This window comes from Mytilus californianus, unplaced genomic scaffold (assembly GCF_021869535.1).
Source record: "Mytilus californianus isolate M0D057914Y unplaced genomic scaffold, xbMytCali1.0.p SCAF_5, whole genome shotgun sequence".
In the NCBI taxonomy this organism is placed as follows: domain Eukaryota; kingdom Metazoa; phylum Mollusca; class Bivalvia; order Mytilida; family Mytilidae; genus Mytilus; species Mytilus californianus.
This window is the reverse complement of record NW_026262701.1, coordinates 3800576-3854585: the sequence shown is the minus strand read 5'-3', so window position 1 is coordinate 3854585 and position 54010 is coordinate 3800576. Positions and strand designations below refer to the sequence as shown.

Genomic DNA, 54010 nt, shown 5'->3' with positions numbered 1-54010 from the left:
AAAAAATGAATTATTTATATTAGTGTCTTTCAGCCCTGCTTAAAAATAAGCCTTGCCAATTAATAATCTAACATTTAAACACAAATCAGTAGCTGTTTTCACCAAAAAATGCGATGAAAATGATTCATTGTCATAGGTAATAAACATATCAGTGTTATTAGCTATTGTACCATTAAGATTTTTGGCAATATTTGCATAGTAAAAAAAAATAAATTGAATAGAATGCACTGCAAAACAACAGGAAGTAACACATCCTATGTAACTTTATATATATATAAATAAAAGTAAATGTGGGGAAATGAGACAAAATCAAACCACATAATAATCTAATTCAAATACACCAAGAAGGCAACATACAATCTTTCACAATAATGTATATTAAGGATGTTCGCTACTCTGTTTCAAAATAACAAGCTTTTTAAAAGAATATTATAAATTGATAGTATATAAATATTGGAACTAAAAAAGCAGAAAAAAGTGAAGGGTCCGTGTGCTTGTTATTGAGATATAAGCCATTGAAAATTTGGCGGGAAATACTTCTCTCTAGATTTTCATACATTTAACATTGGCACCTTTTTTCTTTCAAAAACGATGAAAAAATAACAAGGATTTAATAAGATTTTCAAAGATGACATTTTAAACTATATGTAATCAAATTATGGAAAGCAAAGTAGGGGTTATTGGGCAAAATTTTTAATGGCTCTACATGGATAAAACTAGAGGATTCTGAATATCTGGCAAAAAATCAATAACAAGAGGAGCGAACATCCTTAATTACTATTATTATACCATAAGGACTACTTTTTAATTATAAGCAAATTTTCTATTCCATAAAAATTTATTTTGATTTTTAAGAATTTTGCTAAGTGCATTTTTACATGATTCAACATCTGATAAAATGTCAATTTTCTAATTAAAATAAATAATCTGAAATTAAAATATTTTGTTTTATATGAATAATTTCAAATATAAAAAAGTTGAATTCTGATATTAAACAGTAAGTTTAAATAGATGTGATATAAAAAAGAACAATAATATCATGTTAAGTATACAATAATGACCAAACTAATATTACAATTTCATACAATTATGTCTTTTTCTGTATTTCTATCTATAATTCCTGAGTATTTGATTTCATTGCAACTGATTTCTGACTGGTTCTAGCACTTTGGTTTGTGATTTATATAAAAAAAAATTGTACATAATTCAGCATATCACATTTGATAGTTACATAACTACTGACTGTATATCAAGAAACTAAATGTCTTCTGTCATCTGATTCTGTCAATGAGGATAATCTTTTGTCCCCTGGCTTCATAAAAATCTGAAAATATATTAACAATTTAAAAAGATTTCCTTTACAGATTTGGCCATAAAGACTTGTTTCAATCATACTACCAACTTCTCCCTCTCTCAGGTACAACTGGCAAGGCTACGAGACTATATAGACAGAGTTAACTGAGAAGTCCCATGATTCTTAAGGCAGGACATCGGAGGTAAATCTATACAGATCTCATTTAGTTTTTAAGCATCATTTGACTATCTTTTTTAAGACTAAATATTTCACAGCATTTATTCAATGATTACTTATTATTCTGGCCAATTTTCTTTCCTATTAACCCAGCAATGGCAAGGTTACAAGTATCTTAATGTTCCAAATTGGCATCTCATACTCAAACTCATAGTGAATATCTGGGCTCTCGGTCATAAAACTTTACTAAGTACTCAAAGTACACAATTTGTGCTCCAAACACAATATCCTGTATTTTGATTGGTTGATTTCTATGTCTGAGTAAGATAATCATGCTCTAAAGTTTTATAATGGCAAGGCCTGGTTAGGTGTCAGCATCTGTAACTCTGAAAATGATCCAGACTCAGTAAATTAATGCTATTTTAGTATTTTAAGTAAGAGTTTTTATATCATTTTTAAATGTTTCTATTGATAATTTGATGGCCCTCAAGGTTGTTCAGGGATAAGATCATGAAGATTGTCATCCAACATATCCCAAAAGGCATTAAAGATTACATAGACAATAGGTTAAACATATTTCTATATGTTAAATAAAGGCAACAGTAGTATACCGCTGTTCGAAACTCATAAATCGATAGAGATAAAAACAAACCCGGGTTACAAACTAAAACTGAGGGAAACGCATCAAATATAAGAGAAAAACGACACAACAAAAACACAACATTAAAATGTAACACACACAGAAACGAACTATAATATAACAATGGCCATTAAACTTGTTTCTGCAATAGTCCTCTGCAACAGGTGAATAAAAATTTTTGACTGACAAAATTAATGATTATGAAGTTAAATTGCCAGTTTACATGTGTTCAATAATAGAATACAGTGTGACACTGACACCTTGTTCTGAAATATTCGCTCAATTTATCTCATTTAAAAACATTTTTTTTAGCAAAAACTCTGGATTAGACTGTTCCAAATTTGTTTCTGCTGAAGTTAAATTATAGATAAATTAGATTATCTTCATAAAAATAAAACATCAAACTGTTCATAAAATCAATGGAATGTAATTTAAACTATATAATCTGTGAAATAGGAACAATTTAATATTGAATTATGTTTAATTTTTTACAAACACCTGTAAATTATCAATTTATAATAAATTAAATAAGATAAGTTCTAGTTAATGTACATAATGTATACGCCAACAGCTGGTGTAAGTTTTGATGTATGAATTCTCTAATGCTAATGTCTATTCTGTCTGGTAACACTCCATTTGAATAAAATACTGTATCAATGTGACAGCAATCTAACAACACTAGCCCACCATAGAGAAAATTAAGGAATGAACATGTGGTTTTCTGTAATCAGAACAATCGTTAATACCGCATCTAAATCTATGATATCAACACCAATTTATTAAACAAAGAAACAATGTAACCACTGATATTATTTCCTAGTTTGGAACACCCCCTCTGTTATCTGGATTGGTTTGTTCTAGAAACAGACACTTTTATTATGTCTACCAATCATTAATAATAATTATACTAAAAATCACATACTATCACATGCAGGTATTATAAACTAAAGACTCTAAAGAGCCTGTGTTGCACAACTAGGTCAAATTGCATCTTCAACAATGGACACTCTCCAGCATTGTTGACTAGAATAGAATTCCTGACAAAAATCTCTTTATTGTTGATTTTGTATTGTTGATTTTTATCTGTTTACAGTTTCTCTCTATCTTATTTTGTTTTAGCCCGAAACACACAAAAAAAAAAGGGTTAAAAAATCGCCATTAAAGGGCCATCCCCTTTGATAAAATGTCTACTAATGATTCCCGCAAAACTTGACTTTCCTCTCTATGACTTAATTGTAGATCTTGTCTTGATAAGCAAATTTGCTTATTTAAGTTTCTACCTATCTATTATAATTTTTTAGATACAAGACAAAAAAGCAAAAAATTGGTAAATATAGTCATTAAAGGGCAAGAACTCCAAAAAAGGAGTCTACTGATGATTTTGGCCTTTGACTTGTTTGAAGGTCTTGTCTTGCTGATCATTTTTGCTATTTCAAGTGTCTATCTAACTATTATAGTTTTCAAGATAAAAGACAAAAACACTAAAAATGGGTACAAATCATCATTAAGAACCATTACTCCAATAAAGAGTTAACTGACGATTTCAGCAATGTTGTCCCAATTGTAGATCTTGTTGTGCTCATCAATGCAATTTAGAGTTTTTTCTATCTATTATAGTTTTTAACATATTAGGCAAAAATGCAAAAAATTTATAAAAATCGTCATTTAAGGGCAATAACTTCCATAAGAAGTTTTGATTCAAAAAGACATTATGTACATCTCAACATTCTGATCATTTTTGGTCTGTCAGATTTTTTTTTTATAGCAGTTTTCAAGATAATAGACAAAACTTGCATTTACCCCTATGTTCTATTTTTAGCCATGGCGGCCATGTTTGTTGGCAGGCGGGGTCATCAGACATAATTTTAAAACTAGATAGGCTTATGATAATAGTGGCCAAGTTTGGTGAAATTTGGCCTGATGGTTTCAGAGGAGATGATTTTTGTAAAAGTTAACAGATGACTACTACGGACACCAAGTGATGAGAAAAGCTCACTTTGCCCTTTGGGACAGGTGAGCTAAAAACCAGATCTGTTTTGATAAAAGGGAAGGTATGATAGATCCCTTCTATTAGCCCTTGAATTTGAAAATCAGAAAGTCTTATAAAAGCATCTAATAACATCCTAAAGATGTTTACACGACATTATATAGTCTGCTAGATATGCGAAGCTTAAATTTTGTACAATAATTCCAATCTTTCTATAAAGAAGAGAATAAAATCTCTTATCTGCTTATAAAAGCTTAAATTTAGTAGCAACATATCTAGGGATTCAAAAAGTAATTTTTGTATATTTCAGAGTTAAGAGTCAAGATCTTTTCAAACAAAATAAAATGTACTGTTATATAACACTTTAAAACATAATGTTGCAAAATAACTGTTATTCTTCAAGAAAGCTTTAGAAACAATAACTGTGAATTACTTTTGGCATAATAAGTCATTAATTTAAAGTATACTAGATGTGAGGATGATTATCTTTAGCTTATAATAGAACATCTTTAGTAAATATAGAATAATAATGTCAAAACCAGCTATCGTCATAAAAACACAAGTCAAGGACAGAAAAAAAAATCTAGAAAATGATGTATCATAAAGATTGAATGTAAGATAATCCAGAAACTAGATTAAATTGTACAATTTAGTTATGCAATAAATATGAATTTTTTGGCAACATTTTATCAAACTTTCATTCATTCATGAAATAAGGTTTTGAAAACATCCAAAATTTCAGTTACATTTTGTGTCATAAATTTTTATATGCTAGCACTGTTTCAAAATATTAATTTTTATGAAACTATCATATCCCACGTAAAAGAGAGACAAAAGATACCAAAGGAATAGTCAAACTCATAAGTCCAGTAGAAACTGACAACGTCACAGCAAAAAATAAAAAAATCAAAAACTAAAGACTGATGTTTGTACCTCAAGTCAGAGTTGTCAGTCATTTTCAAATCTAGTGGAAGTGCTTGTAATAAGTGAGATTGTCAAGACTTTGTATAAGTCCTATAGAAGAGATTGTACAAAGTCATTTTCCAAGTAATTTTCAAGTCTTGTGGAAGTAATAAGTAATAAGTCAGAACTATCCAGCATTAAGATAGTTGTGAGAAAGAGTCTGTACCAAGTCTGAACATACTAAGGACTATTTTTACTCCTTGCCAATCAATTACTGTTTTTTTAGGTCATGTGTTTGTTCAATACTCAATGGTAACAAAATGCATAATAATTGTAAAAGTCCTTATGTGCGTTATTCCTATTAACTTTGGTCAATATGCATTGTGTCATTAATTTTAAAGAAGTGGCCAATACAGGAGCAATAACATGGGAACCTCTATAATTGACTTTTGATTAATTGGGCCACATATATTAATGGCAACAATGATTACACATACTGGGTTCCCATTTAGCCTCATGGGTAATTGAGCCAACTTCACCTGACAAGGGACAGGCTATTTGCTGTAGAACTTCAAATGATCTCAAATTAATTTAATGACATATGTTTAGATAAGTATGGGTGTAATTACCTCCCCCCCCCCCTTTAACTAAACTGGCTTGGCATAAAGTCATTTGATCTTTACCACAGTTGGTACTTGTATCAAGTCAGACTTTCTAATATATTTGTTTTTCACAAACATTTACCAAGATGGTTATTGAAGGTTTGTTAAGTCTGTTGTAATGTGTCCAATAGATTTGGATGTTCCCTGTATTATCTTTCATTCAGAGCATTTCTCAATTTATATCTATCATATCATACATTGAAGCTTACAAATATTTACTCTTTTTACGACTGAACTGTTTATACAGTGAGACAAAACAATCAGAAGAAAGCAGAGATTCAAATTGTTACTACAGTTACTATAGGATATTACATGAGGATGTATAGCCATTATCGTTTCTTAGATACTATCAGAGTATAAAATATCAATGTACTGTAAATTCAGATATTATGCACAATATATTTATTTACACGAAGAATTGGATACCGTGCATTTATCATGCTTTTCAATAAAATATGGTCAAACTGCTGAAAGACCCCGCTCCTAAATTAATGAATTCTATCATTCTGCATTGACAATAATATCTTGGTGTAAATTAGTTACATCCAGTCGGGCTAATGACTTAAAATGGAAAATTTTAAAGAAAAAACCCCCCCCCCCCCCCCCCCCCTAAATTTTTTGAACCCACTTAAGATTCATCACCCACAAACTCAATCCCAGCCTTCCCTTTGTGGTATGGTACCTTGCAGTACAATTTCAGAGAGATCCATACACTTGAACACAAGTTATTGTCTGGAAACTAGAAAAATGCTTGTTTTTTGGCCCCAAATTCCTAAACGTTTAGGGTAATTACCCCCAAACTCAAACCCAGCTTTCCCTTTGTGATATGGAACCTTGTAGTACAATTTCATAAAGATCCATACACTAACACACAAGTTATTGTCCTGAAACTAGAAAAATGCTTGTTTTTTTTGCCCCTTTATGGCCCCTTATTCCTAAAATTTTGAAGCAATTACCCCCAAAATCAATCCTAGCCTTCCCTTTGTGGTATGGTACCCTGCGGTACAATTTCAGAGAGATCCATACACTTGAACACAAGTTATTGTCTGGAAACTAGAAAAATGCTTATTTTTTGCCCCTTTTTGGCCCCTTATTCCTAAACGTTTTGGGCATTTCCCCCCAAACTCAATTCCAGCTTTTCTTTGTGATATGGAACCTTGTTGTACAATTTCATAAAGATCCATACACTTACACACAAGTTATTGTCATGAAACTAGAAAAATGCTTGGTTTTTGCCCCTTTATGGCCCCTAATTCCTAAAATTTTGAAGCAATTACCCCCAAAATCAATCCTAGCCTTCCCTTTGTGGTATGGTACCCTGCGGTACAATTTCAGAGAGATCCATACACTTGAACACAAGTTATTGTCTGGAAACTAGAAAAATGCTTATTTTTTGCCCCTTTTTGGCCCCTTATTCCTAAACGTTTTGGGCATTTCCCCCCAAACTCAATTCCAGCTTTTCTTTGTGATATGGAACCTTGTTGTACAATTTCATAAAGATCCATACACTTACACACAAGTTATTGTCATGAAACTAGAAAAATGCTTGGTTTTTGCCCCTTTTTGGCCCCTAATTCCTTAAATTTGGAGGCAATTACCCCCCAAAATCAATCCCAGCATTCTCTTTGTGATATGGAACCTTGTGGTACAATGTCAGAGAGATCCATACACTTACACACAAGTTATTGTCATGAAACTAGAAAAATGCTTGTTTTTTGCCCCTTTTTGGCCCCTAATTCCTAAAATTTGGAGGCAATTACCCCCAAAATCAATCCCAGCATTCCCTTTGTGATATGGAACCTTGTGGTACAATGTCAGAGAGATCCATACACTAACACACAAGTTATGTCTGGAAGTTACAAAAATGCTTATTTTTGGCCCCTAATTCCTTAACTGTTGGTACCATAACCCCCAAAATCAATCCCCACCTTCCTTTTGTGGTATTGAAACTTATGCTTAAATTTCATAGAGATCCATTCACTTAAACTAAAGTTAGAGTGCGAAAACCAATGTGTCTTCGGACGACGAAGACGACGTCATACCAATATACGACCGCAAAAAAAGCGGTCGTATAAAAATACAAATTTAAATTATTTTTTAATGGCTTGTATGTATAATTTCCTCAGATCATTTTTATTTTAACTTGATCAACAATCTCAATAATTACTACTATTAATTCTCAATTTACAGTCTACAAATGTCCTTGAATTGTACTAAGCAATGGCATGTAGATACATATACTTTGATAGTTTTGTAGATTTTTCCTGAGATGATGATAATTGCCTTTTTATGAGATCATCACTATTACAGCCATGGAAAAAAACATTCAAACATACTGCGTCATAGTAATAATGTATTTTTAATAAAACATGTATGGCAATACTCAACATGAATTCCTGTATCAAAGACAGAATCCAATGTTAATGGCACAATATAATTAGTTTAGTCATTAGAAGACCATGACACAGGCACTTGTCTCAGAAAAGAATTTCCTATATACCTTGATATAACATCAAGGTATTTATGAATTTTTTTTTCTGAGACAAGTGCCTGTGGACTATGACTGTTAATAAATAGTTAGACATCATTTTCTTTTGTTTAACCTGTCAAAGGTTGGTGGTTGTCTCTGGCTTCTTTCACCAATAAAAACTGAGTGCCATGATATAGTCAAGAGTGCTGAAAGTGGCATTAAACACCATCAATCAATCAATCATTCTTTTGTTTCAATTGCATTTCATGACACACCAATAATTATGTTAAATATTTTTACCAATATATCATTCTCCTTTTGTTGCAAGTTGCATGTTTACAAAAGTTCTCCAATTTCAAACTTAAAAGTGAGCATGTTTAAATGTTAAAATTAACTATAAAGAGTGGATGAATATATCTATACGACAAGTTCAAGTGTCTCAAACCCTATCTCTTTTGCTCAACCTAAATTCTCCTACTCTGTTAATACTCACTCCTCAAAGAAACCTCTCTATTATCATTTCCTATAATTCTCCTACTCTGTTAATACTCACTCCTCAAAGAAACCTCTCTATTATCATTTTCTATAATTCTCCTACTCTGTTAATATTCACTCCTCAAAGAAACCTCTCTATTATCATTTCCTATAATTCTCTTACTCTGTTAAAACTCACTCTTCAAAGAAACCTCTCTATTATCATTTCCTATAATTCTCCTACTCTGTTAATACTCACTCCTCAAAGAAACCTCTCTATTATCATTTCCTATAATTCTCCTACTCTGTTAATATTCACTCCTCAAATAAACCTCTCTATTATCATTTCATATAATTCTCTTACTCTGTTAAAACTCCCTCTTCAAAGAAACCTCTCTATTATCATTTCCTATAATTCTCCTACTCTGTTAATATTCACTCCTCAAAGAAACCTCTCTATTATCATTTCCTATAATTCTCTTACTCTGTTAAAACTCACTCTTCAAAGAAACCTCTCTATTATCATTTCCTATAATTCTCCTACTCTGTTAATACTCACTCCTCAAAGAAACCTCTCTATTATCATTTCCTATAATTCTCCTACTCTGTTAATACTCACTCCTCAAAGAAACCTCTCTATTATCATTTCCTATAATTCTCCTACTCTGTTAATACTCACTCCTCAAAGAAACCTCTCTATTATCATTTCCTATAATTCTCCTACTCTGTTAATACTCACTCCTCAAAGAAACCTCTCTATTATCATTTCCTATAAGTCCCTTACTGTGGATTCATATATTTTTTTTTGTGGATACCAATTTTCACAGATTAAGGAAAATTGTATTTTTTGTAGATATCTCTGATTTCACGGTTTCACAAAAATCTGCACACAAACCTAAGAAATTTGTACTTTAGAGAACATCTAAACTTGTGGTTCATTTGTACCCAAGAAATCCATGAAAATTAGTATCCCATAGTAATTTATGTTTTTGCCGTCCCCAATTGAAAATATGAAGGCATGATATACTGTAACATTTTGATCACTCACTAGATAGATATGTTTAGTTAAATGATTGACTCTGTCCATCTTTAAAGCATTTTTCAAAAGGAATTTTTGTTTCATAAAGTATTTGATGCTCAAAATAAACAGACAATTAGTTACTCCTTGTCTACTTATTATGATATTTTTACAATACGACTGAATTAAAAAAACAAAGAAATGAAAATTCACACAGTAGGCAGGAATCAACATAAAAGTAGCACCAACCTCTATACTCTACCCAGACATAAAGAGTACACCAACCTCTACACTCTCCCCAGACATAAAGAGTACACCAATTAGCTTTACATGTTTCCCTAACAACAATAATAATCAACATGTTCTCATTAGATACATATGTCTTTGTTCATAGATAATTAAATTAAAAGACATATTTAAGGAAAAGCACTTTACAATACATATAAAACATGCATGTATACACTTAAAGCCACAAGATATGAAGCATCCAGGTCTTCTACCTTCTGAAATATAACATGTACAAATACACTTAAAGCCACAAGATATGAAGCATCCATATCTTCAATCTTCTGACATATATAGCTTTTTACATTGTTGTCCAGTTACTGATACCTCCAGATTAGCATCACAAGCCTGTGCAGACGAGACACAGTTACTGATACCTCCAGATTAGCATCACAAGCCTGTGCAGATGAGACACAGTTACTAATACCTCCAGATTAGCATCACAAGCCTGTGCAGACGAGACACAGTTACTGATACCTCCAGATTAGCATCACAAGCCTATGCAGACGAGACACAGTTACTGATACCTCCAGATTAGCATCACAAGCCTATGCAGACGAGACACAGTAACTGATACCTCCAGATTAGCATCACAAGCCTATGCAGACGAGACACAGTAACTGATACCTCCAGATTAGCATCACAAGCCTGTGCAGACGAGACACAGTAACTGATACCTCCAGATTAGCATCACAAGCCTGTGCAGACGAGACACAGTTACTGATACCTCAAGATTAGCATCACAAGCCTATGCAGACGAGACACAGTTACTAATACCTCCAGATAAGCATCACAAGCCTATGCAGATGAGACAGTTACTGATACCTCCAGATAAGCATCACAAGCCTGAGACACAGTTACTGATACCTCCAGATTAGCATCACAAGCCTGTGCAGACGAGACACAGTTACTGATACCTCCAGATTAGCATCACAAGCCTATGCAGACGAGACACAGTTACTAATACCTCCAGATAAGCATCACAACCCTATGCAGATGAGACACAGTTACTGATACCTCCAGATTAGCAACACAAGCCTGTGCAGACGAGACATAGTAATTGATACCTCCAGATTAGCATCACAAGCCTGAGACACAGTTACTGATACCTCAAAATTAGCATCACAAGCCTGTGCAAACGAGACACAGTTACTGATACCTCCAGATTAGCATCACAAGCCTATGCAGACGAGACACAGTAACTGATACCTCCAGATTAGCATCACAAGCCTATGCAGACGAAACACAGTAACTGATACCTCCAGATTAGCATCACAAGCCTATGCAGACAAGACACAGTTACTTATACCTCCAGATTAGCATCACAAGCCTATGCAGACGAGACACAGTTCTGGTACCTCCAGATTAGCATCACAAGCCTATGCAGACGAGACACAGTTACTGATACCTCCAGATTAGCATCACAAGCCTGAGACAGTTACTGATACCTCCAGATAAGCATCACTAGCCTGTGCAGACAAGACACAGTAACTGATACCTCCATATTAGCATCACAAGCCTGTGCAGATGAGACACAGTTACTGATACCTCCAGATTTGCATCACAAGCCTGTGCAGACAAGACACAGTTACTGATACCTCAAGATTAGCATCACAAGCCTGTGCAGACAAGACACAGTTACTAATACCTCCAGATTAGCATCACAAGTCTGTGCAGACGAGACACAGTTACTGATACCTCCAGATTAGCATCACAAGCCTGTGAGACAAACATCATAAATATTGAGGTTCAAGAATTTTAAATTTGTTTATAGTATGTTACATATACAATATATGTACATTGTCGGAAAATATAATATTTATTTGTATGAGCTTTAGAAACATGATGAAAAGCGAGGCTTGCCGAGCTTTTCTCCTGTTTCGCAGCGAGTACAAATAAATTTTATATTTTCCGACAATGTACATATATTGTTTTTATCCTGAAATTTACACCCAAAACTTGAAAAATGTAATTATGTTGGCAGATGGGAGGTTGGATGAGCAAGGTGGTGGTTCCAGAAAAGGCAGTATCAGTTAAGTGTAATCAACCTTTACAGTTTTCAATCCATAGCCTTCAAAATATTGTGTATACATTGAAAATGTGCACTTTTAAATGGAGCAACTTGTCAATTTTAGTAGCATTCTTAGTTTGAAGGAACCAATGTTTTGTTATAAACTCCTGCTTCATGATGCAACAAGGAATCTACAAACTGTTCCAACATTTATGATGAGCAGCTCATTTTGGGTTCACCATTTGAAAAAAATTAAAATTGAGAATGGAAATGGGGAATGTGTCAAAGAGACAACAACCCGACCAAAGAGCAGACAACAGCCAAAAGCCACCAATGGGTCTTCAACGCAGCGAGAAAATCCTGCACCAGGAGGTGGTCCTCAGCTGGCCCCTAAATAAAATTGTGTGCTAGTTCAGTGAAAATGGACGTCACACTTAACTCCAAAACATATAAGTGAACTAAAATTAAAAAACATACTAGACTAACAAAGGCCAGAGGCTCCTGACTTGGGACAGGCGCAAAAATGTGGCGGGGTTAAACATGTTTTGTGAGATCTCAACCCTTTCCCTATACCTCTAGCCAATGTAGAATAAAGAAACACATAGCAATACGTACAGTAAAACTCAGTTCAAAAAAAGTCCCAGTCCGATGTCAGAATACGTAACAAAAGAAACTAAGCAAAATGACAATGATACACAAATGAACAAAGGACTACTAGCAGTTACTGACATGCCAGCTCCAGACCTCAATTAAACTGATTGAAAGATTAAGTTTTAAAAACAACTCCTAGTCCTAGCCCTAGGAGATTCTAGTTTTCTTTAGTTTTGTTAATTTGTGGAAATCAGTAGATATACCCTTTCAAATAAACCTCATAATCATTCCATACAACAAATATATTCTACTCAAAAAGACTTAACTCCAAACTTAAGGTTAAACAATGAACCATGAAAATAAGGTCAAGGTTAGACAAAAACTGCCAAACCATCTGTCTCTCATACAATCTTCTAATTCAATCTTTATTTAACAATTTTTTTCATTGGCTGAAATTTACCGTTGAATCCACAATTAACATGTTTTGAGCTGCAATATTAAATTGCAGAAATCCACAAATGTTTGATTAATACAGTAGGGCACCACCTTAGGTCTCAGCTCACCTCAGGACACTTTTAGGCAATAAACAAAAGAAAAAAGGTTTTAAACACTTTCAACGGTCACAGGTCCTTTTAATGGGACATTAGGTAACAAGGTTGCCTGCCAAACCCCCCAGTTCAGAGCTCAAAAAAACACTTTTCTACACTTATTTAATTTGAATTGGAATACAGAAATGACATCTACAAAATTAATACATGTAAACAATATTTTATAGATACAATCTATTTAATGAATAGACCTCAAGATAAAACTATTTTGGCAATTTCAGGAGTTTTGCACTAAATGTAAAAAGTTTAAAGCCATAATGCAAAGATTTAAGACAAATAGCAAACTATAAGTATTCTTTCTCCTTAAGGTGAATTAAAAAATACATTTGACTCATTCTACTTTCACTGTTGTAAATGAAGTTTAAAATCATTGGATACAAGACAGATGTTGTATTTCATTCTTTATCTTACAAACTAGTAAAAAACTCAGCAAACTTGATGAAATATGCAAAAACAAAAGTTACCAATAACAGGAAGTGTTGTTTTTCAAACTTTGTGTTTTTGTTAGTGAAAGTTTGATAGTAAAAGCAATTAGCTAAGGAAGACATGTTTTCTTAAATAAATACCAGTAGTTAAAACCGAACTACAAAGTCATTCAAGTATGAGATTAAGGCCATTAATGCTGCATAAAATTCTTGGTTTATTAAAAGTAGATCTGCAGATGCATTTAACCATAAGGGGAACATCATAGTGACTCAAATTTTAATATCTTCATGAGAAATAGACCCCAAACCACAGAACCATGTGAGGTACAGAGAGGGGTAAATCTATGAGACTCATCCAAATTTGTAACAAACCATAAAATACAAACGTTTTGGTGTGTTTCATGCAATAAAAAATTCTGCAAGTGTCATTAGACATTGTAAGTAAAGCATTTAGTATCAACAAAGTTATAATAAAATGACTGACCACATAACATTGTCCATTTCTAAACTTTTATAAGACCAGAACATCTACAATATTTGTTTATATCAAATAAATCTGCATCTTAGACATATATTTCTCATAAATTGCCACATGATGATAAATTTTTTGCATACTTTACAAAATTATATTTAATTATTTGAAAATCTTAAAGGATTGGCTAATCAGAAAGAGAGTTAATACACAGAAAGCATCAGACAGAAGAACATATCATAATACAACCACAAAAACTTGGTAATCATTTACTTAAAGGTACATATGATGCCTCCTTTCCATAAGAAAAAACCCCATAAACTTATAGATATTAATGTCTAATCTATGATGTGTGACCACAAGATTGCACAGCTAAAATATCTCGCCTACTTTACATGCCATGATTGCTTTTGTGTGTGAAAGTCTACAAGTATCACATAAACTTAACATTATCATGATTATCAATGGTCATGAAAATGAGGTCATGATCAGATGATACATGCTAGACAGACATGTACACCTTACAATCATTCCTTGCACCAAATAAAGTTGACCTATCGCTCGTAGTGTGTAAACAATAGACCTATCCAGGAAACTAAACACTGACCAATGAACAATGAAAATTAGGCAAAGATCAGATGGAACATGTCAGACAGACATGTACAACTTGAAATCATTCCATACACCAAATATTGTTGATCTCACTGACCAATAAACAATGAAAATGAGTTCAAGGTCAGAGGAACTCTGCTAGGCAGACATGTACACCTTTAAATCTTTCTATATATCAAATATAGTTGAAATATTGCTTTTAGTATTAGAAAAACAGACCAATACACACAAACTAAACATTGACCAATAAACCATGAAAATGAGGTGAAGGTCATATGAAACCAGCCAGACTGACATATACACCTTACAAGCATTCCATATATTATTCAAGTAACTCTAACTTTGATAACTGATCTATGAAATGAGTTCAAAATCAGGTGAACCATGTCTGACGGACAATGTAAACCTTGCAAGGAACCCACATACCAAATATAGTTATCTATTACTTAATTTTATTTTTGTTCTGCAAGGAGATTATGAAGTTTATACAAAGAGAGGAAATCAAATATCATATGTCAAAAAAATAATATTCATGACATGATAACTAATGAACTAAAACACAAATGTAGAGTTATCTATACAAAAAGTTATTCCATATAACAGTCACTGAGGGCTGATAAAACCTAGAAGAGATTGCTAGTTGAACGTGACATCTAACATTGTCTACACCTCTTTGTAGTTTCTACTCTTGTTTTTGAAACAGTTAGAAACAGAGATTTATCATATACTTGGTAGTAAATACAGATACATTGTATGTGTAATACAATCGTTGGCAAGCATGCTGTATCAGCCACCCGTGATGATATCGATATCAGCACGGATGCAAAGGCTTTATCAAACCCCTTATTTGTATGACGTCATGTCATTACATCATAACGCTACTTTTTCAAAGATGGACGATGTTTAACGTGGTGATGTAGCAAACTTTGGAATTGATACCGAAGAATTTGTACTGTCTATGAGTTGTTTAAAGTATATAATAAAGTGTATATAATATGGCTTTTTCAATATCACACACCCAATTAACCCTCAACCAATATAATCCTTCGAGCAGAGCTCTCATGATTATATTGGTGTCTCGGGTTGATACGGGTGTGATATTGAAAATGCCATATAATATTCTCTATGTATGTGCCATTTAAGTCCTTACCTTTTGATTTTCCCTAAGTTTATATACACCATAGAATACAGATATGAGTAGGAGGAGAGCACCACCACATAACATTGTTATCTGTACAACTTCTACTACTAACTTTGGTATAAATAACATCCTCTTTAACTGGTTAGCATATTTATCATTGACGACAGCCGTCTGAAAAATAAAGTCATAACAGTTATACAGTTAACAGATTTCTAATTAGTCTTTGGTATACAAATTTTTAAGTTGGATGCTTTCAAGAATTATCTTACTTTTTAAAGCTTACTTCAATGAGATATGAAACATAAGATTGTAAGTTGTTGCTTTGCTACTTTAGTGTATATTGCTCATTTTTTGAGAGACATTGGAAAAATGGAAGTCCTTGTCATTTCAATTGTGAGTCTAAAACATCTTGCCATAAAAGGAGTTTAAACTCACAATTCCAGAGTATCCAGGCTAGTGATCACTGAAGATGAACAACTTTGACCACTCGGCCACTGATGTCCATTGTTTCGTAGGAAGATTAAACATGGACAGTATGAGGATGGTCATTTGCCAATCAGTCAAGTGAGAATAGCTTTTTCTACATTTATCAGTAAATATGGATTCCTTGGAGTTAAGTACATATTCCTTTTAATATGCAACCTTATCGTTTTATCTTTATTTTGACATTAGGTGATATAAACCATCCAAATAGTGTAATTATGAATAGTTTTCCTAACAAATGGTATCTTTATACATGTTACTACTTTATCTTTAAAGAATTGGAAATAACTAATGGCTGTATACACTTAATTATTGTTTTGTGGATTTGATGTTGGGTTGCTGTCTCATTGAATTTTACCTCGCAAACCTGGAACAAACTTTCTAAGTACTGCAAGGATAATACTGTTTGATTGAAATGTTACAGTACATCTTTTGGATTAAACAGTCAACTCCTAGAAAGATCTATCACAAACATATGATAATGTCCATAAATCATTATAATGGTCTTGTTTTTAAGATATAGTGTAAACATACATAAAGTCACACCCCCTTTAATCTAAATGAACTTTTGTTCCATATGATGATTCAGAAGAAAAAAGAGGATATAATTAACTTTAACGATAAAAAATTATTGACATAAACACATAAATAATCAGGTAGTGCAATCCTCCCCCATAAAAATCACATACACATTTGTTTGTTTTTGTAATGAAAAAACTATTTTCTATAAAAAGAGTGAATATTGATATTCTAGCCTGTAGGAGTTTATCTGTAAGTTTTATGATAAAGGTCAGGGAAATCTGAAGGGTTTTCATCAACAGTTTGATGGAATACTCGTTAATAGAAAGAAAAGAAATGGATTGATGCCAATATTATTATCTGTTGTATGAAATATACATCCTGTTACATTAAATTGGGGACACATTTTTCAGTGAGAGGGGAGACCTGTAAAATCAATACATACAATATGTGTTTATTCCAATTAAGGTTCCTCAGGAGGTAATGAGAAACATTACGGTACAAGAATACAATGTTAATACCAATGTGGTAATAAAAAAAATATAAGATGATTTTAAATGTTTAGTTCTCTACATTAAGGATGTTTGATGCAGTGCGACTTAAGGGGCGACACAAATTTTGGTTAATTGATTGCTAAGTTGGAGACTTCAGGGGATGGTGCTCAAGATTCATACAAACCTTCCTGTGTCTTAACCAGCAACTCATGCAAAACATGATACATAAATGGGGGCCATTTATTTGGTTGTTTAATTGGAGGAGACACCAGGGGGCAGTGCTTAAGAATTTCATGAATGTGATTCTCCCTGTGACTTGTTACCAGTGAAGCAAACAATTATGAAAATATGAATAGAACAAATTTGTTTTAACGATTAAGATTAAAGCATTAAACTCTCTACAGTGATTATAAACAAAGCTACTCAAATGTTTTAAAACTGATATGTCCTAACAGGTTATTAACCAAAAGACCTTATAGCTTTAAACATTTTTTGTCATTCCTTGTTAAATTTTGTGCAATGTAGGAGAAAGTGTATCTCATCCTCTTCCTCACCTAAGCCACACTTCCCACAAAGTCTTATAAGTTGTGAAGGGATACCCTGGTATCTGCCTTTTCTATTTTCAAACAAACTGCTAAAACTATTAAGTTTCATAAAACTCCTCTTATGCTGAAAATTACTGACAATAAACTCGTCATAGATAACAGGATTAAAATTTAGTATGCCAGACATGCGTTTTGATAACAAAAGACTCGTCAGTGACACTTGAACCAAAAAGTTAAAAAGACCAAATAAAGTATGAAGTTGAAGAGCATTGAGGACCCAAATACAGCAAGGTAATCTATTCCTAGGGAAGAAAATCCTTTGTTTTTCGAATAATTAAATTTTTGCAAACAGTTAGACAAGAGGTAAATAATTTTCAAATCCAAAATATACCTAAAATGTTGTGTAAGTACAATGTTTCCCTTCTGAATGTTTTTTAATTTAATTTTCCCATATTTTCAAAAAGCTTTCTTTTACAGTGCTTTTTAGTTTGCTTCTTGATATTTTATATCCCTCCACTCCTGTAACAGTGGAAAAATTGTCCTTAATTAAGCTTCCTAGAACCAATGGCAAGTGAACTATTGCGTAACTTTTCACATCTCTAAGTGGTAGTGCAAGAAAGTCAAATGAAGTTTTCTTTATTAACCTCTGGTGTTGTATTACAAAAAATCTGTTTATAGAAAATATGACAGTCATTGTGTTATAAACAGACACTAATTTTACTTTTAATAACTCACTTATGACTAACATACAAACACTCAACACTGAAAATAGAAACAATCATTCAAATTCAATGACGACAATTATTTACCATCACACAAATAAAAGAAGAATCTGTCTGAGGACATGAATGCTGCCGCTCAAGCTTTGCAATTTTCCAAGTTATAAAAGGCATAACTATAGAACGGTAAATGACTCACAACCCAAATTAAAACTCTGTCTGTGTGTTATGGTTCTTAGAATTGTGTATGAGTTTCATAAAATTTGGTTGCCTACGCACCGGTATAAAAATCTGTTAAAACCAAATATCATATGCTAAGCATCCAAATTAGATGAGACAAAAAATGAAAGACAGAAGGTGCAAAGACTGTCAGATAACCATTACTAGTATTGATGGAATACTCCTAAAAAGATAGGAAGAAGTGAATTGGTGCCACTGTCAACCTCTGTTATATAAAATATACATTGCATAATTTTCATTATTGAATTCCATCAGAAGAAAGGTTTAGAGGTTAGAAGTTGAGATTAACCATTAAAGATAGAGAAAACACTCTACAATCACAGAAGTTTGAAATGAACTGATGGCAGTATCATTGCATGTTGTATCAAATATACATCTTTTACAAAGAAATCACAGACAGAATTAAAAAGGGAGCAGAGGAATGTAATATAAATGTGTGCAGATGTTTCATGATGTTTCAATGTATGTCCAAAAAAACCATGCCACAATTGCACTTTCACATTTTCAGTTAAACCTGAAATCAGGGTCGTGATGATAATTTGTAAAGTTCACATTGAATATATGTACTAATTTTCAGGTTGATGTGCTTTAAAGTACACTACCTTGACAAAACTTAAACCTGATAATATATGGGACTCACAATATCACATTTCCATGTTCAGTGAACCATGAAATCAGGGTCAAAACTATAATTTGGAATATACTTTAAAAATTCATATAACAAAGTTTCAATTTGATGTGATTACAACTTCATGGTTAACTAACTTGACCAAATATTTCAACCTGATACAAGAAGGATAAACAAACAGATGGGATATCAGAAAGATGCACAGACCAAAAATCATTCTGCCCCAATACTATTACAGGAAGGATAAACAAACAGATGGGATATCAGAAAGATGCACAGACCAGGAATCATTCTGCCCCAATACTATTACAGGAAGGATAAACAAACAGATGGGATATCAGAAAGATGCACAGACCAGGAATCATTCTGCCCCATTACTATTACAGGAAGGATAAACAAACAGATGGGATATCAGAAAGATGCACAGACCAGGAATCATTCTGCCCCACTACTATTACAGGAAGGATAAACAAACAGATGGGATATCAGAAAGATGCACAGACCAGGAATCATTCTGCCCCACTACTATTACAGGAAGGATAAACAAACGGATGGGATATCAGAAAGATGCACAGACCAGGAATCATTCTGCCCCACTACTATTACAGGAAGGATAAACAAACGGATGGGATATCAGAAAGATGCACAGACCAGGAATCATTCTGCCCCACTACTATTACAGGAAGGATAAACAAACAGATGGGATATCAGAAAGATGCACAGACCAGGAATCATTCTGCCCCACTACTATTACAGGAAGGATAAACAAACAGATGGGATATCAGAAAGATGCACAGACCAGGAATCATTCTGCCCCAATACTATTACAGGAAGGATAAACAAACAGATGGGATATCAGAAAGATGCACAGACCAGGAATCATTCTGCCCCATTACTATTACAGGAAGGATAAACAAACAGATGGGATATCAGAAAGATGCACAGACCAGGAATCATTCTGCCCCACTACTATTACAGGAAGGATAAACAAACAGATGGGATATCAGAAAGATGCACAGACCAGGAATCATTCTGCCCCACTACTATTACAGGAAGGATAAACAAACGGATGGGATATCAGAAAGATGCACAGACCAGGAATCATTCTGCCCCACTACTATTACAGGAAGGATAAACAAACGGATGGGATATCAGAAAGATGCACAGACCAGGAATCATTCTGCCCCACTACTATTACAGGAAGGATAAACAAACAGATGGGATATCAGAAAGATGCACAGACCAGGAATCATTCTGCCCCACTACTATTACAGGAAGGATAAACAAACGGATGGGATATCAAAAAGATGCACAGACCAGGAATCATTCTGCCCCACTTCTATTACAGGCAGGCATAAAGAATACACTGGTGATCATGTCATTAATTGGTATTTAAAAAATGAAAACAACAAGTTATAAATTTCATGCGTCTGAAGTGCTTTTCTGGATTTACCTTCATCAGGAACGCTCAAAGCAGAATATTTGAAAGCCAAGAATGTATAAGAAACGAAACAGTTGAAGAGCTATACTAGATAGCATTGAGATGGGAGCCATCTCTGTGGGCCCCGCTGTGAATAATGTGTGGTAAAAAGTTTGTATCTTTATCATTGGACATGGGGTTGTCAACTGAAACCGAAGTTTATGACCTTGACCTTTGATCTAGGAAGTTGTACATAAATTATGACACACCCTCTGGTGTTGGTTTATATACATGTCAAGTATAAACTTTGAAATCATAACGGTTCTCAAGATATAGAGCGGACACGATCTTTACCATAGGACGTGGGGTTGTCAACTAAAACCAAAGTTTTTGACCTAGGAAGTTGAACATACATTATGACACACCCTCTGGTGTTGATTAATATACATGTCAAGTATAAACTTTGAAATCATAATGGTTCTCAAGATATAGAGCGGACACGATCTTTACCATAGGACGTGGGGTTGTCAACTAAAACCAAAGTTTTTGACCTTGACCTTTGACCTAGGAAGTTGTACATACATTATGACACACCCTCTGGTGTTGGTTTATATACATGTCAAGTATAAACTTTGAAATTATAACGGTTCTCAAGATATAGAGTGGACACGATCTTTACCCTAGGACGTGGGGTTGTCAACTAAAACCAAAGTTTTTGACCTTGACCTTTGACCTAGGAAGTTGTACATACATTAAGACACACCCTCTGGTGTTGGTTAATATACATGTCATGTATAAACTTTGAAATCATAACGGTTCTCTAGATATAGAGCAGACACAATTTGTTAAGGATGGACAGACGGACAGACGGACTGACGGACAAACTGATCACTATAGGGCGTCCGCCATTCGGCAGGGCCCTAATAACCAAAAAGGACCTAAAAAAATAGCCAATTCCATCAAAGGTCAACTTTGCCTGAGGGAGTCGAAACCTTAGTTTCTAACAGTTTCAAACTTCATTAACGGACAATTTTAGAAAGATTTATTTAAATTTACACCAAGATGCCGTTAAATGAAATTGGATACCTTGCATCATGCTTTTCAATAATAAAGGGTCAAATTGCTGAAAGACCCCCTCCTTAATTATTGAAAAATATCATTCTGCATTGACAATAATATCTTGGTGTAAATTAGATACACCCATTTGGTCTAACACCCTCAAGGTGTATCTAACACATACATCTTCTTACCTTAGAGTTAAGTAAGTAAGCATTAAAGTAAAGTAAGTAAGTTAATTCACTTTAAAGTCTTCATATGTGTATATTATAAAAAGTCAAATCATGAGCTCTGGTGAGCTCTTTTAATTATCACATAAAAATATACATGCAAAAAAAAAAATCAAAGGGAGATGTGATAGCTCTTCTGTAGCAGTTTGAATGAGTACTCATAAATGACACATCTTAAGTAGAAGATGCCCATTTTGTCCTGAAGCCAATGGAAAATGGACAATTTCGTAGCTGTTCCCATTTGTAAGTGGTAGTGCAAAGAGGTAAAATGAAGACTTTTGAAAATAAATCGAATATTCACCTCTGGTGTTGTTCTAGTACAGAAAAAAAATCTTTTTATAGACAATAAGATAGTCAGAGCATTATAAACAGACAATCAGGTTATGTTTATAGCCCCATTCTGACAAACACTCAACAGTGGAAATAGAAACAATGATTCAAATTCAATGACAACAATTATTTACCAGTAGACATGGGGTAAACAACCTGAAGATTCACCCTTCTATAACCTCCCTACTATTGGCAGGCATCCATTAAACACAAACATTGTATTGGATCATAAATATTAAGTACATCATAGACATCTAAACATTCTCTGTGGAGTAAGAGAGATATCTAATAAATCTTCAAGTTTAAAAACAGTTATAACACCTGCTAAAAGATATGCTTGGAGTACTTTTTGTCAAACAATAAAAGAACAGACTTCATTGTAAATACTAAATTTTCTGGGTACTTCACCTGTTTCTTAATTCAAGTTGTCGTTTTATGTTATATTTCAATCTTTGATGTAAGTAACAATTATTATTGAAAAACAAAAACAACAAAATTAAATGCATTGTAGTCTATCTTTGTTTCATATATATGAAAAGGAAGAGGATAAAAACAGAGCACGTACACCCTGCAATTACTTCCACAAATTTACTGTACAAATTAAAAATTTTAAGAGAAATATAACATCTTCATTGCAGAAATACGTACTTGGCAAACTTTGAATTTTTGTGAAAGGGTGATGGAAGTTTGATTTTCTTAAAATAATAGTTATGCTAACTGCCTTTGTTACAAACAGATTAAACCGGTGAGCTTCATGACTACCAAACTTAAAATGACAAGAAACTGTGGATATTTTATCACTATGTGGGCTTGCTTTCACATTTAGTTTTCTTACCACAACAGATAAAATCATCAACACCAAAGAATTCCCTCAGTGAACCTCAAGCGTATGAACCTTGATGGCCTGTGTAATTTGCAATGATGACACATTTCATGCATTCAAAGGTAGACAACTCTAATTAAACCTGATGTGCCATATAATTAAAGGTGCATTCAAATTTGTGATTAATTTGATTATAACAGTGCAACCTAACTGAAAGTAGATAGGTAGAGTTTGCTGGAAAAGTACACTTTTTGTAAGGTTAGCTTCATTAGAAACACATAAAATTCCTCACTAACTATTAGATGAAGCAAAACAGACCGATACTTATTAATCTGATCCTAAATTTGCCAGATATTACAAAAATCTAAAATGTACTTTTCCAAACAAACATGGTAGTACCAACAATTCATAGAAAACCCTACTCATTCCTTGCTACAAAAGTTGTCATTTTTTTTTTTTTTTAGTTTCAAATTCAAAAAAATTTGAATTTCCAAATTTGGATATCTGAGATAGGCCTTGCAGTTGTTCTGAACATTATATACAACAACATAGTTCTACTGAAATTTGTTTAAGTTCAGTAAAAGTCTGTTCTTCTCTGGACTATGAAGATTCTCTAGTATCATAACTGTAAAACTGGTCATGCAAAGTGGTTAGTGAAAAAGCTGGATATAAAGCCAAAATATCCAGTAAAAATATGAGGATTTGGAATAGCTGATCTTTTCTTATTAGCGTTTTTTAGAAGCAATAAAATATTGTATCTATTATCAAAGGTATAAATAAACTGATTCAGACAAATGCATTCCAATAGTGGTCAAAGACATGGATAGATCAAAAAGAAAACTGGAATGAAGATTGTCAAAATCAAATGTACTTTTAGCATTTGAAAAAAAACAAATCAGTTTTGGAAAATAGGACAAGGTAAAAAATAAACATTGCCAAGATAGCCAAATTTTGAACAGTAATAAAGTAAATTTCTGTATGAATGGCAGTAAATGCCAATTTGCTGGCACAGAACACATGTCTACCAGAATTTTATATATGAATGCATTTTTATATCAATTAGTTTCAGTTAACTTAACTTTTTTATTCTGGTGTTGTCTTGCAATCTGTATGACATGAATTAAAGTGGGAAGTTTACTTTGAAGCTAAAAGCTAAAACTCTTAAATCATAATGAGGTAAAAAAAAATTCTGCTTAATTATTATTTTTTCTTTGGTGAGGGAGTGTGTTCCATCTGTCTATTTCAAACATTCTAGTTGTAGGCGTATCAAAGAAGGAAAGGTAAAAATAAAAACAATTAAATAAAAATCTGCTTTCATTTTGAAAAATATAGTATCATGAGAAGTTATGCTATCTAAACATCTGATTGTAATTTAATGTAAGACAACTCCATCTGTTAAATTGTATTAATAGTACATTGATATTCTTTACTTCTGGTACCTCCTATATTATACAATATTGTTGATATAATTCCTAAGATTGAAAAACGATTAAACTTCAAATATTCTATTAATGTTAAATGGCTATAGGACCATAGGTATCTTATATAATAGAAAAGCAAAGGATATGGGTGTTAAAGCATGTTCTTGTTTTATAAAAAAATATTTGATTAACTCAAGATGTGAATTTAACAATCTATATATAACCATAACCGCAAATATCATACAGATTTACTGCAATTTCCACAATGCCCTACATGTGCGACTACCATACATCCCATAATATTCCTGACGCAATTGGAAGCAGTACCTCATTCAGAGAGAAGCCATTTGAAATGGTACTGAATGTCCAGTGAGGTGTTGTCCATTTTGGAAAAGATACTGATAAATTCATTATTAATTTTTACTTTCACTTTTATTTTTACATCGCCAAACCAATTATTGCGACATAACGTCTTGTTAACCTTTTTGAAACCTTATATGAACCTCATTGTATGCATTAAATTGTCCTGAAGTGTAGACCAGAATAAAGCCTTTCCTTGCAGTAATCCAGGATGTTGTTGTCTTTTTAGTTTTATTTTCCCGAGGTTTTATGACAACCGCAGCATACTTCGGTGTCCATCCTGATTACTCTACCATCTTTACCGTTAGAAGGTGTTGGTTCACTTGATGTATAATCTATATTTAAATAGATTTCAGGAATGACATAAACTTCCAAAGTATGATTGATTTGAAACTAGAATTGAAACAGTTAAATCAGAGAAAGATGTTAGAAGTGACTATTAATTTGATTCCAAACTGAAATTTGATAAACACATACAGATACAAGTCAATAAGGCAACCCAACTAGTTGGAATTATTAGAGGTAGCTTTAAATATCTATACCATAAAAGCTTCTGTCTACTATATAAAGGATTAGTTTTGTCTCCATTTTTTTATATGCTAGAAGCATATGGAACCTGTATTGTGCCATATAAAATAATATATTGTTCACTAATACTGTTGACTTGCATACTATACTTCACTAAAACCTACCATCAATTTTCTTTTCTGACAATTCATTTAATTACATCCTGACTAATATGATTAATGACCATAACTATCCATTGGTCAGCTGGAAAGATTATTTTCTCCTGCTGGTAAAATAGTTAACTTACCTTGGTTGCGACAGTTTAAACACTTTAACACAGAAAAAACTAGCTTCATTTTGCAACAGTTAAATAATTTACCTCTCTTGGACATGCATGCCAGGTTTTGATTGGTTAATACTAGGGATATAATTTGCTCTATCCCATGGAAATTCTTTATAACCCTTCAAATAGACACTTTATCAATTGTGTGCCTTATTAAATACGGATGGTTGTTATGTACAAGAAGTAATAGTTTTTTTACCTTGAAATTGAAATTCAATAGACAGTAGTAACAAGCATTAAGTATAATATATCAAATAACACATAAATGAGAGGGTAATACAACAGATTGTTAACCCTAGAAAACACATTGTCAACCTTGGCTTCATATCAGTTGGCAATGTTTTCTGAGGGTAACTCTATCACCCTATCAGCTATATGTTATCTACATATTGCCTCATTTGACACAGGTTTAATAACATACTTCATTGAACGCTGGTAAAACTATATTGTTCATCTATCACCAATAAAACGACTTACCTCGTTTAACCAGAATACAGGTAATACAGAAGGTAACATCCTCACCAATAAAACGACTTACCTCGTTTAACCAGAATACAGGTAATACAGACGGTAACATCCTCACCAATAAAACAACTTACCTCGTTTAACCAGAATACAGGTAATACAGACGGTAACAACCTCACCAATAAAACGACTTACCTCGTTTAACCAGAATACAGGTAATACAGACGGTAACATCCTCACCAATAAAACGACTTACCTCGTTTAACCAGAATACAGGTAATACAGACGGTAACATCCTCACCAATAAAACGACTTACCTCGTTTAACCAGAATACAGTTAATACAGACGGTAACATCCTCACCAATAAAACGACTTACCTCGTTTAACCAGAATACAGGTAATACAGAAGGTAACATCCTCACCAATAAAACGACTTACCTCGTTTAACCAGAATACAGGTAATACAGACGGTAACATCCTCACCAATAAAACGACTTACCTCGTTTAACCAGAATACAGGTAATACAGACGGTAACATCCTCACCAATAAAACGACTTACCTCGTTTAACCAGAATACAGGTAATACAGACGGTAACATCCTCACCAATAAAACGACTTACCTCGTTTAACCAGAATACAGGTAACACAGAAGGTAACAGCTTAGAGGTTTCTCTGGAAAATACAAAACATGACAGATGGAAAAGTTTTTTTTTATGGAATTGTTTTTAAATGTAAAAGCATTTTTCAATTTTTTTCTCTTCCATTTTACAGTATGTATTATAAACTAGAATCGACAATAAGATAAGAGTGATCCTATTTTTAGGTCAAATTCTAAATTCTAGTACTAAAGTGGGGCATAATAGAATATATTTCAATATGACATCATGCTTAGCTTGTACTCTCCCATTTTCATGCTCAGAGAACCCAGAAAAATAGGTCAAAAGCATAATTTGGCAAATATCATGATTTTGACCTAAAAAACGCACTTCATAATGAGAATGTGTACTCTAGTTTCAAGTTGATGTGTCAGACCACAACTTCATGGTAACTGCCTTTAACCTTAACTTTGTGGGCTGGTTGGAAGATCAAAAACACATACATAAAAATAAACTCAAAACTGGAAACATTATTTTCCCCACACTATTTTAGGCAATGCATAAACATAAAACAGTTGCCTGTAACCTAATGGTTTTTACTGGGGATTTGTTAAAATGGCTTCAAGGTGTATCAAATTGTTAATTAAATTAAAAATAGATACTTCAACTAAAAACTTTTAACTTACGGAATTCCATCAACTGGCTGTATGTAGAGATTAATTTGTAATCTTTTGGCAACTGACAGCACCAGACCAGTGTTCTATAAAATACAATGGTTGTCTTAAATCAGGGGATATCCCCTTTTAACATAATGGCAAATAAGTTACAGATACATTTGTATTCTGTATATAATAATGGATTTTATGCAAGTATTTATTGTTAAATCTATGATATGTAACCATTGCAATGATAACATCATTATAAGAACAGAAATATAAGTTGTTTGATGTCAACCCTAAAAATAACTATGAACCACATGGATAAAACCGGAGGATTCTGAATATCTGACAAAAAGTCAAAAACATGACAAGCGAATATCCTCAGAGCTAATTTCCTAATGCTTGGAGAGTAAGACTTTGGTTGGCTTGCTTGCTTTGTTTGTATAAATGTTTGCTCAAGCATTGTAATTAAGATTGACATCTGCAAACAATATAAATAGGCGGAGTTAAACATGTATACATTATACTTAAACTTGATTGGATGTTATCCTGGAGGTTAGGAATCTAAATATGTTGTGTACAGTTTTAACTCCGCCTATTCATATTGTTTGCAGATTAATTACATTGCTTGAGCAAACATTTATACAAACAAAGCAAGCAAGCCAACCAAAGTCTCACTCTATAAGCATTAGGAAATTAGCTCTAAAGTTTTATTGAAAACTGTTTTTCTATGTTAAGGGCTGTTGATAAACAGTTTTACAATGTGTATTGCTATGTGTTTCTTTATTCTACATTGGCTAGAGGTATAGGGGGAGGGTTGAGATCTCACAAAACATGTTTAACCCCGCCGCATTTTTGCGCCTGTCCCAAGTCAGGAGCCTCTGGTCTTTGTTAGTCTTGTATGTTTTTAAATTTTAGTTCATTTATATGTTTTGGAGTTTAGTGTGACGTCCATTTTCACTGAACTAGCACCAAATTTTAGTTAGGGGCCAGCTGAGGACCACCTCTGGGTGAGGGATTTTCTCGCTGCGTTGAAGACCGCTTGGTGGCCTTTCGGCTGTTGTCTGCTCTTTGGTCGGGTTGTTGTCTCTTTGACATATTCCCCATTTCCATTCTCAATTTTAGACATACACATATCACCAATCCTTTGTTATTACACCCTGCATATAATATTTTGAATTAACAAAGAAAGGGTAACATTGAATATGTAAAAGAATAGCTTACATGTTCAAGGTCAACAAATGTCTGATGTTCCTCAGCAGAAGGACTCAGACCTCCTATGGAATTTTTTATTCCGTCTGATGCCATATAAAAATGTGGCAGAGAGACCACTGCAGGTATGTGGAAATAATCAACTGAAATAGAAACAACAGGTTAGAATAAATAACATTTTTGAAAGTTTAAATATTTCTAACAAAAGGTATTTCTAGTAAAGATGACTATCTGGCTATGAACCCTTTGGATAAATACTTTTAAATATTATTTGTGTAAATATATAAAATTTAAAAAAAAGATCAAACATAATATTTAACTGAAAGAACCTTTGTGAGCATGCTCACATACCCCAAGCCCCCACATTATCACTGGGTAAACAAAATCTCACCAAATTCCTAAATTCAAAGACTCCTACGAAAGTACACTGATAAAAATTTATTGTTGCACATCTACATATTTTGTTCTGATTAACTACAAATTTTCATGAAATTCTGTTGTGTGGGTTCAGAGGAGTTTCTCTGACAAACTGTTGCAGTAGTATATTATGGAGAAAATTCTAAATTCAAAGGGGCATAACACCTAGAAAAAACATTTACATGTAGCATAACATCTAGAAAAAATTTGTAAGGGTTCCGTGGAACCCAGTGTCTCGCCTACTTTTGCTGTTAATCACAGGCTCAACAAAAATGAGGAAAAAAATTAATAAAAATATTCCTCTCTATACTATCTTTTGATTGTAAGTAGCTTCTGTCCAAGTTTGGTAAAAATCCAGGATAGTTTATGAATCTAATAAATGTTTTAAAAACTTAAACTGCAGACTGTATGTAATGTTAACTGGAAGAAAAACTAAGTCCATTTATAAGTAAAACACGGAAAAAATGGAACAAAATTTTAACAAAATTTCCTTCTAGATACTAGCTTTAAATCATAAACAAGCTTCTGTCCAAGTTTGGTACAAATCCAGGATAGTTTAAGAAAGTTGTTAAAATTTTAAAAACTTTAACGACAGAGTGAATGTAATGTTAACTGGCAGAAAAACTAAGTCCATTTATAAGTAAAATACGGAAAAAATGGAATTTTTTTTTTACAAAATTTACTTCTGGATACTATTTTATGATCATAAACAAGGTTCTTTCCAAGTTTGGTAGAAATCCAGGATAGTTTAAGAAAGTTATTAAAATTTCAAAAACTTTAACCACAGAGTGAATATTTGTGGACGCCGCCGACGACAACGCCGACGGAATGTAGTATCGCTATGTCTCGCTTTTTCGACAAAAGTCGAAGGCTCGACAAAAACATTTAATCATAATTTCTTATCAATATGCACATCTACATAGTATGTCCAAATTATCTACAAAGTTTCATTAAATTGTGCCGTTACAAACTGTTGCAGTAGTATATTTAGGCCAAAATTCTAAGCTCAAAGGGGCATAACTCCTTGAAAAAAAAGTTGAATCATAATTTCATGTTGATATGCACATCTACATAGTATGTCCATATTATCTACAAAGTTTCATGACATACTGTTGTGTGGTTTCACAGGAGTTGCTATGGAAACGAACAGAACTGAAAGGTCCAAAACACTATACCCCACACAACTTTGTTGGGTTGGGTATAAACTTGTAATTTTTGAAACACTAAAGTCTTGTAAAAATTATAACGAAAGAAAACTAGAATCAACTATGTAACCTATATAAATATGTTAGCTCGTCAGGCAAATTAAAATAATAATAATTGAAAGAAAAGGAAAATTGCTTTTTATTCTTTACATGATTTAAATTTAAAATTAGAAACTAATTGATCTTTTTGTTAAAATATAAACAAACAATAAGAAAAGTTTTGAAAGAATCGGGATAAATATTTCACCAAAGATGTTACATATGAAGATAGATGATTTTTTCAAGTAAGCTGTGCAGTGCACGAAATACACAAATTTTCAGTTTGCCAATCATCAATTGCCACAGGTCCCAAGGTCACTGTTATAAGCAGTTATATAAAATGGTTTTGAACATGTTCATAGGTCACAGGTTCTTTTAAGTGAAACGTCAGGTTGTAAGGTCACCAGCAAAATACCCTAAGATTGCAGGTAAACATACTTAGCTGACATGTGCTTATATTCACTAAACCAGTATCCATACAGTTAGACTCTGGAGTACAGAATCCAATGTTATCTGGGTTTATTGTAGCATTAGCTAGGTACATAAATCCTGCTGTATATCTACGTAATGAGATGTCCTTGACCTTTACATTAGAAGTCCATTCACCAGACACTGATCTGAAATAGTACACAATATTATATATCATATTCTAATATGATGTTCTACTTTTGCTTTGGAAACAAAGCCGAGTTCTAATTGCAATAGATCATGGAATGCACTTGACTGACGTCACAATTGAAATTGCAACGTACATTGTATTTTGAACAATGTCAGAGATCAAAATGAACATTTGTGTAGGTGCTGCTCGCCGGAAAATTAAATAAAATCATTCTAAAATAAGTATGTATGATAGTATCTGTTCAATTTTTATCTTGAAACAGTTGATTTTCTATATTGTTTTTGCTTTATCAAATCAAAATGGCTGCCTTTCAAACGTGTATTATAGATCCGTTTCGAATTATGAAAGTTCTAAGTTTTCCTATTAGAATTGAAATAATTCTATCATACCATGCTTTATGCTCATTTTAAGCTCCAGATAAGCTGCATATTTGCATTATTACGCAATAAAAACAATTAATAAATTGCTTTGCCGAGCGCAGCTGGATACGACCGCAGAGATCCAACCTTGAACAGTTGGGGCAAAAATGGATGCAATATTCGCGCTTGATACAGGTCTGAATTTGGATTGTAACTAAATATTTGACACATAAAAGGTTTCTGACACAGAATAACTGTAGTCAAAGAACTTAGAATTATTTATATGATTTGAATTTATATTCAATTTTTTGCTTTTGTGCAATACACTTTGCTGTTGCGAATTCACCCACCCTCCCCCCACAAAAAAAAATTAAAAAATCTACCCCTCCTTTTTTTTTTGCTTTTGTGCAATACACTATTCTAGGTCTTCCTTTATAAATATGCATTTCTTTAAAGGGACACTAGCTGTCAAATTCATGTTCATCTATTTGACTCAAATTCTCACATTTGATTTATAACCATGTAAAACATTTATCCAAATTATAAAAAGTCTGAAATTTACAATTTACAGGGCACGGATTCGATAATATGTATCTTCGTTTCGTATGTATTTTAGTCTAGACGCCATCAAATTAATAACTATCGTGTTGACCTCAGACGACCTCTGATGACCATATAAGCGATATAAACATAAATATAGATATAAATAGATAACTAAATCGTGCAAATGGATTTTTCTAGGTCTGTTTAATTTCATATTATAGATTGAAAATACATTTGAATCATTGTTTTTACCTGTATACGAATGAGTTTTTGTGAATCGAATCAGTCAATCAAATGATTTACCTTCTTTCACTTTCAATGTTGACATTCTTTTCCTTTAAATAACTCAACACAGACAATGCATGCGTTATCCATCTCTAGCTAAGGGGTTAAATTGAGGTTCACATGAATACGTATGCAATGAGGTCGAATTATTCACTTGCAAGTAAATAATTCGTCATCAATGTTTCTTAGCTAAATTTGACAAAATTGAACAATTCTGGTTGCTAAAAGCGAATTATTATTTCATTATTTCACTTTCATTAATGATTGAACAAAAAAAATCATACTTTAAATTTTTTATATATCTCGTAGCTAGTGCCCCTTTAAACATAATTTAAAAGCAGTGTAAGGGAGGTAATCAAAATGCTGTATTTGGATTACCTCCCTTACACTGCTTTTAAATTGCCTTAATTGTTCATTAATCATTACTTTATACTTAATTTAAAAGCAGTGTAAGGGAGGTAATTCAAATGATGTATTTGAATTACCTCCCTTACACTGCTTTAAATTATGTTTTGTACTAAAGTATATGTCCATTAACCAGGACACCCTTGTTTTTCCCCCTTTTTTGCCCCTAGTTCCTTAAAGGTTTGAGCCATAACCCTCCAAAGCAAATCCTAACCATCCCTTTTGTGGTATGGAAACTTGTGGTATACAGTCGAACCGCGTTGTGTCAAACTCGGTTGTGTCGAAAACTCGGATGAGTCGATGTAATTTCTCAGACCCGGTAAAATTCCCGTTTGATTAATGCATAATTACCTCTGATGAGTCGAACTCGGTTGATTCGAATACTCGGTTAAGTCGAGTAAATTTTATAGTTCTGTCGATGTAAAATTCAAGCAAATTAACCCCGATGACTCAAAGTTCGAAAGTAAGAATGTAAGTGTGTTGAACATTTTCCACATCAGATAAAAACAAAACAAATTTAAATGACCCAAGCCGAGATTAAATGAATAGTTAGATTTAAAACTCATTAATTACAATAAATAAAAGGACAATTATGATAAATTCATGATAATTTAATGTAAAGCAGACGACCTCTGGCTCATCAGAGACCATTCATAACTTAATTCGTTCCGCGAGTGATTTCATAATTTATAGTGACTGACCTTTGTAAATATTTGTGTAGACTATTGATTTTATTTGTGCATGATTTGTATCTGTACTTGTGTGTTTAATTATTATGAAGAACCAAAAATGGAGATTGAATACACAATCATAAAGTGTCATATCAATAAAAGGCACACTGTTCATTGTATCTAGTTTACACAAATCATACCGTATTTCATGCATTCCAAATTTATGACGACACACTCGACCTTGGATGAGTCGAACCTTGGATGTGTCGAATACTTTGGTCCGGTCCCTTCCACTTAGACACAACGAGGTTCGACTGTAGTTATTGTCTGGAAACTAGAAAAATGCTAAATTTTGGCCCCTTTTTGACCCCTGATTCCTTAACAGTTGGTACCATAACCCCCAAAATCGATCCCAACCTTCCTTTTGTGGTATTGAACCTTATGGTAAAATTTCATAGAGATCCATTCACTTAAACTAAAGTTATTGTGCGAAAACCAATGTGTCTGTGGACTACGACGACGCCAATGTCATACCAATATACGACAAAAATCCAATTCAATAGATGATTGAAAACCCAATTATATGTCAAAACTATGTGTTCTCAACCCTTCTAGTCGCTATCGTGTGCGTTATTTACCCTAATAAATAATGTTTGTCACATAAATCTATTTAAGTAATATTAGGAAATCTACTTCTGTTCTAAAAATAGAGCGTTACATCAAATAGCTGATCTGGGTCCATGTTTGAATTGTCCTGTGCTCAAAGCTGTATCCCCAGTATACATAAGGGACTAGTTTATAAAATTTTCTTTGGCAGACCAAGAGTAGGAGAGGCAGAAAAAAAGCACCAAAGTCCTATAGCCTTTAATGTTTCGGGCCACAAAGGGACCCCAAATATTCAGCTGTCAGCAGTGACAAGACATAATGAAAGCACTGAACATATGGATATCATCAATAAAAATTTACAAATTGTCAAAGTTGACTCTGATATTGAATCTGATGATAATGAAGCAGTCTCATTCACACTTCAACCTTATAAATGATGACAAAATTTTGTTCAACACCATTTGCCATACTTTGAAAAAATGAAATGCTGACAAGCAATGTCAACGGACATTTAGACTTACAAAAGAAAAACGGACTTGAATGTAAATATTAAGTTAATGCGCCAAGATCATTCATAGAATTTTGCAGAATTTTATTTAAGTATAAAATGATCTCATATGAATGAAAAATCTCAAGCTAAATGTTATTCCATTAAGTATACGCTCTAAATTCAGATAATTTCTCATTAAAATGAAGTTTTGAGAAAGACGTTGCTTCATTTCTATACAATTGCATTATTCCCACATTTATTGATTTCAGCAAGTCAACATCACAGCTCCTTAGTTACAAAATGTCAACTGTGGATTTAAAGGAAGCTTGCAAAAAAAAATTGTCCTAATAGAATCGAAATAATTCATGCAAGCCATAGATTTGTTATCATTTTCATGTGGCCTGGAGCTTTATATTTGTTAATTTTATCCCTTGCTAACGCTCTGGATAAAATTCTAATATAACAGCCAAGGCTATGTGAAAATTACCAACAAATCTATGGCTTCCATGAATTATTTCTTAAGTAAAGTACCTAAAACAAATGTTAATTCCATGTCCTGTTTCATATAGTTATAATGAATATATGTGACGGTCAAGTTACAACCAAACAAGTACAAAGTGGGCAATCCATGTATAACTGGTAAACTATTAAGTCAGGGATTTCTTTTCCACAAATTACTTAAAACCTTTACTAAATTCTTCCATAGATACAAAGATTTAGTTTGGAAGTTTGGCTGTACCTGTACAAAACTTAATTCAAACGGAATAGCACATCCTAATTTTTTATGGAGATGTTGTTTACCAAGCCAGGAAATTTAGATACCATCTAGGTAAACTTATCAATAATTTAAATAAACTTAATCTAAAAGGTTTCCCAGTTAAATTCTACATACATACCTACATATATCTGAAGCAAATAAATATAATGTTCTGTCTTCACTGAGGTATGGAGGACCTAGAGTGCCATCTGAAATAGGATTACAGTACACCTGAAGCAAATCTATCACTAAATACGTATACAAGGCAAAGAGCTCCAAAAAGTAGCACAGAATTATCCAAGGGAAGATTTATCCAAGGAAATTACAATCTTTATATTGCAAATAATGTGGTATGTCAGGTTTTATATATTTTTGGCTTTACAGACTTTTGGTATACATCATAACTAATGGCTATTCCAAAAGTATGTTTGGTGTAGTGGATATCAGTATCATAATTTTTAATAATGCCATCCACAAAATGTTATACAAGAGGTGAAGTCATTGTAAATGTAGTAAATTTGATGTAAAATAAAAAATGAAAGTGCTATAAATAAATAATAGACAATTGAAAATGTAACTTGTTAAATGTTCTATTGGCTGCATCAGTATAAAAATAAGGAGATATAAATAGGGAAGTTATCAGTTATAATGTTTATTTGTATGATTTTTAATGCTAAAATATAATTTGCTGCAGCAAATTTTAATGCTAAACAAAAATAAAAGTAATTCTATATTGATGTACTAGTTTGCCGAGTATTTCATATACTTTCAGATAGTTAAATTGACATTTGGCTTCATGTCTACTTTTTTACCAACACATATAATAACTGAGGGATAACATTGAAATTCTCATACACTGAATTTTCTAATATGTCTAAAAATCAAAGTATTACCTGTTCCATTGACCATGTTGGCAGATTTTGTTGACCAGAAATTTAAATAACTGAAAATAAACATGACAATAATTACTAATAGGAAGACAGTGGCAAATAGATATGTAAACAATTATCTTAGAAACCTGTCTTACATGGAAAACATTTGTCTGGGTACCCTTCTTTCACCTTCTTGTCTTGTCAATTTCTTGTTTAATAAAAGCATGTCATTGAGGTACTTTACTCTTTGCCTTGTATAGGTAAGCAGTGATAAAAAAACACATGTAATTCTTGTGTGACAATACCCATCTAGCAGTTTCCATATACAGGTATTTATAGCTTCACAAGTAGGGCATTATAAATGTAAATGAGACATCAAACTAACAGGTATTTATAGCTTCACAAGTAGGGCATTATAAATGAAAATGTGACATCAAACTAATAATGCAAGTGCTCCAAAAACACTTAAAAGTGAATATATCTTAAAGTTTTTAAAATAAAAGACAAGTGTTTTTACCAAAAACTAACAATTGCCTAGACTTAACTTGTCTTTAGTAATAATGATAATTGATCTTCAATTAGTTAGTGGAGTAATGGTTGCAATTGAAATGAACAATATGACAACAGGAAAATGTTATTGTGTATGTGGAAAAGACAGAACACGGAATTTGGAAGATTTTGGATACACTAGTATATAGATTTTTAATTTTATATTGTTGCTGAAATGAGAAATTTCTCCTATATAACACATAACAACTTATTTTATCTGTAAAAACAAAATATATGTATATTTTACAAAGAAAGATTTCAATTATTTATAAAACATATCATACGTAAGTATTATCTTAGAAATTAAGTACCTCAAACATATATATATCGATAGTACTAAACATATACATGTCCTACCTAGAACCATTGTATTTATCTATCATTCCCAACTTGGTAATGTCTTTCTCTCCTGTAAATATGGTATATACTCCATCATCTGTGTTATTTTTCTGAAGATAAACATACATACATACATTATAAGCTTTCTTGTCATATAAATTGATACACAGTTAAGATTATACATCATTTTAGATGATGACTGTTTCAAGTCTCTTTCTATACTTTCGTTCAATTTAAATTAGAATATGAACTGCATCAAGCTGCTAGCCTATGCTATATAAGTAACTGATTATTTGTATTAATTAACGAGGAATAAATCATTCAATCTTTGCATTGTCTGGAGTAAATAACAATACATGGTAACAAAAACAGAAGTTAGATTGTACTTGAATTATTCATTGTATGTGTTTGTGTGTATAAGATGAAGATAATACGGGATGTGTGTGTGTTTTCGCTTGTTGCTGTTTGCTAATTTTTTTTTATCCATCTGGTTATTTGGTGTTGATGGGCAGATCTTTGTTTTAGTCATCACTTTCATGACTAAGGCCATTTTAGAGCTTGGGACTTGTGTATCTGTGGAGCCCTATACTGATCTCTAGCTGTCTTCTCTATAGTTTATGCTGTAGGATTGCTATCCCATTAGTGCATACCCCCAATTTTCCCTTTTATCACATTTTAATAATGTATAAGTGAAGAATGTATGCTTTGTAACCAAAACAATCAAAGCGCGAAAGCGCTGTAAAGGCAGTTAATTACAGGTTGTGTGTATTTTTAGTCCAGTTATATCATTATCTTGCATAGTACATTGTACTTATCAGAGGTGGCTTTCAGTATTTAAGATTTAGAGTTCTCTAATGATATTGAACTAGTTTTATGAATGTCATATTCTGAGCACTATATGAAGGCGATTGTTCTCACTTGTTTATGAACTAGTGCATTATGTCCAGTTTGTACCTTTTTTTATCTATGTTTATAGTCAAATACTGTTTAAAATAGTTTGGCATTTTCTTTTTAGTAATAAGTAAATGTTATCAACTGTATTTTATTCAACTTTGCAAATGTGGTTTGTTACTGGTAAGTACAATGTATGGATGATAGTTGTTTCATTGGCAATCATAACACATCTCCTTATTTATATAATGATCTATATTCAACGACCTCAGGTACAAAAAAAATGTATGTAACTAAACTATGATGGGAAACCTTTGACTTCTTTCTTTTATATAAACTTTTGATTTGGTACCATAGAACTATGTAGAATAAATGTACATTGCAACATGTCAACTCTTTCAATGACAATATTTTTTTTAGAAACTATAACTCCAAGCAAAATTATATTTCCAAGTATAAAGTAATTTATGAATGAAACAAGAGTGCACACGCTGAAATGTCTTTTCTAATCATTGATATTATGTTGATAGTCCTAAATATAAAGCTTTATTACAACTGTCACATGAACTTAACATTAACCAAGTAAACTAAACATTGACCAATGAACCAAGAAAATGAGGTCAAGGTCAGATGAACCATGCTAGGCAGGCATGTACAGGTAACAATTCTTCCATACAACAAGTATAGTTGACCTATTGCTTACAGTTTAAGAAAAACAGACCAAAACACAAAAACTTAAAACTGAGCAATGAACCTTGAAAATGAGGTCAAGGTAAAAAAAAACAAAAACCTGTGTGACTGACAAATAGATCATAAAATATTTCCATACACCAAATATAGTTGAATTATTGCATATAGTATTAGAAAAAAAGACCAAAACTCAAAAACTTAACTTTGACCACTGAACCATGAAAACGAGGTCAAGGTCAGATGACACCTGCCAGCTAGACATGTACACCTTACAATCATTCCATACACCAAATATAGTAGACCTATTGCATACAGTATAAGAAAAACAGACCAAAACACAAAAACTTAACTATAACCACTGAACCATGAAAATGAGGTCAAGGTCAGATGACACCTGCCAGTTGGACATGTACACCTTACAGTCCTTCCATACACAGAATATACTAGACCTATTGCTTATAGTATCCGAGATATGGACTTGACCACCAATACTTATCCTTGTTCACTGATCCATGAAATGAGGTCGAGGTCAAGTGAAAACTGTCTGACGGGCATGAGGACCTTGCAAGGTACGCACATACCAAATATAGTTATCCTATTACTTATAATAAGAGAGAATTTAACATTACAAAAAATCTTAACTTTTTTTCAAGTAGTCACTGAACCATGAAAATGAGGTCAAGGACATTGGACATGTGACTGACGGAAACTTCGTAACATGAGGCATCCTTATACAAAGTATGAAGCATCCAGATCTTCCACCTTCTAAAATATAAAGCTTTTAAGAAGTTAGCTAACGCCGCCGCCAGATCACTATCCCTATGTTGAGCTTTCTGCGACAAAAGTCGCAGGCTCGACAAAAAGGAGTTCTTAATTAAGAAATAAACTGATTCGCTGAGCGCAGCTGGATACACCCGAAGAGGTCCAACCCTGAACAGTTGGGGCAAAAATGGACACAATATTCAAGCTTGATACCGGTCTGAATTTGGATTGTAATTAAATATTTGACATATTATAGTTTCTGAATAAATGTAGTCAAAGAACTTGAAATCGGTTATATGAATTTAATTTATATTCAATTAAAGATTTCTTGCTGTTGTGCAATACACTGTGCTGTTGCGCAATACTTAATAAATCTGTTGCCAGACTATAAACAAATAAAGTTCAATTTCTTCTCAATGTCATATTTGAAATTTATGATAATCAATAGGGAGATTACATCAATAGCTATAAATAATTCACCAAAGTTTCAGGCGCAACTGCTTAAAGCATTTTTGAGTTGTCCAAAAACTGGAAAATCCCCCCTTTTTTAATGAATAAAACCCCATAACTCAGAAATGTAAAATCTAAAATTTATAAAATTCTAAAAGGAGCTTACGGATTGATAATTTAGTCTTAGATGCAAGATTTTTTATCAGTTGTTAGTGGCTTTGAACTAGCTGTCAGAAAATGCGAGTACTCTCAGATCTGTACTTAGTGTCTTTTTGTTGTTTGGATGTACAACTACCCGACAACGTCCACTTGTATTTGTATTTATCCATCTGATGAGTTAAGCCTCTTTCAACTGATTTTTATAGTTCGTTCTTATATTGTACTGTTACACCACTGTCCCAGGTTAGGAGGTGGGTTGGGATTCCGCTAACATGTTTAACCCCGCCACATTCTGTATGTACATGTATGTGCCTGTCCCAAGTCAGGAGCCTGTAATTCAGTGGTTGTCGTTTGTTTATGTGTTGCATATTTGTTATTCATTCATTTTTTGTACATAAATTAGGCCTTTAGTTTTCTTTTTTGAATTGTTTTACATTGTCATTTCGGGGCCTTTTATAGCTCACTGTGCAGTATGTGCTTTGCTCATTGTTGAAGACCATACTGTGACCTATAGCTGTTAATTTCTGTGTCATTTGGTCTCTTGTGGAGAGTTGTCTCATTGGCAATCATACCACATCTTCTTTTTTATATTTACATCAACAGATATAAACAATTCACCCAAGTCAAGGTGAGACAACAAAACTTAGTTGTAAGATCTCTGAAATTTTTTACAAGGTACAAGTTTTCTCATTGTTGGAGATTGTACGGTCATGACGGTGACAGTAACACCTGTAACTGCTTAACCCATTTCTTATGCACTTTGGTTCAATAAACTCACTGAATATGATACCACATCTCCTTATTTTCATATGCATTACAATTTACATGTGCATGTAATTGTAAATATATATATATATATCAGAACAAACTTCATTGCATCACTTTTATTTATGCATCCTTTGGCCATGTTGGCACAATACAAGTTCTAAAATTACACAACATAAAACAACTAAATGTTATTTCAGATGAAAGTTTTATTTCAGTTCCATTCATAGGATTTATTAGAATTTTGTATGTTTTGCCAAGTCCAATAATTAGCTCTATGTGCACGTGTTAATTGGAGACTTTTCTATCCCGTATAAGAGTTTTGGAACTTACAATGTATTCTGTTTCTTTTTTTGAAAAAAGTGAGCAAACAAATCTTGCACATTGAAACCTTTGTCTGCCATCACACTGTCACCTGGATCACATAATTGAACTATTCTACATCTTTCAACTATTTCACAGTCACTGGTACAACCAACATATGCATTAGAGACATAGTTGACTAAACCACCAGGTGTCGAACATACAAGTATTTTTAGTGTTTCTGTTTTTATATGATGAAAAGGTTGCCTAAGCTCTAGGAGCTTTAGGTTTTATCACGGGATATTCTGTGCTGTCAATAATAATCCAAGTTGTAGGAAACTTTAATTTGAAGTTGGATGGCGAAAAATACCTGACTAAACCACTAAATGGCCAAGTGTTAGCCTCACGCCACTGTTTAGACATAAAAACAATCCATGTTTACACAACATTCTTAACACTAGTTTCAATCTAGAATCTAGACAGTTCAAAGTTGGTTGTATAATGCCTCAATTTCATCAAAGTCATAAAAAAACTGATTTTCAAATGACACCCTATCAATTTGAAAATATATGTATCTCAAACAATGTGCTGCTGGACCAAGTGACGAAGTGTGGTCAAAACAAATAAAAATTTAGTATACAACTCTAAACCGGTATAAAAATGCATGGCTGTGTCAAGTGTCTTCATTTCAAAATTCTCTGCTGAAAATATAGGCATTGATGGTGTTTGCCTAATTCCATCTGTGAAGCTCAACATTAGCTCGGCAGTTGGTGGTGGACAGTCATAAATCCTGTCTGCAGTATGAATGACTTCTTCAGGAAAACCAACTTTAAAATCAAAACTTTCCTCTAGATTTCTACTACAATATTCATCAAGTTTAGTTCTTTTGTTTTCACAGGTAACTGCCCTGATTTTTCTTTTTGCGGAAGATTCAGTCTCTTGCTTGGTCCAGGAAAATAGGCTGGGAATGGCAGTAGAATTAAGTCTGTATGGTGGGTTTGCGCCCTGAAAAAAGGTTATAAAACATTAGATTTTTATAATTAAATGAACTTCCATTAGCAATGCATACTTTGTACTACCTGGCAAAATATTAACTAGATTTATTCATTACAATCTGGATAAATCTATGTTAGCCTGATTCAATGTACATCAAAATGTATGTTATGTAAATCCAAAGGACAAACAATGAGAGACTTATGCAACAAAGTACATTGTTTGTACTTAAATAACTATAATATAGATGAGAGCATGTCATTGTTTTGTTCCTGTTAACATTGTCATTGATATTTTTCAAGAAAGTCTATGAGGCATAGCTTATGCATTCCTGTCATTACTACATTAGCATAATTACTGCTAAAATAATTCTCAGTATGATATACCTCTTGTAAAAAATCATTATAATTGTAGCAAGCACCAAAAAATCTCAAACAGATCACATTGAATCGTAATCCAAAAAATTATGACGTCTTGAATTAACCACCCCCTTTTATTCTAAAACGATAATTGCGGTTGTAAACAATCTTTGGTTTATTCGCATGGCGATTACATATATAACTATATATTTTAAAAAGAAAATATAGTTTTACCATGAATAGTTTCCTGCACGTAGTCTTTTTCAGTAAAATGTGCCTTGCAAACAACAGCTGATTGAGATGGACTCCACGATTTCATCGTGTTCTCGTCCAATCTGCGTATGGGCCATGGCGTTGATCCAACTTTTCCTTCTTTTTAAGTCATTTGGAAATGCATGTCCTCCTCTTAAATGACATCCAGGTACACAACAACAAGAAATTGGCATCGTTAATTAAAAATGCAACTGTATAGTTGCACAGTGCAGAAACCGGAAGTTTAAAAACATGATCGGCTACCACGGCGCCACCTATTCAGGAACGATAATTTGCTACTTTATAAACTGCGAAATAACAATAACGCTAGACGGGTTCACGTGCATAAACAGAAATGCGCTTTAAATTGTATAATATAATTCATGTTCAGTCGACCTTTAATTATTATATCAACGAATGAAATGATTTATAAACATCTAGATTGCAGATAACACTCGAAATTAACCCGACCTCTTTCCACACGGAATTCAAATAATTCTAGTTTGTCAATCGGTTGACTGCTTATAATGCAAAATACAAATATATCAAAAGTTTTTAAAACTAACAAAACACAATGATCGTTTCTCTATTTCCCAATGTAAATGAAATGAAACAAAAAACATTTTATATCACAATAAGAAGAGGAGAGAATCAACATTTTCCGGATCTACTTGGAGCCAAATGACCCCCCACGTAGATAAGTTGGATATCGCGGAAAGAAAGATTAACACGACAACTAGAAAGGCATTAAAGCACTGCCTTTAAAAATCAGCCATTCAAGAGGGACACTTCATAAATAACCATCAGTTATATGACCTCAGCTCTGAAAATTTTTACAGGTTCAAAAGTATCAACAGTAATCATCATTATTTATGTAAAATAAGACTCTTTCACTTAGGTCTGCACAATACTGTTCAAATGAACCATGAACCAAAATATATATTTATTAAGTTGGGTAAAGTAAGAATTTCTTTTTCAGTGCTGAATTACAAGTTTAAAAAAGTAAACAGCTTTGTCAAACAGCAAGCACCTTTTCCGCTTTTTGCATGTATACCAAATTTTTCTCCTTGAGGAGTTATAATAATGTGATACTAACATTCATAAAGTAACCAACAAAATCTGTGTAGAACCATTTTGGAGCTATAATGTTTCCTGCTTCTAACATTTTATCTTTATATCCCCACACTAGGTCTCGTACACTCTTCTCAAAGAATGGACCTTCACCTCCGAACTTTAACACCAACTCCAATACCTTATTTATGTCTAAATATTCATATTTTATAGCTGCTAATACAGTCTGAAACAGAAACAAACTACACTGAAATGATCTGGTCAAAGGGAGATAATCTATCAGACAATCTGGATAAAGGGAGATAATCTGTCAGACACAATTTCTTATATTCATCAGGCCAAAGACCACAATTAATGATCCCGCTTTTCGTTGTCCACGAATATAGTTCCTTTTAATTAGAGTGTATTTTTTCTTAATTTTTTTTCTTTCCCTTCCTCACTCATTTCTTAGATTTTTTTGGATGGAAATGAAAGAAGAGAGGTGAAATAAACTTTTGGATGTTGTATTTTAACTGATTTTGATATGGAAAGAGTGATTAGGCCAGGTGCAAAAAGGTGATATTTACAGTTTTCGGAACATCTCTTGACTTGTCCATAGGGGTATGGATGTGTATAGGCTAAATTTGTAAGATGCTGGGGAGCTATATTTCTGAATGTTTGATATATGTTTGGACTAGTACTGTACTTTACACACACAAAATATTGGACAAAAAAAATCGGTGCAATTTTTTTAATGAAACAAAACGTTATAAAGAACTAATAGAGAATTTAATTGTGGTCTGTGGCCATCATTTGATGCATGTACATGTATATATATCTATATAAGGACATGAGAATTACCCAGTATAAAGGATTAGCTCTGACAAATATGTATCTACATAAGAACATGAGAATTACCCAGTATAAAGGATAAGCCATGACAAATATGTATCTATATAAGGACATGAGAATTACCCAGTTTAAAGGATTAGCTGTGACAAATATGTATCTATATCAGGACATGAGAATTACCCAGTATAAAGGATTAGCTGTGACTAATATGTATCTACATAAGAACATGAGAATTACCCAGTATAAAGGATTAGCTGTGACAAATATATATCTACATAAGAACATGAGAATTACCCAGTATAAAGGATTAGCCATGACAAATATGTATCTATATAAGGACATGAGAATTACCCAGGATAAAGGATTAGCCATGACAAATATGTATCTATTAAAGGACATGAAAATAACTCAGTATAAAGGATTAGCCATGACAAATATGTATCTATTCAAGGACATGAAAATTACTCAGTATAAAGGATAAGCCATGACAAATATGTATCTACATAAGAACATGAGAATTACCCAGTATAAAGGATTAGCCATGTCAAATATGTATCTACATAAGAACATGAGAATTACCCGGTATAAAGGATTAGCCATGTCAAATATGTATCTATATAAGGACATGAGAATTACCCAGTATTAAGGATTAGCTTTGACAAACATTTATCTATATAAGAACATGAGAATTACCCAGTATAAAGGATTAGCTGTGACAAATATATAAGGACATAAGAACATGAGAATTGCCCAGTATAAAGGATTAGCTGTGACAAATATATAAGGACATAAGAACATGAGAATTACCCAGTATAAAGGATTAGTCATGACAAATATGTATCTATATAAGGACATGAGAATTACCCAGGATAAAGGATTAGCCATGACAAATATGTATCTATTTAAGGACATGAAAATTACTCAGTATAAAGGATTAGCCATGACAAATATGTATCTATATAAGAACATCAGAATTACCCAGTATAAAGGATTAGCCATGAGAAATATGTATCTATATAAGGACATGAGAATTACCCAGTATTAAGGATTAGCTTTGACAAACATGTATCTATATAAGAACATGAGAATTACCCAGTATAAAGGATTAGCTGTGACAAATATATAAGGACATAAGAACATGAGAATTACCCAGTATAAAGGATTAGCTGTGACAAATATATAAGGACATAAGAACATGAGAATTACCCAGTATAAAGGATTAGCCATGACAAATATGTATCTATATAAGGACATGAGAATTACCCAGGATAAAGGCCATGACAAATATGTATCTATTTAAGGACATGAAAATTACTCAGTATATAGGATTAGCCATGACAAATATATATCTATATAAGAACATGAGAATTACCCAGTATAAAGGATCAGCCATGTCAAATATGTATCTACATAAGAACATGAGAATTACCCGGTATAAAGGATTAGCCATGTCAAATATGTATCTATATAAGGACATGAGAATTACCCAGTATTAAGGATTAGCTTTGACAAACATGTATCTATATAAGAACATGAGAATTACCCAGTATAAAGGATTAGCTGTGACAAATATATAAGGACATAAGAACATGAGAATTACCCAGTATAAAGGATTAGCTGTGACAAATATATAAGGACATAAGAACATGAGAATTACCCAGTATAAAGGATTAGCTGTGACAAATATATAAGGACATAAGAACATGAGAATTACCCAGTATAAAGGATTAGCCATGACAAATATGTATCTATATAAGGACATGAGAATTACCCAGGATAAAGGATTAGCCATGACAAATATGTATCTATTTAAGGACATGAAAATTACTCAGTATAAAGGATTAGCCATGACAAATATGTATCTATATAAGAACATGAGAATTACCCAGTATAAAGGATTAGCCATGACAAATATGTATCTATATAAGGACATGAGAATTACCCAGTATTAAGGATTAGCTTTGACAAACATGTATCTATATAAGAACATGAGAATTACCCAGTATAAAGGATTAGCTGTGACAAATATATAAGGACATAAGAACATGAGAATTACCCAGTATAAAGGATTAGCCATGACAAATATGTATCTATATAAGGACATGAGAATTACCCAGGATAAAGGATTAGCCATGACAAATATGTATCTATTTAAGGACATGAAAATTACTCAGTATAAAGGATTAGCCATGACAAATATGTATCTATTTAAGGACATGAGAATTACCCAGGATAAAGGATTAGCCATGACAAATATGTATCTATATAAGGACATGAGAATTACCCGGTATAAATGATTAGCCATGTCAAATATGTATCTACATAAGAACATGAGAATTACCCAGTATTAAGGATTAGCCATGACAAATATGTATCTATTTAAGGACATGAAAATTACCCAGGATAAAGGATTAGCCATGACAAATATGTATCTATTTAAGGACATGAAAATTACCCAGTATAAAGGATAAGCCATGACAAATATGTATCTATATAAGGGCATGAGAATTACCCAGTTTAAAGGATTAGCTGTGACAAATATGTATCTATATAAGGACATGAGAATTACCCAGTATAAAGGATTAGCTGTGACAAATATGTATCTACATAAGAACATGAGAATTACCCAGTATAAAGGATTAGCCATGACAAATATGTATCTTTATAAGGACATGAGAGTTACCCAGTATAAAGGATAAGCCATGACAAATATGTATCTACATAAGAAGACGAGAATTACCCAGTATAAAGGTTTAGCTGTGACAAATATGTTTCTACATAAGAACATGAGAATTACCCAGTATAAACAGGTCAGGAACACTACCTTATATGGATATGCATAAATTAGCATACTTTTGTCCTAGCACATGTAATTGTTTATTTACATATGACACATTTTTTTTTTACCTGGGTTTTTGACCAATCCATTAAATGAGTAACAATGCATGATGGACTACAACGTATTTATGATCAACCGAGAACAAGTGTTGTTTACTTAAATAAACACATTTTTTCATGCATCACAGGATTTACAATTTCGCTTAGTTTTTCATTTTTTGTATCCACATTTATAATTTGTGATATAAAGTAATAGTTCCATGCTCAGATTAACGAAGACTTGTTTCTATGCGAAGAAACGAGTGTTTGAATTACCCGAAATATAGCCATTAATGTGATTGATGATTACACTAAGATTTCATGTATTTGTATTCATTAATTTGTCTTTAAGAAACAAACATGTGTAATCTTCAATCGGGGCCATTTATAGCCCGACTATACGGTATGGGTTTTTCTCATTGTTGAAGGCCTTACAGTTGCCTGTAATTGCTTACATCCAATTCATTTGAACTTTGGTGGATAGATCGTACCTCACCTTCTTATTTCTATATACATAGCATGTTAAAGAAAACCTAAATGGGCAACATGGCACCCACTTTGATCCGGAGGATTTAAATGATTGGAGATATTGCACGTATAAAGTCAATGGGACAGCAACCGAATGATAAAAATACCTCTTATGTATATTTTGGGATAAAACTAGCAACAGACGGACTTCATCGATGAACAAAAGTATACAAAACATTATGTTAAGCTATTTACCGTCCCCACTTTTTATACCACAATTTTTTGAGAATACTGAATATGATATTCCTGCTTTTAGTTCAGGTCCTGAAGATTATTTTTACCAATTTTTATAAAAAGTCACTGATGAAATTTTTTAAAATTAGATAAATATGCAGCCAAATAACCCGTTTTTTTTTCTAGAATCATGAAACTTTGATAAAAGTTAATTATTTCCAAACAATTGTTATACCAATTTAGAACATACTTATGTACTTATGTAAAGAAGATTTCAATGTTTTTACAAAAATCCGCTTGTGTTTATCTTTTGTAACAAAAAAGTTAGGTATGTCTATCCAAAGGATAGAAATGTCCACAAAACCGAAATTTTGCGTAAATGTCTAAAACTTTGACCCCATTTATATCTTAAAGTAGCATGTAGGTATAATTTTTATTACATATTTGAATTGTCTAGGTGACAAAAAGCTTGTATGCAAATTTTCGTAAAAAAAATCATTGTGGGATCAAAACTGTATCGTATGCCCTTATACAGGATACAAAAAATCCAATAGCATATATATATAGATAGACGTGTCACCCATTCCTTCAAACCGTTTTGACAAGTTTAAAAGAGCTCAAATGATTTTTATACTGGACAGTGATCACTTCACATTGGAAATTTCACTGTTTCACGTGAAATTAATCCACAGGTACAATGCATAACAATGGACAAAACCTGTTCAACTACTTTTACAAGGCGAAAAAGAAAGTCGAATCGTGAAGCCAGTAAACAATATGAATCTGAGCATGCAAATTGAAGATTATGTTATATATTTTACATTAAACCTAGTCTCAGACACTATATTAGTTGACAGTTTTCACACTAATTCCACATGTTTTTAAGTGGTAGTAAACTCGTTGTAGCCCACAATGCATTGTAGTTCATTGAGTCGATTGGTCAAATTTTCAAGGCCATGTTTACCTTCTATTTGGGAAATTACTATGCAAATATATTCTGACGTCAGGAAATCTAGAGTTCCCGACCTGATAAAGGATTAGCCATGACAAATATGTATCTATATAAGGACATGAGAATTACCCAGTATAAAGGATTATATAATTAGCCATGACAAACATGTATCTATATAAGGACATGAGAATTACCCAGTTTAAAGGATTAGCCCTCACAAATATGTATCTACATAAGAACATGAGAATTACCCAGTATAAAGGATTAGCCATGACAAATATGTATCTATATAAGGACATGACAGTTACCCAGTATAAAGGATTAGCTGTGACAAATATATCAGTATCATCCCCCACTGACTTTGATCTGTCAAATATAAAGATTCTTTTCTGTCTGTACGACACTGTACCATTAGGATGGAAGGTAATGTTGAACTTCTCTCTCTTTTCTCTACAAAATAAGCAAGAAATGATACTATAAATAATCTTTAATGTAACTTTAAATCTCTATATTCTCCTCAGAAGATAAAACATTTTATGTGACTATGTTAAATCAAAACTTAAACTTGACATAGGACAAATGAGTTGACAGACAGACAGAGTGACAGACAGACGGACTATCTATTTAGGAGGGGCATATAAATTAACATAAAACTTTCTAGTTTAGTACATCTTCAAATCTAAATCAAATGAATTTGATATAAATCAATTTCAAAAACTACTGTATAAATATGTTCTGCTGTGAGAAATGAAAAGATCTAATCTGTGGAATAAAAAAATAATTAGATTTTTGTTATAAAGTAATACTGTTCATTTAATCGATAATTTTTCATTTTCTCTAAGTCTGTATTTCATAAATAGTATCAATTTTAATGTGTCATTGTGCATGTTGTGCAGGAAGAATTCCTGAATTGCAGGAAATAATAAATTGTTCATGTTAAATTGCAGAAAAAGTAACTTTAAACTTTGCTTTATAAATTTTTCTTCTGAAAAGGAAATCCAATTTTTATATCTTTTTTTAAAACACTTGGAAGTCATACTCTCGTCCTGTCAATCTTCAGCCTCATTCCTTTTGGTTGGATCGATATCTTATTAATAAACTATGATTAAATTTGTGACTTCTGAAATGATATCATTTTACTTAACAAAAAATCCCTTGATGCTTCATTAAAATAATATTTACATGTAGGTATATGGTCCTTTCTGTGTAACATAAGGTTTCCCACCATTTAATATTTCATAAACATTGGTGACATTGAACATGTAGAACTGCATGTAAATAGGAATTGGCATTTCCTTCCATAAGTCATACAACACTCCTCCCTTCTTGATAATCACAGTCTGAAAATATATTGATTACTTGTATTATTTAATATCTAGTCATTTTTAATTTTGAAAAAGTTATTTGTGTGTCTGGCATCTAGCCCATGCATCTTCTTAATAAAACACAAAATACTTAAAAAATAAAAGAAGACATTTTAAATTCTTTTAATTTGTAATTGAAAATAAGGAATCTACAATGTAAAAATAAGGAGATGTGGTGTGTTTGCCAATGAGACAATACATATACATGCTATATGACTATGGTAAAATACAGAATATTCTTGTTATCACATCCAATTGAAATTAAGTTCAGTATATGTCTTAATGCAATTTATATCTGGCAAAAGTAAGTCTCTCATTTGTACAACAGGTAAACTTGTAAATAAGCCTTATATATGTAAACCTAACCATGCTGGGGCAGTAATATTACAGCCTCTACCCAAAATACAGTTTTTTTTGCCCCAATGGCGCTCCATACTTTTCGAGGTCAACTGTATGATATATATTTCAAAATAGATCCATGTTCCCTCAACCTAAGGCTTTTTGTTGTCATGTTTCTCATGTGGTGCAGTTTGAGCCCAAATATGAACTATGTAAATTGAAATTGGATAAAATTGGTTTTTCTGGATGAGTGGTTTTAAACTCTAAACATATTTTTGGTATCACTTCTATCATAAACACTAATCCAGAATACATCTTTGCTGCCTTTAAGGCATGTTTATCTTGAAACAGAAAGGGTTTCATTTGTTCAAAACATAAATAATCTTACCTTTTCTACCTGTTTCTTGATGAAATAACTGACAACAGGTATAGAGATTCCTCCTATAACACAGAGTAACCATCCAGCTGTACAACATTTACATAGCTTCTTCTTCTCCATCATACCTGTAATACAGTAAGACTATGTGAATGGATTAATAACTAGAGGCTCATAGGAGCATGAATTGCTTATATTTCACCCTTTAATTACAAAAGAGAAGATAACTTTTCATCTATGATGAGTTTAGCTTCAGATAGCTTTGTTTTTCCATTGGGCAAAATTAATTATATATGATATAGATAACCTTGTAAAACACTATACCAGCTTGGTTCACATGAGCCAAACATAGTTCTAGTGTAGAAAATGTAAACCTGATATCCTATTGAGTTTAAATGTGCCACCATTACCACCATGTTTGCTGCCAGGTCAAATTTAAATAACAATTAGTTGTTAAAGGAGTTTGTCACTAAAATAACAACAACTTGTAGATGGTCTAAATCATCAATATCTAAAGTTAAAAACAGTAATTATTTTTCAAATTCAAATAATACTATTATATAACTAAGAAATGAAAAAAAAAAATTGCAAGATCAAGATTTACCTTCAATACAAATAAAAATAAAATTTGTCCTCTTTTTATCCTTCATATCTTTAAATTAGTTTAAGTAGAACTTCCAGTAAATCATGTTTATAAACAGTATAAAACAAAACAAAAATTACTGGGGACTGATTGCATGCTAGCTAAATCTTTATTTTATACTTTACACGTATATACTGAATTAGGATGAAAGTAAAAAAAAATTATAAAAAAAACATAATTTACCTGTTTATTCAAAACAAACCTACAATTAATCCATATGAACTTTTAACCTCCAGTGACAAAAGTAAAGTATTGAACACATTTCTCATCTTAAAAACATAAAGATGAAGAACAACTACTGCATCATTGTTTTGTTATGTTACTTTCAATATATAGTAAATTTTGTACTGTTATCCGGTGAACATTTCATATTTTGTACCTACTTTGTCAACCTTTTAAGTCTGTGAGTTTAAATGTAACAGGTCAAGTGAAATTTGTTTAAGTTGATAATTAATTAAGTTATCTGGTGTCTGACATAATACAAACAGTAAATTTTAATGGCTGATTAAAAATAATTTATCTATGGCTGTGCAGCTGATATACTGTATAAATAAACAACAATGATATTCAAAATATGAGAAAAAGTGTATGGTAAAAAATATAGTAGCTCTAAAAGATCAAGCGTATTTCTATTAGAATAATGCAAAATGAAAAGAAACTAGAGGCTCTAAAGAGCCAGTGTTGATCACCTGTATCTTCAACAATGGGCACTTTTGGTAAGAATCATCATTAAAGGGGAATAACTCTATTTAGACTTAACTGACAATTTCAGACATGTTGAAGTATATGTAGATCTTATCCTGCTGATCATTTTTCCTAATAAAGTTCCTACTTATCTATTATAGTTTTCAAGATCATAGGCAAAAAATGCAAAATAGTGGTAAAAATATCATCAAATGGCAATAACTCCAATAAAGAGTCCACTGAAGATTTCTGCCATTTGACGTTATGTAGATCTTGACTTGCTGATTAATTTTGCTGTTTAAAGTGGCTATCTATTATAGCTTTCAAGAAAATAGGCAAAAATACAAAAATAGGGGAAAAAGGTCATTAAAGGGCAATAACTTCAATAAGGAGTCGACTAACAATTTCAGCCATTGTGGCTTATTTGAAGATCTTATCTTGCTGATTAATTTGGCTATATAAAGTTTGTATTTATCTAATAGTTTAAATAAAAAAGGCAAAAATGCAAAAATTAGGAAAAAATCGTCATTAAAGGGCAATAACTTTATTACATTGTTGACTGACAATTTCAATCATGTTGACTTATTTGTAGATCTAGTCTTGGTGATCATTTTTGCCTATTTTATATTATGATGTATTTGTGGTGATACTGCTTAGTGATATACATCACATCTGCTAAACAATATGCTATCTTAAATCCTGACCATGATATACAGGTGAGATGATCTGTATTTTGCCTGTTTTCTTTCTTTATGTATTCTGCAGTGACAATACATTGCAATACCCTATCTTTATAACATTAAACATGTGAAAGTACCTCAAAACTTATGTCAATAAACTGAACAATAAAAAAGAATAACGAAACTGAAGTTAAACCAATATTGAGGACATCAAACCAAGATATATATATATATACCTTCAGGGAAATTTAAATGTCAACATATAATGGATACCTTTAGCAATGTTTAGGGAAATCCCAGTCAATTTATACTGGATACCTTTAAGGAAATCCCAATGATGGAAACTCTTCAAACAGGCCATCTTTAACAAGATTTTTGTCATGGTTTCTGTCGATGCACTATTCTATTGTTATAGATGATACCCTGTGCATGTTGACGTTTGCAGGTCTTTCTGCTATCTTTATTTTTGTTGCTGGGTTATTATTTATTGTCTCATTGGCTTATACCTGAATGATCAGAAAATGTTTTGTTTTATGTGTAACATCACCAGTGTAAGTAGGCTAACTTAGGGGGCTGACAATACATTACGGGTACCAATATGGAGCATGATTTGCTTAGCCTTCATGTCTTTTTCATTATTTATATACTCAAAATCGGCGTCAAAACTTTATTAGAGACTTCTCATCAGACACAGTCTTTTTCATTAAATCATTTATTTCGTCAAAACTCTAATTTTATACTTAGTCTGAGTTGTCATATAGACAGTCAGAGTTGACTTTAAAGATGGTCCGAGTTGACTTTATAGATGGTCCAAATTGACTTATTGACGGTCTGAGTTGTCTCTGGGCCGACTTGTCTCGCACCCATGCAGAGATGCAGATAACATTTT

At 32.6% G+C, this 54010-nt stretch overlaps 1 protein-coding gene across 1 annotated transcript; it reads right to left on the bottom strand.

Annotated features, from left to right (window-relative positions):
• Window positions 1–1192: 1192 nt before the first annotated feature.
• Window positions 1193–51237, bottom strand: LOC127700878 (lysosome membrane protein 2-like). The gene is made up of 13 exons (XM_052204578.1): window positions 51127–51237; window positions 50218–50375; window positions 49344–49485; window positions 43699–43899; window positions 36997–37088; window positions 36112–36161; window positions 35358–35427; window positions 30922–31100; window positions 28835–28965; window positions 27638–27711; window positions 26976–27027; window positions 15780–15941; window positions 1193–1324 (listed from the first exon to the last, which is right to left on the bottom strand). Exons 1-13 carry the CDS (start codon window positions 51235–51237, stop codon window positions 1250–1252), a joined length of 1497 nt encoding a protein of 498 aa, XP_052060538.1. The 3' UTR covers window positions 1193–1249.
• Window positions 51238–54010: the final 2773 nt, after the last annotated feature.

Excerpts from the sequence above, each read along its gene's own strand:
- LOC127700878 (XM_052204578.1), bottom strand. The coding sequence starts at position 51,237 with ATGGAGAAGAAGAAGCTATGTAAATGTTGTACAGCTGGATGGTTACTC. Across the intron at positions 43,900-49,343 it reads CAGCTAATCCTTTATACTGG|ACTGTATTAGCAGCTATAAA; the intron begins GTAACTGTCATG and ends TTTCTGTTTCAG. Across the intron at positions 35,428-36,111 it reads CAACATGGTCAATGGAACAG|ATGGCACTCTAGGTCCTCCA; the intron begins GTAATACTTTGA and ends ATCCTATTTCAG.